Source organism: Lutra lutra, chromosome 9 (assembly GCF_902655055.1).
Source record: "Lutra lutra chromosome 9, mLutLut1.2, whole genome shotgun sequence".
Lineage (NCBI taxonomy): Eukaryota > Metazoa > Chordata > Mammalia > Carnivora > Mustelidae > Lutra > Lutra lutra.
In genome coordinates, this window is record NC_062286.1 from 112,567,849 (window position 1) to 112,639,092 (window position 71,244).

The 71,244-nt window shown below is 46.9% G+C and overlaps 1 protein-coding gene and 2 long non-coding RNA genes across 4 annotated transcripts; 2 read left to right on the forward strand and 1 right to left on the reverse strand.

Annotated features, from left to right (window-relative positions):
- The first annotated feature begins 9,792 nt into the window (after positions 1-9,792).
- LOC125108215 (uncharacterized) lies at positions 9,793-15,150 on the forward strand. 2 transcript variants are annotated; one of them, XM_047743687.1, is made up of 3 exons: positions 9,793-9,983; positions 11,752-12,069; positions 12,764-15,150. In XM_047743687.1, the coding sequence occupies exon 3, from the start codon at positions 12,781-12,783 to the stop codon at positions 13,609-13,611; it is 831 nt and encodes a 276-aa protein (XP_047599643.1). In that variant the 5' UTR covers positions 9,793-9,983; positions 11,752-12,069; positions 12,764-12,780; the 3' UTR covers positions 13,612-15,150. The 2 variants fall into 2 exon arrangements, with proteins under 2 accessions (XP_047599643.1, XP_047599642.1); XM_047743686.1 differs by having other exon boundaries at positions 9,793-9,970.
- A 14,665-nt stretch (positions 15,151-29,815) lies between these two features.
- Positions 29,816-33,134, reverse strand: LOC125109309 (uncharacterized). Its single transcript, XR_007130184.1, has 3 exons — positions 32,950-33,134; positions 30,812-31,129; positions 29,816-30,099 (listed from the first exon to the last, which is right to left on the reverse strand). It is a non-coding gene; the product is annotated as an uncharacterized LOC125109309 (long non-coding RNA).
- Positions 33,135-48,151: 15,017 nt separating this feature from the next.
- On the forward strand, positions 48,152-59,838 carry LOC125108330 (uncharacterized). Its single transcript, XR_007129874.1, has 3 exons — positions 48,152-48,254; positions 48,670-48,671; positions 59,827-59,838. It is a non-coding gene; the product is annotated as an uncharacterized LOC125108330 (long non-coding RNA).
- Positions 59,839-71,244: the final 11,406 nt, after the last annotated feature.

The following is a 71,244-nucleotide window of genomic DNA, read 5'->3' on the forward strand; positions in this document are numbered from 1 at the left end:
TTCTCCTAGACGGTAGTTTACTCTTCTTCAAAAAGTACAAAAGACTTCCACTTAGCTAAATTCATTTCCTCCCCCAGATAGACCACTGAGGAAAGTTACCCGCTGCCACATTTTCCTGATTTGAAGAAAGACATAATGCCCAACTTATGGGGTTAACGTGAAGGCTTTACAAAACTTATGTAAGTCACATATGCCAAAAGCATGCCTATCAAAAATCAGAGACATTAGTTCTAGGAAACCCCTAGGCCAAATATGTTCTGATAGGATCTGGCATTTTCCTTTTTTTCCAGCACTGTGTGAGTTTTACGTAGACCACATGCTGATGGGATATACTTATATATCCCCAAATGATTACCAGCATAGTGCTAATTATCACTTCCGTCATGTCCCATAATTATATTTCTTTCTTATGGTAAGAACATTAAAGATTTAGTTTCTTAGCAACATTCAAGTATATAACATGGTTTGTTAGCCATAATCACAGTGCTGAGCATTAGATGGATTTGGCATTTTCAATAATAATAGTAAAAAGACAGGGACTTGTGATTTCCTATTGACTGAATCCCAAATGCCTGCCTGCCTGTCTTTTCATGCATTCACCATTCGATGACTTAAGTACTACCTGTTGTCGATGATCTTGATCCCCTCCACCCATGGTCATAAATAGGAATTGAGAAAGGCCAACTTGCCAGAGTTTCCAGAAAAGGTCTAAGCATTCATGTCCAGCCCCTTCACCAGGCCCTGCCCATCACCAAAGGAGCCATGCATCTGGATGTGGGCTATGCAAAATCAGCCGTCTATGCTTACCTGAGATCTGCCACTCCCATGAGTCTTCTTGCCAACAAATAGCACTTTGGGTCTTGATGTAATTTTAGTCCTACAGTTATGGAAGTGGAAAATAACTCATCAGGTGCCCATGTAATGTTATGAAGACTTTTTTTTTTTTTAAATAGGCTTCATGCCCAACGTGGGACATGAACTCAAGACCCTTGAAACCAAGACCTGAGCTGAGATCGAGTCAGAAGCTTAACCGACTAAACCACCCAGGTGCCCCATGAAACTTTTTGACAATAAGTTGCTAGTTCCTATTCTTGCTTTTCCAAACTGAGGGTTATCCCCAATCGGTATCAATTCCATCAATACCATCGGTATTCTTGATGAAAGGAGAAAGACCCTTTCTGTTAGAGTGTTGGTCTTAGGCTTCAGGGAATCATCAATCAGTAAAAGCTCAGACATGAGCGCTACCTAGAGGAGCCCTCGTGTACTGTGGAGTGCCAGGAGTCAGTCTGGCTGGGTTTAAAGATTTTTTTTTTTTTTAATTTGACAGACAGATCACAAGTAGGCAGAGAGGCAGGCAGAGAGAGAGAGGAGGAGGAGGCAGGCTCCCTGATGAGCAGAGACCCCGAATGCGGGACTCGATCCCAGGACCCTGGGACCATGACCTGAGCCAAAGGCAGAGGCTTTAACCACTGAGCCACCCAGGCGCCCCCAGTCTGGCTGGGTTTAGAGCCACCTTGGGCTTTGCTAGCTCTGCATCCTTACCAAAGTTCCCAACCGGTCCAGTCCTTATTTTGCCCACCTGTAAAACTAGGCTATCCGTAATCGCCACTTGAAACAGCTGCGGTACAGTTTAAAGCATAATACATGTAAAGTATTGGCAATTTGCCCAGCATCTGACTAAATTCTCAACAAATGAGATGCAGGGAAATTGTCCAGCACAGCCAGTCTCAAGCCATGAACCCAAAGAGGAAACCTGTGCTTAAGAAATCCTTTTATCAAATATTGTTCATTTCTGGCTTTAGGTGCAAGATACATATTCTTTACCAAAAGGTGAAGAAGTCTGACTACATGATCTATGGTCATCCTTATCTACCTAAAGGAATTCTTCATGCATTTGCAGCACATTATCATTAAAATTTGCTTTGTTGTAAACTTTTAAGTGTAGGGTTTTCCGGAGGGCGGGGGTGTTGCTGGACCCTTTCATTGCAAGGTAAGGCACAGGGGAAAGCTCTTTAAATGCTGTGTGCATGTGCTGTCGTCTTGTGGTAGTTAGCGGAACATGTCTCTGCTGCATTTTGGTGACTTGGTGAATTCTATCCATTATGAGGATTACATACATTCCTAAGCACGTGTGTTACATCAACACCCATAACTGCACACACAAAAAATGGTTTTCACGAAGTGGGTCACTTTGCCCATGAAGTTATTCAAAGTTGTTCTACTGTAGGAGAACAGATGGCGAGATATTTTTATTCATTTTCCCCTATTTTTGAAATTTCCCGAGAGTTCCTTTTTGATGCCTAGATTATTCAGAATGTGTGGTTTAGTTCTCAAGTGTTTTGGAGAGTTCCTCATTATCTTTCTGTTATGAATTTCTAGTTTGGTTGTTGGGCAACTAGTCTTTTATTCCCTTCTGTAACTTCCTGTGCCTTCTTGTACCAATCCTCCCTCCCCTCCTGGTAGGAAGGTAGGGGCCACCAAGGGACCCTCATGACCTCCCTGCCCCCCTTGGAGTTAGTTGACTCTGGGAATTGCCTCTCTGCTGGTCCCAGCCCAACACCCAGTCTCAGAGGGGCTCCCCAGTGACGGCTCTTCCCCACTTCTAGCTCCTGGTTCTCTCCTCAGTTCACTCCCATCTGTCCATAGTAAAGTCAATGAAACACCCCAGGTTTTCGTGAGAAAAAAAAATCCCGAGGTTCGAGGAGAGCAGCTACAGGTTGCTAGCCCAAGTGTTCAGATGCCATGAACAGGAACACAGAGGAACAGAACCCCCAAGTGAGTGATCAGGCTTTGCAAAGAGGCTCAAAAAAGGACAGGGGAGGCACTACGGCCTGGGGCTCTGGACCTGGGGATCAGGATGGCAGCAACAGGGAGCACAGGAAACAGTGTCTCAGCAGCTTAATTTGGGGAATATGGGTAGAGGTTTGGCTGAGGGCACCCAGAGGTTTCCAGGTCTTTGCGGCCAGCAGTAGGATCAGCCTGAGAAGGACATACTACGGCAGGTAAGAGAGGCTCTGTTTATGGAAGACCTTGATGTTGGTGCGATTGTCGAGGAAGGGACCAGGCACTTTGCCAGCAGAGGCCTGAGACTCCCGCAGGACACAGGGTCTCTGGGTCAGCACTGGCTGATGGCCAAGAAAGGGGCTTTCTATTATTTCCTTTTTTTTTTTTAATCAAACTTATTTATTCACGTAGACCGAATGAAGAACTTCAAAGAGGTTTTATTTCAGGAAACCTCCTCCCCTGACCTGTCCCCATTGCCTGCCCCCCCTCCAGAAAGCCATTTTCTGCTCTTTGAGCTGAGATGCAAAGATCTTCTGTCCTATTCCCTCCCTCTCCCCATGCCCCCAGCTCTGCCAGCTCTGGTTCTCGGCGCCCTGCTGTCTCCCCTTCTGTTCCAGGAGCTGTTAGATCTCACCAGGGCTGCATGGTAATTGGTGGCAACAAACTGGGTCATAGTTGTCTCTGCTCGAACATTCTGGGGCGTGTTCTCAGTAGGCCTTGTTTGGCTTTTCTTTTCTTTCCAATTCTTTCACAGTTTGTTGGTGTTGTTGTTGTTATTACTGTCGTCCTTCGGTCCAGCTCTTATCTTACGTATTCTTGAATGGAGGAAGCTTTTCCCAAATCAGTTTTTAGCAGGGAGTCTGTCCAGAGGAGGATTGAACACTGTGGCCCAGACTCATAAATTTCACTGAAACGAAGGTTTCCGTGTGTAGGTCTTTTACTCCATCTTTAAAAATGAAATGTAGTAGCCAAACTGGAAAGAACACAAATTGCATACATGAGGCAGGAGGAGAACAAATCACAGAATCTCCCTTGTGTGACTGTCCCTCGGTGTGACTGTCCCTTGGCTCTGGAAACCGGCGCCTGGGCGCTCACCACCAGCCACATCCTTGGAAACCAGTACCCAGAATCGTGGTTCTCAATTGATTGCCTTTCTCTGTAGATGGAAGACAATTCTTTGTACATTTTTTAAAAAATATTTTATTTATTTATTTAAGTGAGAGAGAGAGAGATCACAAGTAGGCAGAGAGAAAGGCAGAGAGAGGTGGGAAAGCAGGCTCCCCACAGAGCAGAGAGCCTGATGTGGGGCTCGATCCCAGGACCCTGAGACCATGACCTGAGATGAAGGCAGAGGCTTAACCCACTGAGCCACATTTGCAAAGAATGCCCTGGAGCATTTTGTGTGTCTCTTTCCCTCATGTTTTCTGGATTCCTTGGCTTCCTTACTGTATGCATAGTGAAGTGTAGAGAGCTTGTTTGCACTTTTTTACCTCTATGAAGGGTTCCATGGCGGTGGTTCGACCACAATTCTTCCGTTTGTGTACAGTTGGATTGTTCTTAGTTATTATTCTTAGTTTCACTCCTTTGTTCCAGAGTTACCTGTCCTCCGGGACAGAGGTGCTAAGTTTTATCTAGTGGTGCGATTGCAAGGTCAAAGTTACACGTTCAACGTCACTGGATGAGTCCGAATTCTCTTCCAAAGTGGTTGTACCAAACCCAGTGTCAATGAGTTCCTTGCATTCTCCTTCCCTGCAAATACATTCATTTTTGCGTTCCCATTGACCCCTCCCTTTTCAGCCAGCTGACAGTGGCAGGCGGTTGTAAGGCCACTCACGAGGAGTCTCCCATTCCTCCTCCATCAAGGTGTTTTCAATCTCAGCAATGGCCCCCCCCATATCACTCTCTGTGTTTATTTGTTGCTGCTCCCCCTCCCCCCACCACTGCCTTCTCCATATGTAAGTTCCAGGGGGCAGGGATTTCATCTGCCTCTTCAAAGCCATTGTTCGAGGTTCAGAAATGTGTAAGGCACACAGTAGGTTCTCAACAAACACCTGCTAAGTGAATGAATAAAAACACAAACTAAATCAGAATTATTGCAGTAAAAACATTCAAACACTCACAACCTTAAAATCACATAAACACTTAGGAAGAGGCCCAGAGTCCAAAAGGAATCTGCAGGATTGCCTGGGAAGTGTTGGATTTCCCTCTGTCTCTCTCTCTCTCTCTCTCTGGTTATATTCTCTGTTTAGGAACTTATTTCTGGCCATTATCCTTCTCTACCCACTTCCCAGTCCCTCTTCTGTTCACAGGCAAATTTCTTGAGATGACAGACGCAAATTCTGAATAGTTTCAGCCCAATCCTACTTGATCTCAGAACCCACCACTCCGTCCCAACCCTTCTCCCCACAGTTACTGTGTCTCCCATCCTCATTTGACCCCCACCCCTGGACAGGGTGCCCTGGGTGGACCTCTCTCTTCTCCTTGACCCCTCTTTCCCTGAGCCTCAATGACAACACCACCACCTTCCCATAGCTCTGGCTTAACATAGTAACTTTCCTGCATTGTCTCCTCCCACCCCCCAGTGTCCTATGTGGGATCCTATAAGCAGAGCCTGTGTACAGGACTTATGAGCACATGACTTCTTGGAGTCTGGTCCCAGGAGGAACTGAGGAAGGGACTAGGGCTGTTGCACTGTTGGGTGCAGTGAAACCGAACCTCCATCTAATCCTGGCATGTGATAGAGTGTGAATTGCACTGTGCTTTCTGTTCTGTCTTTCAATCAGTGACCGGCACTTTTGTCCCCCTCACCGGGGGCAAGCCTTTGCTGCCGGCCTCTAGGGAGGTGACTGGCATTCCTGCCACCAGGCAGCAGGGAGGATTCAAGGGTGACCCTGCAGAGTAGGTGAGTGGGTAAGCCACTAGGCCATGCCCCCATAGTCCCTGGGACCCAGGGCTTCTGTGTCCAGGCACACCAGGACAGTTGTTCACTATGGTGGCAATGGATTTTTGTGGGGTTTTTAAAAGATTTTTATTTATTTACTTGAGAGAGAGAGAGAGAGATGACAAGTAGGCAGAGAGGCAGGCAGAGAGAAAGGGGGGAGCAGGCTCCCCACTGAGCAGAGAGCCCTATGTGGGGTTCGATCCCAGGACCCTGGGATGATAACCTGAGTCAAAGGTAGAGGCTTAACCCACTGAGCCACCCAGGAGCCCTGGCAACAGGTGTTTTGATGAAGGAGGTCCCACGTGAAAATGAGGGGTACTTGCTAGAAGGATGAAGGGTTGGAGCAGAGGGTTTCAACCTCAGCTGCTCATTACATTAGTCTGGAGGAGGTTTGCAACCCGTGATGTTCACTCAGCACCACCAAACACTTGTCTCAGGGGTTGCGGAGGTGAGATTCCAGGGGCAAGAACTGGGGGAAGGCTCCCAGGTGGGCTTCATGGGCAACTAGGATGACAGCATGGTTACAGCAGGGCCCTAACCTTAAGTTCCAGGCAAAAGACCCTAAGAGACGCCCCTCCTAGCAGTACCAGCCACCAGCGGGGGCAGAATTCTCCTGTGGGGTCCCCATTTTATGGCCTTGTGAGGATCTTCGGCGGGGGGGGCTGTGGTTTCAGAGGACCTGCTCCTTACAGTACCTGACGCCTGCCTTTCCTGGCATGCTATTGCTCACCGCAGGGTGCCAGACAGAGCCCCGTGAAGCTCTCAGCAAGGAGAGTGGTGGCAGTCTAAGGCTCCTTCTCAGTGTGTGGTTTTCAGTGATGAACAGGTCACCGGGACTCATGTCTCAGGGACACATCGCGGTGTCGGCTATGTTGTGAGTGTGGACATCCAGAGACACAGAATGGCGTGGATGCCTCTGTGCCCCCACCTGCCTGTGCACACACCAAATATATATACCTTATTCTGTTTGTCTTGTGAACCCTGACAAACATAACTCCCCAGGTTGACCTATAGATTCAGCACAATGCCTACCAGAACCGCAGCTGGTCTCCTTACAGAAGTTGACAAGCTGATCCTAAAATTCATGCAGAAAATCAAGGAACCCAGAATTGCCAAAACAATCTGGTGTAAGAACAGCCAAGTTGGAGGATTCACACTTCCTGGTGGCAAAACTTATTATGAAGCTACAGTAATCAAGACAGTGTAGCATTAGCATTAAGGATAGGCGTGTAGATCAATGGAATAGAATCAAAAATCCAAAAAGAAACCCTTATATTTTTTATTTTTTTTTAAGATTTTTATTTACTTATTTGACAGACAGAGATCACAAGTAGGCAGAGAGGCAGTCAGAGAGAGAGAGGAGGAAGCAGGCTCCCCGCTAAGCAGAGAGCCGGACGCAGGGCTCGATCCCAGGACCCTGGGATCATGACCTGAGCTGTAGGCAGAGGCTTTAACCCACTGAGCCACCCAGGTGCCCCAGAAACCCTTATATTTATGGCGAATTGCTTTTCGAGAAAGATGCCAAAGCAATTCAATGGGGAAAGGATAGTCTTTCCAGCAAATGGTGCTGGAACGACTGGCTAGCCATGGGCAAAATAATAAACCTAGATCCCTGTCTCACACCGTATACAAGCAGTAGTTCAAAATGGATCAAAGACTTAAGTGTAAGGGCTACACTGTTAAACTTCTAGAAGGAAACATAGGAGTAAATCTTTGTGACTTTGGGTTAGGCAATGATTTGATGCCCAAAGCACAAGTGACTAAGGAAAAAATAAATTGGATTTCATGAAAATTTAAAATTTTGTACTTCAGAGGACACCACCAAGAAAGTGAAAATACACCTCACATAATGGAGGCAGATATTTTCAAATTATATATCTGATAAGATACTTTTTTTTCTGATAAAAGACTTTTATCGGGGCACCTGGGTGGCTCAGTGGGTTAAGCTGCTGCCTTCGGCTCAGGTCATGATCCCAGGTCCTGGGTTTGAGCCCCACATCGGGCTTTCTGCTCAGCAGGGAGCCTGCTTCCTCCTCTCTGCCTGCCTCTCTGTTTACTTGTGATTTCTCTCTGTCAAATAAATAAATAAAATCTTTAAAAAAAAAAAAAGACTTTAGGATACACAAGGGACTCTTACAACGCAATAAAAAGACAAAAGCCAGTTAAAATTCATAAATGAATGAGAATTTGAATTATTTCCACTTTTTGCCTCTTATGCATAAAACTGCTCACGAATGGGTGAGTACCATGTGGTTTCTATGTACAATAGACTATGTTTCAGCAATAAAAGAATGAAGTTGTTCTTGTTTTTGAGAGAGTGTGACAGTGCCTGCAAGCCGGGGGCCAGGGCAGAGGGAGAGGGAGAGAGAGACTCTCAAGCAGGCTCCATGCCCAGCACGAGCCCCATTCGAGGCTCCATCTCATGACTCTGAGACCAGGTCCTGAGTCTGACCCTTAATCGATTGAGGCTCTTAGGTGCCCCTGGAATGCAGTGTTGATACATGATTTAATAAGGACAGACTTTGAAAACATACTAAGTGAAAGAAGTTACTTGCAAAAAAACACATATTGTATCATCCCGTTTACATGCAATGTCCAAATAGGCAAATCTCTAGAGAAAAGTAGGTTAGTAGTTGTCTAGGACTGGGGGACGGTGGTGAGTAGAGGGGACTGCTAACAAGTGCAGTTTCTCTTTGGGATGATAAAAATGTCCTAAGGTTAACTTGTGGCAATGGATATAGGACTCTGAATACACTAAAAACCAGTGTATATTTAAAATGAGTGAATGGGGGGCACCTGGGTGGCTCAGTGGGTTAAAGCCTCTGCCTTCAGCTCAGGTCATGATCTCAGGGTCCTGGGATCGAGCCCCGCATCGGGCTCTCTGCTCAGCGGGGGGCCTGCTTCCTCCTCTCTCTCTGCCTGCCTCTCTGCCTACTTGTGATCTCTGTCTCTCAAATAAATAAAATCTTAAAAAAAAAAAATAAAATGAGTGAACGGTATGGTATGTGAAATATATTTTGATAAGTCTGTGAACAAACAGAAAAGGGAGATCAGTAGGAAAGTGACTCAAAGAGCCTGTGGTCAGCCCCCAGGCATTCCCGTCCAGCCTCCCCTCTCTCCTGTCCCACCACCATCTCTCAGGCCCTCCAGGCTCCCAGGGCTGTCCCTCCGGCAGGAGCTGGTGACTGTAAGGACCTATTTAGCTAGAGCGACTCCATCTCGGTTAAAAGCCATTTTATTGTTTGTGCAGTAAAACTTAAACCGACCCTGCCCCCCGCCCCACCACCACCAGAGAAACTTACTTAGAAGCAAGTCTGGGAAGCCAGTAAAATATGGTGAGCCAGTTCCTAATAACAGAGCCCAGAATACAAGGCCAGGTCGGCCAGTTCCTGATAACAGAGCACAGAATACAAGGATGAGTCGGGCCAGGTGGAGACATCCAATCAGTAAAAAGCACACATACTCTCTCCCTAACCACCAAAGAATGTAAACCCCGTCTTTTGGGCACCAAACTTGAGCGCCAGTTCTGACCAGAGTAATAGGTTGGATCAAACAGCTACTATAGGGTAAATTGTAATTCAATTGGCCACCTGCGCGTGGCCTAACATGACTATACAGTGTTACAATCTCATTGGCTGCTATGTGTGGCCAGGCTTTTGCTCTATAAAAATTAGTCTGTGAGGTTGGGAGGGGTCGCTGTCTTCGGAAGCGGCCCTGGCCCGTCAGTCTTATTTCTAATGCTTGGCATAGAATAAAGCTTTGCATAACTTTTTTTTTTTTAAGCTTTGCATAACTTTAACTTTGTTTATTTCTAATGCTTGGCATAGAATAAAACTTTGCATAACTTAACTTTGTTTCAGTCTCATTCCCCTGGCCAATCAGTCTGACTTCTAATGTTTGGCATAGAATAAAGTTTTAAATAACTTTCACCTTGTCTCAGTCTCGTTCCTTTGATAACCGACCCTAACAGTGACCAGTTGGCCAGCTGGGCCATGCCGCTCAGCCAATCAGCATCGTCCAGCAGTTGGTTCCCCGGAGACGGGATCAGTTAAACCGACAGAGCCTCCCTCAGACTCCTCCGTGGGTCAGGACTGTTCGTTGGTCTAGGCTCAGCCGGGAGGGCAGTTACTGGAATGTGCGGGGTCAGGGGCTGCGACCCATCATCCGTAGGGTCAGGCCATGCAGGGACACAGTGTATACAGCCGGCCCTGGGCCTGGAGAAGTGCTTAAACCTTGCTGCTTGTGGTGAGCGGAGGAGGTGAGGATGGGGGAGTCTCCAGGGCTGGGCAGGAGGAGAGCCCTCCGGGCTCAGGCCCACTTCCAGGGGCCAGACTCCCTCCTGTGGCCTCAGGACAGGGCTCGCTGAGAATACTCTGGAAATATAGAATACTCTGAGAATAGACTGGGAACTGGGAGCGGGCAGGAGCTCGGACACAGGGATTAGGGCAGGTCCCAGGATCTGACTTGTAGGGGTGAGAACAGCACCCACCATGCTTGGTGTGGGAGACAATGGTGTGAACCCTGATTTTACCTCTACCAAATTCGTTCCCATGGGTCCAGGGGAGGGTGGGATGGGAGCCGTGGCCTGGATGCGGAGGGACCCCGTGCTGAGCTCAAGTTCAGCCTGCAGTACCCCACTGTGCTGTCTGCCAGAATGTGCCCTTGGAGGGTGGGCTGAGGGGTCTCGGTACCCCAGGCCACATGCCCGTTCTGACACGACGACAGCCACTTGGGCAGCTGACAAGACCCCTCTCCGGGCCTCTGGCTCTCTTTGTGTTGATGTGAGGAGTAGGCCCTCCATCAAGGAGTCACGAACGTGAGGACCGTGCCCTGCTGAGCTGCTGAGCCCCCTCTTCCTGGAGGGCTATCCCAGGGGGGATGGCCCCCATCTCCCCACTGGTCCTTCGGGGGCCCCAGGGCTGGTGTGATACCCAGCAGGACGCTGTCTCTTCCGTGACAGCCCATGTCACAGGCCCGTCCAGGTGTGTGGTGAGACCACGGGGCTCCAACAGCTTCCCCAGAGCTTCCTCCCTGTTCTCCTCTGGCCTCAGCCTGTTCCCTTTGGCCTTGATGCTACCAGAGGAAGATGTGGGCTCAGAAAACACGCTCACTTTGATGGGGTTTTCCAGCTGCCAGAAAACTGGCCCAGCGGGGACTGTGGGTGGGGAAAGGCCTCCCTCCAGCTCTGGGAACTCCCGAGATCAGACAGGCCCAATGTGGAACCTCTGGGCGGAACATGGGGTCTGGAGGTGCACTGAGGCTCCTGCGGGTGGGAGGGCGATGAACAGGAGGACGCAGGGAGAGGTCTCCATTCTGGGTGCTTCCATCGGGCCCTTGCCCCAGCTGCCAGGTTGATTCGAGGTAAAGACATGACTTGGACGAGCTCTCCCCGCTTCTGAAGTGGCTCCAAGAGTCCACATGGAAGGGAAGGCTTGGAGGGCATGGAGGTGCCCCGTGGCCCCGAACATTTTCTGCACTTCTCTGTGCTTCTACGTCGTCCTTGGCAAAGCGGGCGTGGTGAGAGCATCTCTGCGTGGGAAGAAGTCATGAGCCTGCAGTTACTGTCCTGGGCTCCGAGCAGGGACAGGTGCCCAGGAAGCACCCCACACAGGACAGCGGGGGGTGTGAAGGGGTTCAGAGCAGAGGGTCCTGCGGGCAGGGCAGACACCTGCTGGTCACTGGTGACCCGGCCACGGAGAATTGGGGCTGTGTCCCGAGGGCAGGGAGATCCCTTTGAAATGTCTTTGGGCAGAGTGGGAGAAGGAAGGGGGCAATGGCACAACAAGGATGGCCGGGGGCCCTGTGTGCCGCAGGGCATGGTGGGTCCAGCGCCAGGGCCATAAACTTAGGGGGCACACAAAGACAGTTTCTGGGGCTGAGCTGAAGAATCATCTGGGCCCTCAGCTCAGGGGGTGGGTTTGCTAAGCTCGCCCCTCCCCCCCACCACACAAGTATACAAGCACAAGGATAACAGACCCACTGAGACGTGTCCACATTCAGACGCAACCCTGCTCTCCTCCCTGCAGCCCAAGAGCAGACTGAGGCCACTGGAGAGGCTGACAGGCTGACAGGCTCCCTGGGGACCAGGACAGGGGACCCAACCCCTCCCCCGACATCCCTGTGCTCCGCATGGACAAGGACAGACAGACAGCTTCTCGAGGGCCCATGGCCACAAGAGCCAGCCACACCTGCCCCTGCAGCTGGGGCAGAGAGGCTCAGAGGAGGTGAAGGGACTGAAGGACCCGCTCACCAGGCTCCGCCCACTCCCAGCGCCCGGCAGGTCCCCAGCACCTTCCTCCAGGGCCTCCTGCACTGGCAGCTCCTCTGAAGGTCTTCAGTGACAGGTAAGGCCTGAAGCACGGCCCAGGGCTGCTCCACAGGGCAGATGGGCACCCGCTTGGGCTCTAGGGACCGCTTCTCCTGCATCCAGTACCTGGTCTCCCCCCACCTCCCTGGCTTTGCCCTAGGATGCCCAGCCCCCCCACTCAGCCTACCTGGGCTCTGGCCCTGCAGTTTCAACAGGCTTAAGCTCACCGGCTTTCCTGTCCCCTAGGGAACCAGACTCATGGCAATTTCCATTAACCCGTTGATGGTGATTGATACACTTGCCAAAACGGACTCGAAGCACACTGGGAGGGAACTGCACACACCCCGGGCAGCAGGGAGTCCTCAGAGCTGGGCCTGTGCTGCTTGCTGACTCTGCCCAGCGGGTGCTTGACTGTGCTGTGGGCAGCGAGTGGTCAGACTCGCAGAGGGACTGTCAGGTGTAGAAATCCCAGAGGCCGGACCCAGGGGACACTGTCCGAGTCCCTGGCGCTGCCCAGTCTGCCTGGGGAGAGGAGGAAATACAGAGCTGGCCCTGAGATCTGCTCCCCACACCCTACCCCTGCCGGCCCTCGCCCCCACCCTGTCCATCTTGGCCTCCCATTTGGAACAGGAAGTGGGGAGCACAGAGCAACACCCAGAGACCCCACAGAGGGGCAGTAGGGAGGATAGAAACGCTCAGGCCTTTCACTGTGTCCTTTTGCCAATCCACAGGTGTGGATCCGGTTTGGATGCGGATGGAGTGGAAGGAGGCGGCCCCATGGGTGGCTCCCGCCCCCCACAAGATGCCCCGCCCCCCTCCTGTGGGCTCAGCTTCAGTTTTCCAGGATAAGGGAGGCCTCAAGGGCACAGATGCCTCCTCCCTGTCCCACGGGGGCAGGACAGGACTTGGCGGCCCCTGGAGAGATCCTGTGCCTTCTGGCTTCCCCTGGAAACGTGTGCCTGGCAGGCCTCCCTTGTGCTGCGCTCCTGGTCTCAGCCCTCCCTTCTGCCAGGAAAGGGCCGGTTCCTGCTGGGCCAGCTGGGGCCACTTCCTAAACTCCCGGGGCCTCGGCCTTCTCCTCCTCCTCCCGCGGGAGACCCTGGGACAGCCTTTGAACAGGGCGGACAGCTGGGAGGTGGGCGTCCAAGGGACCAGGGCTGACCTGATGATGCCCCTCAGATGCCTGGGTTCAAGGCCTGTGGCGCCACCTGCTGGCCGTGTGCTGTGGGCACGTGTAAGAACCTCTTGGTGCCTTTGCTGTCCTCCCAAGGTGGTGGTAATGAGGGAACCGCCTCCGCTGGCGTCTGCGCAGAGACCCAGGGCGCATGTGGGCTTCTGGGCGAGGGTCACCCCTCATTCCGGTTCGCTGCGGGGAGAGCCTCGGAGCAGCATGAGCTTTCTGAGCCCGGCCATCCTTGTCCACGTCAGGCCTCAGCCCGGAGGCTGGGGGGAGCTAAAGGTCAGAGTGTCCTTCAGCAGCCTCCCAGGGAGCCAGGAGTCCGTCCCTCTGCACTCTCCAAGGCAGGGTCCTGTTGGCCTGGCCAGTGAGTCCATTTTCCAAGAAGGACTCAGCAGGTGAGGTGACTGGTGTTCTCTTTGGTTTTGTTTCTCATGACCGAAAACAGGAGTATGTGATTGTTTCTCATGCACCCTCAATTGTAATCAAGTTTTAATCACCCGGAGAGGAAGCAAAAGTCCAAGTTCAATGCTAAGTCCATCTCTCCCATGAAAAGAGAAGAAGGTCATTGCAGGTGGAACATGATTGGGGGACCATGGACCTCACGGTGTCACTCTGTGGCCCAGGCGGTGAATTTGGTTTGAGGACCTCTCTCTGGAAGGGTTTCATGACCAGATCATCCTGGACATGGCTGCACAGGCTTTGGGCTTCAACGTATATCTCTTGCTAGGCCATGACTTTCTCCTCATTTATTCTCTCTTCCATTCTGTTGTCTTTTGGGGCTCATTTGTTGGTTGTTCACAGAATCTTACAGAGTAACTCTCTTCCAGTGAATCCCATCCCCAGAGAGCTCATGTTGGCCTCCTCAAGTTCTTTCTGGAATCTGCGTCCTTGGAGGAGCTCTGCTGGTGTTTTCAAAAGGTTCCTTGTTGGCTTGCCTTTATTTTTTTTTTTCAGAAGCAGATACTCTTTTAACCCCTTTTTGCTTTTTTGTGGTGACTTTTTTTGAGCTTTTACTAAATCCATCGTTGATCCCTTGATTGGTTTATGGAGTGTACCAGAAGAAAAACATGGTCATTATGGGCTCCCCGCGAGACTTCAGAACTACCTGACCTAAGCCTGTAAGCCTGGGTGGGGTAGCCAGCACCAACCCAACCTTGCCCTCTCCATCTGTAGCGTTAGATATTGAGGGTTTGTCTAAGATTATGGGGTTTTGGCTCCAATGGATCAGACAAGTCAGAACTGGCCTAGGTACTTCCTTTAGAAGACTGGTTTTCTCATGTCCTTCCTATTTCTCCAGGAGTAATGGACTTGTTTATTTCACTCTCTGTTGTTTCAATTCTTGTGTCTTGTTGATTAGGGAGTGTCACTAAGTAGTTGTCATCCAAGGTCCAAGGATTGGCCACTGAGATATGACCCTCCCCTCAAGAGGGTTTGTACCTGATTTGTTGGGCTTTACTTGAGGCAATGACCGGCCACCTTCCTCACCCCCATGGCATCTCATCTCCCTGAAGGAGCCATCCCGCCACACTGGTTATGTCCCAGTGCCCCAGTGGTCCCAGATGGACTCGTCAATAAGAGTTGAGTTTGTAGGGTATTAGGAAGGAATGTGTCAGAAGAAGTGTAGGGGCTGGAGAGTCTCTATGTGCCCAGACTTCTCTACACCTTGTCCCCAGGGGACAAGTGATTACCCGGCCAACAGCCAGCTCCTATTCTAACTGAATCTCAGTGGAACCTTTGCATTCACCCATTCCCTCCCTCTGCGACTCATCCACGGACATCTTCCTGGATCCACCTGCTCTCTGAGTCCCATTGCTGCTGAGGGAACCATCCTGACAACATTCTGTGTCTTCCTCCAGCTTGGCCTGTCTCCCACTCCATCCTACCTGTCCACTGTTCCCTATAGAGTCAGAAAATGTCCCATGCTCTAGAGGTTAAAAAGAAACTGGGCTCAGAAAAAGTGGTCTTCACAAGTTCACATGAAGTTGGCATTGAGGTAAGACCTCAACTCCAGGCCTTGGTAATACTGGCAGCCTCTGCGGGATTCCTGATGTCCAAGAGTCCTGATGAGAGAGGACAGACAGGGGTCCCAAGGTGGGTTGTCCGAGCCTGCCACCTCCAAAGCCCCACCCAGCGCACCTGGCCTGGGGTATCCTTGGTGATGGTAAGTAAATTTTACCTGTTGCCTCTTCCATTGTTGCCATGTCTCCTCTCATCCTATTCCTTGATAAATGTCCAAATGTTATCAACATAATTGGGGAATGGAGCCTGAAGGTGAGGGGCCAGGCCCTGGAAATGGCAGCATTGCAGTCTGAAGACATGGAGGCTCAGAAGCTCTGAGTTCAGGGCCTTCTAACCTTGGGAGAAGAGTAGTAGTGCCCAGGGGAATGGGGAATTGGGGACCAGGTTTATACTGGGCAACAAGATTATAGGCAGAGTTTGAATGATGTTTATGTGGTCCCAGCACAAGAGCTGGGACTGCTTGGATCGTGGTTGTCTGAGAACAGGGCAGACATGTGGACCAATGTGGGCTCTCCCAGGCCCTGGAAGCCCAAACACTGCAGCAGGGACAGTGTGAAGGGGACTCTGACATGGGGAAGGGGCAAGAAAGGGTGATTTGTATACATTTTCAAAATCCAAAGATGAATTCCCATTTTAAGAGGCAGATAGCTCTTCAAGGTGCACAAAGAAGGTCGTCCTCTCCCTACTATCTGATCTCAGAATGAAGTGTTGTCATTTGAATCCTTCTATTTTTAAAAAACCTCCTTCAGCTCTCTCTTCATCTCCTCCTCTACCCCTGATATTTCTTTAGTCTCTTGTATCTCTACATTTGCCTCTTGGTTTTAGAGATGACTGCTTTATTAACCTTATAAACTGCTTTATTTTTTTTTAAAGATTTTATTTATTTATTTGACAGACAGAGATCACAAGTAGGCAGAGAGGCAGGCAGAGAGACAGGAAGGGAAGCAGGCTCCCTGCTGAGCAGAGAGCCCGATGCGGGACTCGATCCCAGGACCCTGAGATCATGACCTGAGCCGAAGGCAGCGGCTTAACCCACTGAGCCACCCAGGCGCCCCTAAACTGCTTTATTAATGTGATTGAAAATATTTGGTCATACTTTTCATTTACCTGTGGCAACATTTTTGGGGGAAATTTTCCTGTCCTTTTTCTCATCTTTGATTCAATTTGTGCTCATCTTTTTTAGATAACACATATGTGAATGAGTTGAATTTACTTGTACTCAATTTTTGTAAAAGTTTCATGTGGGCTGTGTCCCAAACTCCAATACACTTTATTGTGTCTCGAGGCTTTGTGTGTGGTTGTTTTCATTCATCCAAAGGAGAACGAAAAACATAGTATCTATGCGAGGTCTTGTAATATGTATAGTAGGCTATAGTGAATACTAATAAACTATGTGTCCACTCTCAGCTTAAGAAATAAAACACCATTATCTGATGGCCTCTGTGCATCCCCAAACATTGTGTCTCCCTCTCTCACACCCAAGGTAACCTGAATTTTGTTTTATTAGTCACTTGCATTTCTTTATAATTTTACATTTTTGGTATATTTACAGAAGTCATTAACTGCATGCCCTAGAACATTGTATATAAATGATTTTTGTCTGGATATCTGTCTTAGGTCGCTATTGGTCAACAATACCACAAAACAAATCACCCCAAAACTCAGTGGGATGTCCCAATAAACATTTATTTCATTGCTGTGTGCCTCGTGGGGGCAGTGGAACTCAGCTGGGCTTGGGCGCTGGGTCTAGGCTGCTTCCAGATCTAGTCCACATGTTTCCAAACTGTATGACCTTCTGGTTCCCTGAGGCATGCTCTTTGGGCTACAAAAGACAGGAGCACAAGGGAACAAGACCAAGCATGCAAGCTCGTTTGAGCTTTTAGTTTGTGTCACCTCCACTAATCACATTGGCCAAAGCCAGACCTATGGCTTAGCCCAAAGTCAAGTGTCAAAATTATATTGTGGAGTTGTTCCCTGGTAGAACATGCAGCTGTAGTGTGTTTTTATTGATGTGTCATATTTTATTATAAAGACTATTTTTCCATTGTTCTCATAATAAACATTTGAGTGATTTCCAGGTATTACTAATGAAGAGAATACTATTGTGGACAATCTTGCAAATGTGTCCTACAGCCGACATGTGAGAATGGCTATGGATTATGTAACTACTTAGTGTAGTTATCCAAAATTTTGAGATAAGGTGAAAAGAAGATGTTGTAACATTTTATTAAGTCCATTTAAAGGTCACCTGATTCCCCTGGAATGAAACTTTGTTGATGGCTCTTGGAGTTGATTGGGGCTAATGTTTTCTAACTCCCTAATGTTAAAGGTTAACTCGGAGAAAACTGGTTAGGTGTGTCGATTCTAAAATTAGTCAGGAAAGGAGGTAGCATCAAAAGTTAGAGTAGTTTCACGGTGTGAGGCAACAGTCAGTTTATATCTAACTTAGCAATTTATATCTCAGCATTTTCCCCATAGGTTATATAAAAATACTCATGTCCTCTCTGAATTAGTTTTGCATTATGCTGCATTCTTTATTAATGAGTTGAGGAAAATCTTGGCATATGCTTGCCATTTATATGAGGATTGTTTTTAGCAGTTTGAGAAGGACATGTTTATATATCTAGGAGGAGAATTGCTGGTTCACAGGAGAGATCACATTTAATTTCAGTAAGATCAAACCATTTTCCAAGGTGACTGGGTCCAGACCCCAAATCCCACCTCCCCACTACCAGTTCAAGAATAACCCACCTTGCACCATGGCAGCTATAGGTCTGGTTCTAAGTATAAGCTGTCCCTTTTGCATTCATCAAACCACTTCCTGTGAATGTGGCTTGCCTCTGCAACCTCACTGGGCTCCTCTCCCTTCTCTGTTGGGAGACTATCAAGGAAAGCTCCCACTGGACCTGTGTCCCTCATTTCCCATCTTGCAAGGAAGGGGGTTGGTTTCACAACTCAGGATGCCTCTCTCTCTTTGAGGGGCACATTTCATGAGCCTCTGCATTCTGCATCCTTGAGCATCTTCTCAGTCTTTACGGGCTCGGTCCTTCTTCCACTTAGTCTGTGGTTTGTTTGAGATTCAGTTTCGTGGACTATGTGAAAATAGGTAAACGGGTCAGAGCTTAGGGCTACTATCTTCAGGGATAAAGGCACAGTCATAGCTATGGGCTAGCCATTGTTGGGGGGCAGTGGGTGGGATGGAAGAGGTTTTGGGTTCACTCCTGTCCTTTCTGCCTTGAATCCCCAAACCCACTTATCTCATGCTGTGCCCTCTCTCTGTTCCTGTGTCCTGTCCTCTTCCTTAGATTCTTAGTTCACGGCTATCCCGTCTTGTCTCATCCCATTCTTTCTCATTCTATTCTATCCTATCCAACACATGTCAGCAGGGCATCATCTGCACTCCAGAGGTGAGCGAGCTTCAAGTCCTGCCCTCGCTCAGCAACCTCCCAGTCCCCAGAGGTGGTGCAGCCCTCCCTCCCATTCTGGGTCTCCAGTGCACCCCCATATCCAGCCTTCCCTCCAGCTGGGCTCAAACCCCATGCAAGTCTCATCTGCCTGCAGAGTATAAGCCACCCCTACAGTTCTTGCTGGTGGCAAAGAAGACTTGATGCCAGGAATTAAAAAGGATCATGACTCCCAGTCTCCCATCTGCTCACCTAGCCTTCTGTCCACAGTGCCCTCTCACTCACATGGCCATACCGGGTCTCTGACCCATAGGCCTGAGCCGAAAATGGAACTGGCATTTTGGGAAGAAGGAGCTAAAGAGAATCCTTCAGAAGTAAGTCTCATCCTTTCCTGGTTGAAAATGTAGGACATTCCCACTTGGATTTTGATCATTCAGCCAACATCCATCCATCCATCCGTCTGTACATCCGTCCATCCATCCATCCATCCATTCTTCTCTAAGAGCTGGTATCGTGTTCCAGTTTGCACAGTAATATTAAGCTTACCCAAATATTTTTAGAAAGAAAAATACTTTTTAAAACATCCAAGAATCTGAAGTGGAGGCTTCTTCCATCTTGGCCGCTTAATAGTGACCTAAAAGATCAGATTAATGCTATGACAGTAAACTAGGATTCTTGTCTCTGCACAGACGACTCTCAGCTTTCTATCTCCAGCCCCGATTAATCTCCTGGGCCTAGATTTATTCAGTCACCTGCCTACTTGAAATCTCCACTTGGTTGTCTAATGAGCATCACACACTTTCCAGATTATCCGTTGTCATGGGACCCTCAGAACCACCTACACATCATGGGATTATAGGGACACAAAAATGTAACATGCTTACAAAAGGGCTAAGCATGTAATAAACACTGTATCAGTCTGGATTCCAATCAGGAAACAAACCACACAGTGATTGAAATAAGGAGTTCAATATAAAGGATAGGTAAGCTATGATAAAATAAGATGTAAAGAGAACTCTGTAGGGTGGGGCTCTTAGAGGGGACTCAAAGACACGCCCACGCTGTTGATCAGTCTGGCCACCACCAGAGCCAACAAGAGACGCTCTTTTCTCTTGCGATGCTGCTCCCATCTGATCCTTTTTTGTGTGTTCTAAAGAATTTCATACTTCGTCAATAAAGTAAAACCAGTCAACCATTGCAGCTTTCCAAAAGGCTGAGATCTATCAGAGTTTTAACAGAAGGAATATCCCCAAGAAAATTGGCAATCTCATTTAACCTACTATGAGCTGTAAAACTGGGTTAAGTGTCAAATTGTGGCCACGAAATTATTGCAACAAGTTACCAGTGCAGCGATGGTGCACAGATCTAAGTGCTCACGGAACAGAAGAGGTCGCCAGCGCCCCGTGAGAGGGAGCAGGAAAGATGTCTGTGTCCCAGCTCAAAGAGAAAAAGGCTTTCTGAGGAGGCAGTCAATGGGGAAAGAGGGACAGACAGGGTTGCGATTTCCTGAAATAAGGCCTTTTAAGTGTGATTTGACAGTTCATTCACTAGTTCTATGTGAATGTGTACCTTTGAGTTTAAAAAGAAAAAAAAAAAGAGCTGCTTTCCTATTATAAATGACAGTGCCCCTGGGGCTCAGGCCCCACCTGCCTGCCCCAGCTTCTAGGACAATCCCACCAGCGAGAAAGTCTCCTAGTGCTTCCTAGAAGTAGGACTTCCTAGAACACTGGTGGGTGTTCCCTCGGCTGGCCCTAGCTTTGCACACCGAGGAACAGAGGAACCTCTGGGCTCTCTCAGCCACGCTTCCTTCTGCAGTCCCCCGTCTCTACATTTGAGACCCTGCTACTGGGTTGTAATTGACTGCCTGGCTGCTGGGCTCCACGTCCATCACCAAGGCCAGCTCCCCTCCAATGACTCACTGCCTGCTGAGACTCCGGGCTTTTGCCTGATTTTGTTTCAAAGACTCCCCACGGGGCTCCATCTGAACTACAGTTTAGGGCATTCCCACTCAGGGTTGGGCGAGACTCGCGCTGAGACCCCCTAGCCGTTCCTCGTTCTCTTCACACAGGCATGGCCCCTGTTATCTTTGAAAGTCATTTCACCAGCAAAAATAGGTTTGTTCAGGTGTAGCAGAGAATTGTGATTCAGGACATGTAAGCTATGGCAAAACCACAGGCAAGTTCAACAAGCAAAGGAGAGAACAATTTTTTTACAGAAAAGGAGGAAGTTGGGAGGGGGTGCTCTGAATGAAAGTCTTTTGGAGAAAAGCAGTTCAGGGTGATGACCGTTTCTCGCTGGCTGAGTTGCAGGGGCTTCTTACAGAACATTCTGTGTGCATCTTTTCCCGTTGGGCCCTGTAATTGATGGTTCTTTCTTGATGATCATTCTGTTGGGGTTTGTAATTGACCATTCTTCCTGTCGTTGACTTTCAGCGGTATGCTCCTCTGCTGGCCTCCAGGACGGCAGGTTTATGGCCTGCTTCTGCCTGGAAAACTTAATGTCCATCAGGGGTGCCCGCTGCGGGGGAATCCGCAAGAAGGGCTCTGCACAGGTCCAGTCAGATGCCTTCTGTCCCCTTCCTGTACCTCTGCGGTCATTCACTACCGAAACATACACGCACTGAGCTGTCTTCTGTGTGTGGCTTTCTATGTGCCAGATACTGAAGATGAAAAAGGTAAGAGCTCCTTTAGGTGCTCATGGTTCCCTTGGTGAGCAGCCATTCCCTTCTCAACCTCTTCTCCTTGCTCAGTGCAGTGACACTCCAAATCATGGTGCTCAAATCATCCCACTTCCGAAAACACCGTGGTTGCTGCCTCTGCCCCTTCTGACTCGGCCCCCTTTCTCTGCCTCCTCTGAGTCTCGTGTTCCTCCCACCCATCCAACTCTTACAGCCCTGAGACAGTGGATGAAAATTTGCATTTCTGAATCCTTCATTTGCTTGTGGATGGTAGGAATACCTCGTGAGTCAAAGCAGTGAACATATTTGTCAAACTTCGCTATGAAGGATTAAGAGAGTTTAAAACAGCCTCTGCCCCTTCAAAGCACATTCCCCTACCAGGAGGAGGGGAAAAGACCTTTTGACTATGAAGTTTCCATATGCACCCTTCAAAACATATTAGAACTTACATAAAACAATGCAACATCTCTATTTCCACCAGACAAAATACAGCTTTCTTTTTGTGTCTGAAGATATTCTCAATTAGTCTTAGTGGAGTGACCCCCAAACTCCATGCCTGAAGGGGCCATATCCTCCATCATACTTCTGCCTTTTATTTCCAGTAGTTCCATTAACCTTTACAATCGAGCATGGAAGCAGCAGGAGATACCCCAGACAATTCCCCTGGGCTTCTATCACAGCCCTCCTTGCCCCCTTTGGGTAGCAGCAACCATATTGTCCTTGGAATCAGGATCAATTACACTGGACAGCAAAGTAATCCTTTATTGTCTGTTGGTTCAAGGGAATAAGGAGGTTCTTCAAGTAGAATTCTCCTTTTTAATAGAATAATTTCTGTGTCCCTTGATATGAATCCCTTAGGAACTAAGCCCCTAAACGATCAGAGCTCTAAGTGGGTGGGACAAAATGAAAAATTCTGCAAGTGGGTTGCTAGGTGTAATTGTCAAAAGAGCCACACCCAATTCTACTCACACCCGTTCATTGCCCCACGGATCCTGGCTATGGGAAGACAATACCATACAATGGTCTCTGCTTCAAAGCATATGCCAGTAGCAGATAAAACAGAGTCTGTCCTTCTAGGTGTTCTCTCCCTACTGATACTGCAATAAGACCTCAGCCGTTCTGCCTTTCGGTTAGGCAGTCCACTTCCAGGTGATGGGGTGCGGCAGGAGCCCCCTGCTGAGCGTCCTTTGTTGTGAAATGAGCTCCTTGATCGGATGCCGACAGCAGACTGATTGCCATAAGGGTAGAGAAGCCATCCTGTGAGTATGCCGATGGTGTTGCTGGTGGGAGTAGCAAGCAAGGCAGGCAAACCCATTGTCCTTTGGGGTCATTCCGTAGTGCTGCAGAAGGCCCCTTGTGTGGTACAGCTCACTATGCAAACCTAGCTGCAAACCAGATTCACATGTTTTCCTCAGCCAGGAGGTCTTAAGGAACACGTCATGAGGCCAGAGGCATGGACTGAGGGAGAGGGTCAACGCAACAGGGGTTCGCATCAAAGGAGTCCAACCACCAGTTCTTTTAGTCTGCTCGTATCTTTCCGACTTCCTCAAACTTGATCTCTTCTACACCCTTCCCATCTGGGAACAAATGCTTCTGTACATGCCCATCCTTCTGGGTGAGTGTGTTCGTGCTGGGGAGCACAGGCCACAGGATTCCATGACGTGCTAGAGTTAGGGGTTCCGTATCACAGTTGCAAGCCAGAAGCTGAATTATCTGCAGAAAAGGATATAGATGTCCTTAAAGATCTTAGAAATGAAGCTTTCATTCTTCTTGTCAGGCTTGTGAGAAGCTCCGGACATCAATGATATTTACCCCCAAAACACATTGCGAATATCTTATTGGGTCTGCTGGAGCCTGAAGAACCAAGGATAGAACGGAGTGTTCTAGAGCCCGAATATCCTGCACAGCCCTCCCATTCTCTAGTCCTAATGGAAACGGGCAGCCTTATCAGTGTCTCTACAATGGGTCCAAAAAAGCCCATGCATACGTGAAATGGGTTGCTTCAGAATCCCAAAAGGCTCACCAAGAGTTGGGTCTCTCCATTCATGGCAAATGGTGCAAGGTGCAAAACTTGTCTTTTGCTTTGGAAGACCTCTCTGCATGCTACAGACTCCCGAACCCCCAGAAACTTCACTCAGGTGACAAACCCCCGAGTTTGCATGGCCTGTGTGTCTTCATTGTGTCCTACCAAAGGCATCTGAAGTACTTGCTACTTCCTGGTCACCAGATCCCATCAGCGTAATGTCAATATAGTGGGTCATTGTTGTGCTTCATGAAATGTCAATGAAATTGAGAACTTTGTAGCTGGGTCGCGGTAGAGAACTGAATAGGCCCAGCCTTGTGGCAACACTGTTAGCAGTGCGGGGTAAAAACAAACTTGCTAGGGGATCTGGCAAGTTGATGTGAAGAAAAAGGGATTAGCCTGGTCAGTAACTGCCTATCAAGTCCCAGAGGCCACATGCATTTGCTCCAATAAAGTTCTTATCTCAGAGCCCGGGATCAGAGACTCCCTACCTGGCAGAGTTAATGATAACCAGTCTCTCCCCAGAACTCATCCACTTCCTATACAGGCCAAACTGGGGAGTTCAGGTCTTGGATGGTGGCATTAGTCTATACTCTTCCCTGAGTGATGCTGTTTGGTGTCGGGTTTTCAGTCTTGCTGCTGGGCAGAGAGGGGACATTGTGGGGCCTTTCATTTGGCAAGCATATACAAAAAACGTCAAGGCGTGAGTGATTTGGCCCATAAAGATGCAAAAGCCACTTTTAAGATTTGGCTGGCTTATCATGTATGTAGACGATGAAGGGAGGACAAGCCCGAACTGCCACCTCCATGTGGTCCTTGGACACACACCCAAGACACAGAAATAAAAGGAGCCAGATGGCTGTGGCCCAGGCTGAGGAGCAACCCATCACCGAGGAGCTGATTGTGAACTGCCTCTAAGCATTTCTCTATTCCGTGACTCTGGGGGGGGGGGCGGGGCGGAAAGCCTCAGCTCTCGTGGGATGCCAGGAGGCAACAGTGGCCTTCAAGGGATATAGGGAAGCGAGTAGAGAGTGGCCCAGAGCAGCCCCTCACAGATGTCCCGTCCTCCTGTGTTCCAGGGAGATCGCAAGGTGTTCTTCCAAGGCTCAGATGGACCTGTGATTCAAGCCTTTGCCTGCAAGGTCTGTGTGAATACATACAAGGCCGCCAAGTGCCAATGTAGAGCCATTTTTCTACATGTTCACATCCTTGGCCTTTCATATATCTGGCTAAGAATTCTTAGTAGCCTAAGCCATCCCATCTCATGCTGTAAGTAATTGCACTGATAGGGGCTTAGACCCAATCTGTTGTTGGTCTTGGGCAACACTGGACAAGAGCGTCCACGCTATGACTCCCATCAGTGTGATAGGCCTATCTGGAAGATGGTCCACAGCCTGATTCTCCATCTGGGCCAAGCCCTTTAACTAGGACTTTAACCCAGATGCAGTCCAAGGCGTTGGCAAGTACACACCCCCCGCACCAGTGGGCAGGACGTCCAGGGCTCTGCGATGTGTCCATTATTACTTATGCTGTAGCATTTAGAAAATCAGTAGTCAGTGAGACGTGTACAAAAAAAAAGTATAACAATAATATCCATGTCCATAAGGTTAATCTCACTCTGTTGTTTCAGGTGGAGGCTTCTTCTTCCTGGAGTCAGTGGCTATGGGAGGGTTCTGATGAGTCTGTGTTGGCCAGCAGCTGAGGGTCACGGTGGCAGTCTGAGTTATATTGGCCAAGTGCCCTGTAGACCATGCTCAACGAGAGATTGTGCCTCGCCCCTCCACACCTGACATCACAGGGTCTAACGGGTTGTCTCCCCACAACCTGGCGTTGGCCCTCTCCTTCCACAGCCAGGTGATGAGTGTGACCAGTCCCGGTAGCTGTCACTCCGTCACATTTGCAAGCCCTCTCATGTCTTCCTCACACCATACACTCAGACTGGCCCTTATGTGGCTCAACAGATTTTTTTTTCCTTATATATTTTGCACTATTTTAGAAAATCTCCGTCACCACCTAATATGTGGGTCACAGCAGGACCACCTTTGGTGTCCCCACCTCATACTCCTGGTCATTATCACATGCATAACTGCCTAAATGCAGCAAGGACAGCAAGCCAGCAAGAGAAACCCCCACCCTTGCCTCTTCTCTGCTACTCTTGAGATTCCAGAAACCCTGTTTCCAAAATGTATGCATGAGTGGTAGGGAAAGAAGGGTTTGGGAATCTTAACAGCCAAGCTAGGCCTTCTGGGTCTCCTAACCTGGCCAATAGTCTATTTTAATCGGAGGTGCCACTTCTTGAAATTCCTTCATTTAGAACCAAAGTGCCTAGATTTAGCATATGCTCCCCTAGGAGCAGAGCCTCTGCCATTCATTCTCTTGATCAGTTTCCTCTTTCAGAGGGTCTAGCCCATCCTTCAGTGGCACCTGCTCCCTGCTGGCACAGGTCCCATCGGCTGGTGGACCCCAGCAACGGCCATCCTCTGGCTCCCTTCTCTTTGGCATCCCCGTGGGTCACAAATAGGGGTCTTGGGGTCTTGTGTGCTATGCTACTGTAATGTTTGTCCCCGTAGAAGAGGACACATCCTTGATCCATTTTGCCTCCTTGTGGCAGTTGCCTACAGGTCAGCGAAAATGCAACCGGGTGCAATTTGGGGGATGTTTCTGGGGCAAGCGTCACTGCCTGCATCTCCCTGCATTGAGCAGAGGGTCCTTTTCCGTGCAGTTTTGAGTTTTCTTTGGGGTGGAGCCCGTCAGCCTGTAACTTAGCTGACCCATTGGTGAGCCAGGGTCAGATGTCCTCAGGAACCTTGGTGTGCTGAAGCCCCCGAAAAGCCCAGCGTGCTGGCACAGACCCTGCATCTGGGAAGCCATATTTGGTGGGTGAATGGACGATTTGCATGTGAGGTGACACGCCATGAATGCTGGTTCCCTTTCCAGAACGTACCATCTTCTCTAGTAATGGAGGCTGGTTGGGCAACAGCCACTCAGACTGTGTTCTCCTTTCTGACTCACCCCTGGATAGGGACGGCAGGTGTCACGACACTTGCCATTACCTTTGTAGCCTTTTATGTTTTACCAGAGCCTAATAACAAGCAATGATTTTCTCTCCACAATGGAGTACATGAGGTGGCAGTGTCAGGCACAGGCACTGAAAAGTGGCCTTCTCAGGTTGTTAGAAACAGGATTCTCCTACAAATAGGTGGTATTTAAAGTTTTATTTAATTCCTTACCGAAAGCAGCAGCAGAATGATAAAACTAATTTAATGAGGAGATGACAAACTAGGATTTATGCAATCAGAGGAAAAATTGCTGAACATAATACAAAACATTATTGTGCCAAAGGACAACGTAGTGGCAAATTTCAGGGTTTATCATCTTTACCAATACAAAAATCACAACTTACCGGTTTTCTACAAGTGCACCTCTACCTGTACGGAGTTGTAAAAGTTCATCTATCTGTTCAGCGTCTGACCCTTGATCTTGGGTGAGGTCATGATCTCAGCATTGTGAGACTGAGCCCTGGGTCCAGGTCTGAGATTCTCTCCTTCTTCCGCTGTCACTCCCCGCCCTTGCTCGTGTGCTCTCTCCCTGCCTCAAAAAAGCACCTCATCTATAAAACTTCATTATGAAACTAAACATTAATAAGTTACATTCCTGGGGCGCCTGGGTGGCTCAGTGGGTTGAGCCGCTGCCTTCAGCTCAGGTCGTGATCTCAGGGTCCTGGGATCGAGTCCCGCATCGGGCTCTCTGCTCTGCGGGGAGCCTGCTTCCTCCTCTCTCTCTGCCTGCCTCTCTGCCTACTTGTGATCTCTGTCAGGTAAATAAATAGAATCTTTAAAAAAAAAAAATAAGTTACATTCCTGAGTTAGATGATCTTCAGGAAGCTTGATGGAAATGCTCTTACAATTCTATTTAAAGGTTGTATGATCATCTTTTTGCTTTATTTCCAAGTTTTGGGTTATTTTGCTCTACAGTGATTTAATCTTGAGCAATTCTCCAGACCCTTGCCCTGGAGACAGGTACAAGCGTTTTTCCAAACAGAGTCATATTAGCAAAGCTCAAATGTCCACAGAATCATAGAAACATGAAATAGTCCTTACAGCAGAGTACTACCCAGCAGTTATAATGGAGAAGTAGAACTACATAGTTCTGAGACGGAATCATATTGTGCATTCTGGTAGACTGAGTGACAAACACAGTTGTGGCTTCCTGCTGTGATAGGACAGATCAACACTCCTCCCCAGGCCTCATGGTGCGCAAAGAATCATCACCTCTGGATTTCAAGCTAAGCCATAGGACTCACTTCAGCCCCTGGGATGTTGTGGAGTATGACACGAGTGGAGGCTGAAATCGTGCTTGCCTGCTTAGGTTTTGCTTTCTTTGGCCATGTGAAGAGAATGCCTAGGACAGGCAAGCGCCCCAGGAGAAGGAGATCTACATTGTTGGAGCTATGGCATGGTTGGAGTAGCGGATCAAACCAGGTCCTGACTTGTGTCTCCTTCAAAGTCCGGACCCCTTCACAAGGGGTTAAGGATGGGAAAGTTGAGTAACACTGAGAAAGGGTCTGTGCTATGTGTCGTGCGCTCGCCTACGTGACTTCCCACACGCTCTCCCTACAGAAGGGAACAATGTGGTCAGGGTCATGAATTCTTAGTTGGTCCTTGTTGTGCCTTTACCTCCCATAACCCACTCCCTGGTTGGTTGTCTTGCTAATGGCTTTAGCCAAGACTACTTGGCATCACGAGATTTGCTTGTAGTTTATGTAAACTTGTTATAGGAACTTGTGGTCATCTGACTAGATACTGATGTATTACTCCTTCTATTGTGATCTGCCTTATAAATGCTTGTAAGATGTGGAATAAAATCGGCACTGTTGGACATCATCCTCAGTGTCCCTCCTGCCCCCATCTCTTTGTCTCTTAATTTCTTTTCACCATCCTCTTACCCTCACGTTTCCTGGTCGATTTGTCGCACCGACCGCGACACTACATGGTGCAGGCCTACATCCGAAACACAAACCAGCTGAGCCTACCCTAGTCAAACCCAAGGAACCCCTAGACGCGCGTCTGAGAAATAGCACGTCATTGCGTGCTACTGAATTTTGTGATTGTTACACACTATTGGACAGTCGTGGACTCAGAAAGACACATGGTATAAAAATATTTCTTCAAGAACATGTAAAGCTACTTAATAAATTCTTTGAGCATACAGGGGCTTGTAAAAAAAATACTGTAAAGAAAAACAAGTGGGATGCCTGAGTGTCTCAGTCAGTTAAGCATCTGCCTTCGGCTCAGGTCATGATCCCAGGGTCCTGGGATCTTGTCCTACATTGGGCTCCTTGCTCAGTGAGGAGCGTGCTTCTCCCTCTGCCGGCCTCTCCCCCTGCTTGTACGCGCTAATAAAAAAAAATTATATATATATATATATAGATAGATAGATAGATATAGATATATATATATAAAAGAAAAGCAAGTGATCAATAAAATCCAGGGTAGTGCTTACCCTAAGGGTGAAGGAGGAGATAGATTATTGAAAAGTACATGGAAGACTTCAAAAAGTAAAGTAGTATTGCATTCCTGAAGCTGACAGATGGTTGTATCGGTATTCATTGAGACCCTCTATACAGTACATATACACTTTATATAACCTCTCATAATCTTTCATTTTATTTAAATTGGGGGAACAATAACTACATGCAGAAACTTAAATAAGATAATGTCAAGAGTGGTGGGGCATAACCTTGGACCATCCCTAACACGAATTCCTAAAAAGGAGGAAAACGTTATTAAAAAGAAACCCAAGATTTAATCAACATTACAAATAAAGGAACAGAAAAAAACAAATAAATGTGAAAGAAAACTCACAAGAAAAGTGAGTGTGCAAAGCACGTTAAAAAAAATGTGAACAAACGTTCCAATCAAATGAAAGACTTGATGAGTCAATTCTGTCAATGACAAAAGTAGGGTACAAGAGCCTTGGAGAGTGCAGAGGGAAGGACTCCTGACTCCCTGGGAGGCTGCTGAAGGACACTCTGACCTTTAGCTCCCCCCAGCCTCCAGACTGAGGCCTGACGTGGACAAGGATGGCCGGGCTCAGAAAGCTCATGCTGCTCCGAGGCTCTCCCCGCAGCGAACCGGAATGAGGGGTGACCCTCGCCCAGAAGCCCACATGCGCCCTGGGTCTCTGCGCAGACGCCAGCGGAGGCGGTTCCCTCATTACCACCACCTTGGGAGGACAGCAAAGGCACCAAGAGGTTCTTACACGTGCCCACAGCACACGGCCAGCAGGTGGCGCCACAGGCCTTGAACCCAGGCATCTGAGGGGCATCATCAGGTCAGCCCTGGTCCCTTGGACGCCCACCTCCCAGCTGTCCGCCCTGTTCAAAGGCTGTCCCAGGGTCTCCCGCGGGAGGAGGAGGAGAAGGCCGAGGCCCCGGGAGTTTAGGAAGTGGCCCCAGCTGGCCCAGCAGGAACCGGCCCTTTCCTGGCAGAAGGGAGGGCTGAGACCAGGAGCGCAGCACAAGGGAGGCCTGCCAGGCACACGTTTCCAGGGGAAGCCAGAAGGCACAGGATCTCTCCAGGGGCCGCCAAGTCCTGTCCTGCCCCCGTGGGACAGGGAGGAGGCATCTGTGCCCTTGAGGCCTCCCTTATCCTGGAAAACTGAAGCTGAGCCCACAGGAGGGGGGCGGGGCATCTTGTGGGGGGCGGGAGCCACCCATGGGGCCGCCTCCTTCCACTCCATCCGCATCCAAACCGGATCCACACCTGTGGATTGGCAAAAGGACACAGTGAAAGGCCTGAGCGTTTCTATCCTCCCTACTGCCCCTCTGTGGGGTCTCTGGGTGTTGCTCTGTGCTCCCCACTTCCTGTTCCAAATGGGAGGCCAAGATGGACAGGGTGGGGGCGAGGGCCGGCAGGGGTAGGGTGTGGGGAGCAGATCTCAGGGCCAGCTCTGTATTTCCTCCTCTCCCCAGGCAGACTGGGCAGCGCCAGGGACTCGGACAGTGTCCCCTGGGTCCGGCCTCTGGGATTTCTACACCTGACAGTCCCTCTGCGAGTCTGACCACTCGCTGCCCACAGCACAGTCAAGCACCCGCTGGGCAGAGTCAGCAAGCAGCACAGGCCCAGCTCTGAGGACTCCCTGCTGCCCGGGGTGTGTGCAGTTCCCTCCCAGTGTGCTTCGAGTCCGTTTTGGCAAGTGTATCAATCACCATCAACGGGTTAATGGAAATTGCCATGAGTCTGGTTCCCTAGGGGACAGGAAAGCCGGTGAGCTTAAGCCTGTTGAAACTGCAGGGCCAGAGCCCAGGTAGGCTGAGTGGGGGGGCTGGGCATCCTAGGGCAAAGCCAGGGAGGTGGGGGGAGACCAGGTACTGGGGGGAGACCAGGTACTGGATGCAGGAGAAGCGGTCCCTAGAGCCCAAGCGGGTGCCCATCTGCCCTGTGGAGCAGCCCTGGGCCGTGCTTCAGGCCTTACCTGTCACTGAAGACCTTCAGAGGAGCTGCCAGTGCAGGAGGCCCTGGAGGAAGGTGCTGGGGACCTGCCGGGCGCTGGGAGTGGGCGGAGCCTGGTGAGCGGGTCCTTCAGTCCCTTCACCTCCTCTGAGCCTCTCTGCCCCAGCTGCAGGGGCAGGTGTGGCTGGCTCTTGTAGCCATGAGCCCTCGAGGAGCTGTCTGTCTGTCCTTGCCCATGCGGAGCACAGGGATGTCGGGGGAGGGGGTGGGTCCCCTATCCTGGTCCCCAGGGAACCTGTCAGCCTGTCAGCCTCTCCAGTGGCCTCAGTCTGCTCTTGGGCTGCAGGGAGGAGAGCAGGGTTGTGTCTGAATGTGGACACGTCTCAGTGGGTCTGTTATCTGTGTGCTCGTATACTTGTGTGGGGGGGAGGAAGGGGCGTGCTTAGCAAACACACCCCCTGAGCTGAGGGCCCAGATGATTCTTGGGCTCAGCCCAGGAAACTGTCTTTGTGTGCCCCCTAAATTTATGGCCCTGGCGCTGGATCTACCATACCCCGCAGCACACAGGTCCCTCGGCCATCCTGGTTGTGCCGTTGCCCCCTTCCTCCTCCCATTCTGCCCAAAGACATTTCGAAGGGATCTCCCTGCCCACGGGACAGAGCCCCAATTCTCTGTGGCCTGGAGGACTCCCAGGTCACGAATGACCAGCAGGTGTCTGCCCTGCCCGCGGGACCCTCTGCTCTGAACCTCTTCCCACCCCCCACTGTCCTGTGTGGGGTGCTTCCTGGGCGCCTGTCCCTGCTCGGAGCCCAGGACAGTAACTGCAGGCTCATGACTTCTTCCCACACAGGGATGCTCTCACCGCGCCTGCTTTGCCGAGGATGACATGGAAGCACAGAGAAGTGGAGAATATGCTCAGGGCCACGGGGCACCTCCATGCGGGAGCTGCTGTTGGAACCCAGCAGTCTGGCCCCAAGTGGACTCTCCCCAAGCCTTCCCTTCTATGTGGACTCTTGGAGCCACTTCAGGAGCGGGGAGAGCTCGTCCAGGCCATGTCTTTACCTCGAATCAACCTGGCAGCTGGGGTGAGGGCCCAGAACGGAGACCTCTCCCTGCGTCTCCTGTTCATCGCCCTCCCACCCGCAGGAGCCTCAGTGCACCCCCAGACCCCTGTTCAGCCCAGAGGTTCCACATTGGGCCTCTCTGATCACGGGAGTTCCCAGAGCTGGAGGGAGGCCTTTCCCCACCCCAGTCCCCAGTCCCCACTGGGTCAGTTTTCTGGCAGCTGGAAGAACCCATCAAAGTGAGCGTGTTTTCTGAGCCCACATCTTCCTCTGGTAGCTCCAAGGCCAAAGGGAACAGGATCTGGCTGAAGCCGGAGGAGAACGGGGAGGAAGCTGTGGGGAAGCTGTCGGAGCCGTGGCCTCACTGGACACCTGCACGGGCCTGTGATGTGGGCTGTCACGGAAGAGGCAGCGTCCTGCTGGGCACCACGCCAGCCCTGGGACCCCCGACGGACCAGCGGGGAGATGGGGGCCATTCCCCCAGGGACAGCCCTCCAGGAAGAGGGGGTTCAGTGGCTCAGCAGGGACCCCCCAGTGGAGGACCTGCTCCTTGCATCAACACAGAGAGAGCCAGAGGCCCCGAGAGGGACCTTGTCAGCTGCCCAGGTGGCTGTCATCGTGTCAGAACGGGCACGTGGCCCGGGGTACCGAGGCCCCTCAGCCCACCGTCCAAGGGCACATTCTGGCAGACAGCACAGTGGGGTACTGCAGGCTGAACTTGAGCTCAGCACAGGGGTCCCTCCCCATCCAGGCCATGGCTCCCAGGCCACCCTCCCATGGACCCACGGGAATGAATTTGGTAGAAGTAAAATCAAGGTTCACCCCATCCTCTCCCACACCAAGCATGGTGGGTGCTGTTCTCACCCCTACAAGTCAGATCCTGGGACCTGCCCTAATCCCTGTGTCCGAGCTCCCACTTCCACCCCCTTCCAGGTCCCAGTCTATGTACAGTGTGCTCTCAGTGAGGCCTGACCTCAGGTCATGGGTGGGAGTTCGGCCCCTGGAAGTGGGCCTGAGCCCGGAGGGCTCTCCTCCTGCCCAGCCCTGCGGCACGCTGTCCCCTCTCACGGCCAGATGGCGACTTCCCCATCCTCACCTCCTCCTCTGCCCACCACAAGCAGCAGGTGTCAGGGCTTCCCCAGGCCCAGGGCGGCTCTACACACTGTGTCCCTATGTGGCCTAACCCTACTGACTGTGGGTGCCCCCCACCGACCCCGAACATTCCAGTAACTGCCCTCCCGGCTGAGCCTAGGCCAACGAACAGTCCTGACCCACGGAGGAGTCTGAGGGAGGCTCTGTCGGTTTAACTGATCCCATCTCCGTGGAACCAACTGCCGGACGATGCTGATTGGCTGAGCGGCATGGCCCAGCTGGCCAACTGGTCACCAGCTCCTGCTGGATGACAGTGGGACAGGAGAGAGGTGAGGCTGGTTGGGAATGCCTGGGGGCTGACTTTCTGGACCAGGGCCCCATCTGGGCCCATCTCCTCTGTGGGACCCTGCAATGATCAGGGCCACTTCCAGAAGGTCTTGTTGTGAGGTTTATGAGTCCGTGTCCCTGAAAATATGCTCACCTTGCGTTGGGATAGACCATCTTAGACCTAAAAGATGTTAGGGGCTACCTCTCCCAGAGAGGCTCAGGAAGATTAGGAAGGTATCAGAGTAACATTCGTCAAGTTCCATTTCCCTGTTCCCAGAAGCCCAAGGTGGCATGGGATACCTCAAGGGATAGCGAGGCTTGGGCCAGAGGTGACAATAAATTGTCCACCCCCCAAATTCATGTGTTATAGCCCCAGCTCCCAGTTTGATAGTTTTTGGAACTGGAGCCTTTGGGAGTTCATTTTAGGTGAAGTGTGAAGGGGAAGGTCTCTTGACCCAATTAGTTCCCTTAGAAGAAGAAACAACAGAGAGCTCCTCTCTCCCTCTGTGTCCCTCACGTGAGGACAGAGTGAAGAGTCCGCATTCTGCGAGCCAGGAAGAGATCCCTCACCACAAAACAAACCCTCCTGGACCTTGATCGGGGACTTTCCAGCCCTTGAACTGTGAGACATAAATTTCTATTGTTTAAACCATTCAATGTATGGTATTTTCTTAGAGCAGCCTGTGTATTCTACAAATGAGGGATGTGAATTTTCCCCCACGAATGCCCTGTGGCATTCGGCTCTAGTTGAGCTACCAATTAGTTTTAATCGGGTATTGTGGATTTCAGTAATGGATCCAAATATACTTAAAGCGTTTCAAATAATCTGGGAGCATCTACTAGTAAAATTTCTCCTGCAAAGGAGAGGCCTCTGTGTTAGGTATTTAATAAGGACCCTCCTGATCTTCACAATCACCCTAGGAAGTGGCGTACCCATTTAACAGATGAGGAAACTGAGCCTCCGAGAGGCGACGTGATTTGCCCAAGATGATCCAGTTAGGGATGACTAGGACCAAGATAAGTTTCAAGACTGTTGGCTTCAGAGACAATTCTGCTACCTTGTGCCTCCCTTTTGCATAGAAACTAGAGGCCAATTGCCGATAACGGACTGATTCAAGCAAATGAATCCCATAGGAGAGACAGAGGTATTCCTTACCAAACACACTCTGCTTCAGCCTTTTCCCAAGCTCCCCTTCCCCATCGCCACCCCCACCACTTTGGATGAATGGAACCCACCTCTGGACAGGCCCTTTTTTGTCCACCGTCCCCCTCCTTCCCCAACAGGACTCATCGGTCAGGCTGCCTTAGATTTATTTTCTAATCCCCTGAAGCACACAGGCCAACGTGGGTGTCAGGGACCCAGGCTGGAGGGCGTGATGTACCAAGGAAGGCACGGAAGGGAGCAGAGGGTCGGTCCATTGGAAGAGGCCCCACTCTCGGCAAAGCAGACATTTTGCCTAGTGGTGATTTGGTTAGCAACTGGGGCAGTGGATGAGTAAGGAGGAAGGGAAGGAAAGCAAGGTCCTGGAGAAGGGGAAACCGGGAGGGGAGCCAGGCTCTGTCCCCTCCCACATGAGAAGTTCTTTTTTCCTTAAGGACCCAGACACTGGCTCCTCCTGAGGGGCCTCCCGGATCTCTGTGGCTGACGGTCCTTCCCGCTTTCTCTGTAGCCCCCAGGCCCTTCTGGGTCCATACCGGCTGGTCCATACCGGCCACTCTGGTTCTGCAGACCACTCTGGTCCGCCGGCTGCTCGGCTGCCTCTCTCACTCAATAAAACTTAAATTCCTTTGGGGCCAGAGCCATGCGTTCTTCTCTGGGGTTCCAGCAGCTGCAGTCACAGTGCGACTGACACACCAAGAGGCTGTTGGCTGGGAGTCAGCAGGAAGTGAATGTGTCCTGTACAGAGCGTGCCCCCGAGAGCATTCATAACCCAGGGGCCTCGAACGGCCTGCTGAGGCTGCAAGCACTTCTCAGTTCCTATCGGGAATTAGAGTGTTGCTATCCAGTCGGCCGCCAGAAGGCGCTCAGACTAAAAGCTCCAGAGGCCGTCTTCCACCCTTTATTGCAAACTGCCCCCAAGCTCTGGAAATTACTGCTGTCTCCCAGAGACGCGAAGAGGGGGAAGGGTATTTCCTGAGTCCCATGCAGGTGGCGGCCAGCGTCTCAAGGCATGGGCGTTTATAGTTTGCTGGCATTTCCTCTGGGAGAGCAGAGGCAAGAAAATCATCAAATTGACGATCGCCTGTTTGCCCGATAAAGAACAGGGCTGGAAAAAAGGTAAGGCTGTTAGTGCAAAGGGGTCAGGAGCCCCGAGCTGTCTGGTGCCTGCTTTACTGACTTCTAGAAGTGTGACCTTAAGAAAATCATTCTCTTCTCTGGGCCTGTGGAATGGACGGGCTCAAGTTCCAGCCTGTAAGGGGATGTCAGCTCCCACAACCCCCCTGGGCAGTAGGCGTGCATGCAGTTTAGTCCACACAAGGGTTTAGTCCCTGCTTTCTGCCTCTCTTGGGGACTCAGGGTCATGGCCACCATGCAAGCCTGCAGCCCCGTTATTGGTAGGAACCAATAAGGTCCTGGACATTCCCTGTATTCTTCCTGAGCTGACCCATATACAACTGGAGATGTAAAACATTCAGAGAAGCAGAAGCCGCCCAGGGCATCCTTCGGAAGTGAGCCTCAAATGGGCGTATGCAGAAGGAAACTATTCATGCAAATTCTTCCAAAACACAGAGATGATGATGGCCTATGATAAAAGACTCATTCTTGTGTGTAACAGTAGAGAAACACGTAAAAGCAGGAGGCGGTGCTCAGGGTGCGGGAACCTTGGAAGGGAGACAACGATGAGGAGGGAGGGAAGGAATGGTTTCTGTAGGCTTTTATTTTAGACTAAACAGCAGAAGGGCAGACTTCAAGAATCTGTAGCAAAATCTGGTTGGTTCTTTTTTTTTTTTTTAATATAGTTGGTTCTTACATTGTTTTATGTAATTCTGTGTTTGATCCATTCTTTGGACTGAAAAGAAAACATGACTTACAGTAATTTTTAAGGGAACAGAACCCACCAGCCCCTCAGAACACCTCAAAATGAAACTTGACCTAAGGCAGGTTGTTTGTTTGTTTGTTTTTCCCTGTAACAGAACTTTCCATAGCTGAAGACGTGTTCATAAAGGGTCTTGAGTTTCCCAGGCCCAGGTGGGGCAGGATAATTCTAAGGGAGGGTGACACGCTGTGGGGGAGGGACCAGCCCCTGCTCTGGATCCATGTAGTCCTTTAGTGACTCAGATCTATGGGGCTTTGTTTTCCTCATCTGTAAAATGGGATGGTGTTTATCTTCTCTACTGAGTTAGGACTTGCATTAAATGAGCTCTTTGTAAAAATAATGACCTGCTTGGAAATAATAGTAGAAGCAGGTAAATAGTGTTTATTTACTTGTCAAGCTATGAGTCCCAAGGTCTCATTAGTAATATTAGCAGTAACAATGGGAAGAAATGAAGGGAGGTTGTATGGTTGTAAGGAGTATGGGGGGAAGGAAATATGAAGAGGAAAAACCTCGTGATGAAAGCTGAAACCAAGGAAAGCGCTCTTCTTTCTGGATCCTGACTTGAGACCTGTCTCTCAAAATAATGAAAATTATACTCTGTGAAAAATGATCCCAGTGGTCATTGCGATTAGAACTTAGAACAATGTTTATATATCTCACCACAGTGAGTCAATGGTTATTTCCTACGAAAGCCACAGGGCTTCAATTTCCAGAGTTTAAATACAGATACCACCAAAGCAGCACTTATTAAGGATCAATATAGAATAAACTGGAAGAAAAAGAGAAAAACATCAAGCTTGCTGCCCTGTTTCCAACTGAGACTCTGTTCCGCAGACCCTGGGGGAGGGACACGGACTGCGGAGTTTCCTGAGGCCCAGGTTAACCCTTTAGGCTTCAGACTTCCGGCACTTGGGGAGAGGGGACAGAAACAAGTCAGTGTGTCTTCTAGAAACCTGTCACGAAGAAAATCCAAGCCCATCAGCTGGAAGCTTTGCAGGAAGATTGTTAATGGTGTAAAAGAGTGCTGGGAGATACACCTGCAGAGACTTTCTGACAGCTGATGGGGTCAGCAAAAGCAAATTCCGTGGGTGGCCGATGACTTGCCCCACCCAACTCTGCTTTCTGGGCCTGTCTTTTGTTCAGTGTTTCCCATTTCTCTCCTCTTAGGTCAGACCAAAGGATTCAGGCTTCTCCGCCTCTCTCACGACATTCCTAATAGAATCGAAGTATCTACTCCATGCTCTTGCAGGCCTAAGGTGATATCCTTTTCAGAAGGACCATATTCAGGGGTGCCTGGGTGGCTCAGTGGGTTAAGCCGCTGCCTTCGGCTCAGGTCATGATCTCAGAGTCCTGGGATCGAGTCCCGCATCGGGCTCTCTGCTCAGCAGGGAGCCTGCTTCCCTTCCTGTCTCTCTGCCTGCCTCTCTGCCTACTTGTGATCTCTGTCTGTCAAATAAATAAATAAAATCTTTAAAAAAAAAAAAAAAACAGAAGGACCATATTCAGAGAGAATGCTTGAGGACAGAAGCACAGCGAGGTCAAGGGCTTTGCCATCGGATGGACCTAGATGTGAGTCCTAATCTCCACGTGTGGCAGTCTTCTCCACCACAGCCCACAGTGATCTGTCTCCTGGTATCCCTGCTCTTGCCAGTTCCTCCTGCCCCAAGACTGAATCAGGGTGACCAAGGGTGATTGAACCTGGGTGGCCAAGAGAGTATGGTGGATGTGACAGCATACAAATTTTGAAGCTGGGTCACAAAAAGCATTATAGCTTCTGCCTTGACCTCTTGGATCCGTCTCTCTGAGGAAGCCAGCTATCACTGTGTGAGGACACTCAAGTCATTTTGTAGGGGGACCCTTGTATGTGAATCCTCTTGGAAGTGGGGCTTTTAGCCTCGGCTGACATCGAACTGCAAAGTCTCGAGGGACCTTGAGTTTGAGCCCCTCTGCAGAGCTGCGTCTGAACTCCTAACTCACAGAAACCCTGAGAGAGAATCAATGGTGGTGATTGTTATTTTAAACTCTAAATTTGGGGGGCACCTGGCTGGCTCAGTGGGTTAAAGCCTCTGCCTTCAGCTCAGGTCATGATCCCAGGGTCCTGGGATCGAGGCTCACATTGGGCTCTCTGCTCAACGGGGAGCCTGCTCCCCCCATCCCCAACCTGCCTCTCTGCCTATTTGTGATCTCTGTCTGTCAAATAAATAAATAAAATAAAATAAAATAAATTCTAAATCTGGGGGCAAGGTGTTACACAGACACAGGAAGAAGAACTTAACCTTTCTAAGTAGTGGGGCAGTCAAGGCTGATACTTGTTTGGGAGACAACTGTGCAGCTATATTGTTAAAATATAGAACTATTTCTAGGCTGCTTTGTAAAGAGCCTTGGACTCAAATTAATGTGATCTTAGGTAGCCAGTTTCCCAAGGTCTTTTGCAAAGGCAAATCAAATCCTCTTCAGAAGAATGAAACATTATCCTTGGCCTCAAATTATTTCAAAAAATAGTTTACAAATACCATGTCTGGCACACAAATAAAGACAAACTGAGATGGTCAAACGCCGAATTTTTTAGGCACCCAGAAGCCATCCTTTATCCAGGAAGCTTCTGGAGTGGAAAAGTTAAACAATGGGATGGCAACGGATTTAGCGTGTGGTGGCGAGGGAGAAAACAAAGGCTGGAAGGGGTGCAGCAGATGGGACTAATGAAAGAGGAAAGTGGCTCCCGTTGCTTCTGGAAGCCAGCTCTGGAAATAGCAGAGAGCAAACCCTTCTTCTCAGTGTTCTTCAGAGGGTAGCAGGACCTCAGTATCCAGAGGCCCCGACAGCACAGATTTCATTTCTCTACAAATTCCATGTCCAAGCTTCACTGAAGAGTGGTGAAGTTGCTTCTTTTTTCTTTTTTTAAGATTTTATGTATGTATTTGGCAGAGAGAGAGAGAGAGATCACAAGTAGGCAGAGAGGCAGGCAGAGAGGGGGCGGGGGGAAGCAGGCTTCCTGCTAAGCAGAGACCCTGATGTGGGGCTCGATCCCACGACCCTGAGATCATGACCTGAGCGGAAGGCAAAGGCCTAACCCACTGAGCCACCCAGGCGCCTGGTGAAGTTGCTTGTTGAAGGTGGCCCAAACCATGGACCCATGAAAGGGACCGAGGTGTCTGGAAGATCTGTAGCTGAATGTTCCAGACTGCACGAGACCCAGAGACTCCTAGAAAACATGACTAAAGGAAAATGCTTCTCCATCCCAGAAGGTGAAGACTTGGGACAGCTGTATCAGATCTAGAGGGGGCAAAAAAGGTAATTTTTTTGCATGGAATAATGTAATATAAAATTAAAACCCACTCTAGGATATTAGCAGGATCTGTGGCAAGTCCCTCATTGTACAGATGAGGAAAATAAGGCCGGAAGGTTGAGAGAGTGAGTCCTAGCCCGCTGACCCACGCAGTGTGAGGCTCTATCCGGGTGGGCGTGGTCGCATACGATTTCTGTCTTACTCTCAGGATATCGATACCCTGAATTTCATAGACCACCTGGCACTTCTCTCTCAACAAGCTAATCTTGGCCCAGCCAAACTGAAAGATTCAATTTGACATCATTTCAGGTATCCTCTGTTTTTTTCTTGAACTCAGTTTCAACATCCACTGCTTTTTCTGGGCAGACATCCATACAAGGTCTTTCTTCTGACCCTGCCAGCTCATTGTCATGGCATAGCATTTTGGGTTAGGTGGCGTCTAGCTTATCTTATTTCTCTGTGCCTTTGTTCAGAGTTTTATACACTTATATACTCTCACCAATAGAAGCTTCCTGCTTCCTCTTTATAAAGTAATTTTGATTAGTGATTCCCCAGTGGAGCAGATGATGTGATCAGAATTTGCCAAGCGCTCCCAGCTCCGTGAGGGGATGAGCTCCTTGTCCCTGGAAATATTTGAGCAGGGTCTCAGTGATGGTCTGCTAGTCTCTTGAGTCAAGGAAGTTGGTCCCCATATTGAAGGTTCCTTTCCAGGATTAATCATTATAAATAAAATCTTTTGATTTCTCACCATTTCTGGGGTGCTGACTCTGCCTTACCAACCCCCAACATCCAGCCCCTCCTATCTCCATTCACAGTGATTTTCAATCCCTTTTCCACACCTCCATGGCAACCCCTGTCATGGTCTGGAGAGACCCAGGTTTTAATCCCAACTTGACCGCCAACTAGCTGTGAAAACCTGAGCAAATTCACTAATTCCTGTGGACCCCAGTCTCTTCCTCTCTCCCTTCATCATTGGAACTGCTGTGGAAAAAAGCAATAATGAATATAAAGGATGAGCCACTCTCCAACACAAAGTTCTTCAGTACCCAGAATCTTCATAGGCTGGCCACCTTATGTGAATCATTGATTCACATGTCCTCCTTCCTTTTAGCCTCCTGGAGGGGCAGGGTCCGGGTCTTCTCTATCACTCACTATCCCTGGGGCTCCAGCCCAGAGCTTCAGGACTAACAGACACTCCACAGACTCGTTACTCAGACGTTACTGAGGTAGAGAGACGGTGTTGTTGACACAGGGTCAGACCAGATCTACACTCTCAAGGAAGTTCTATTCGAGGAAGTGAGATAAAAAGGGGCAAATGCCAAGTTATTTGAGTTGGGTTGTAATTTTTAGCTTTCCCTGACCTTCTAGTAGGACTGCTCCTGCTTTAGCATATGTCAAAATAATTGACCTAGATGGGCAAAAAATCATTAAGTAGGGAAGCATTTCAATTAAGGGAGATTTTATTTGCCATGGGGTCTTTGAGAGCTTAGAGAGAAAAGAAGCAATAGTGAAATAATAGCAAGCAGACTGCTGCAATTAAATGTGATTTACCACAAGTTAAGTATCACTTTCAGATAGTGTCAAATTAAAGCATTTAGGAAGATTGCTGAAAAAAGGCTTTTTTTTTTTTTCTTATCTAAGTGAAATGCTGGCACAGGAGTCTTCCAAAGGGAAACGGCCAGATGCTGTTTTATATGCGTGGTGTGTTGGTGCCTAACATCTCCTTAGTGTTTTTGAATTCTACATTGTCTGCAGAATTGTCACTTCATTAAAACCGACTCAGAAATTCCCTTTTAAATGATGCAGGTAGCTGTCAGTCCCTGTCCGTCCTGCCTCGTTTGCATTTTAGAAACGGCGGAGTTATTTCCAAAAATACCTTTATTTAACCTTAAATTTCCTGTGTGATTCAGGAAAAATGCCAGCGAGTCAAGGAAACCAGAGGGATGACATTTTATAGTCGACATATTTATCTCTTTGCTTTCACTGTTAGGAGCTTAAAACTCCTGAAGTTCGACCTTCCTGTTGTCTTGATCTATGCCCAAAACCTTCGACATAATTTTGTTTTGGTTTAGACTGTAGTCTCTTGCTACTTGGGTTCAGTAGGATTAGAGTAGGGGTCAGTAGGATGGGAGTAAGTGGGAGTTATAGAAATAGGGACAGACATGGACATAGAAGTGGCAAGGTGAGAGACACAGTTTAATTTGTAAATTTAAAAATCCCCAATGTATATATACAAATAAAGGATTCAGCCTAATAAATTAGTATGGCTTGTTCCAGCCTGGGGTCAAGGCTGAGTGTGGCTCAAGTACTAAAGTTTATTTCTCAGCTAAAAATAATCTATAGATTTAAAAACAGTAGCAGAAAGGTGACAAATCTTCCTAGATGGCAGGAGCCAAGGTGAACTACAGGTGTTAGGGGCATCAACAATATGGGACACACTTGATAAAAAATAAGTAAAAAAATATGTGGGTTATGGAAAGCTTATTGGTGACAATGTGTATTAGATCTTTTATTTATATAAAAAATTAATCTTTTTATCTCTTTGTACTTTTTCCCCAAGCCAGCGAAAAATAAAATATATTTTATAGTTAATCATATGAAGTTCCTTTATTATTGACACAGTATCTAAGTGTTTGTTTAGTAGCTAAAAAATTACAGTTCCCAGGGTGACTGGGTGGCTCAGTCGGTTAAACACCTGACTCCTGATTTTTGGTTCAGGTCAGGATGTCAGGTCCTGAGACTGAGCCCTGCATTGGGCTCCATACTCAGTGCAGAATCTGCTTGTCTCTCTCTCTCTCCCTGTTTGCTCTCTCTCTCTCTAATAAATAAATAAAATCTTAAAAATACATTAAAAAAATTCTAATTCCCAATGTCACTGATGTGGCAAGGGGAAATGATGATGACCTAAGTAACTTTGGAAATGAGTGGCGTCTGTAGCACTAAAGGTAAAAGAAATTGCACACAAGCACTGTACTGTAGCTGATGACATTGTTTTCCGTGGGAGTACAGGTGAGCAATTCTGATACTGCCATATATGTATATTGGAATCAAATAATTAAGCAAATGGATAGCAAATGGTGGGAGCCAGATTCCTCACTTGTGGAGTGAAAATTATAGATAAGCAAGGGGATTAGGAGGATAGAATGATCCATGTCATAATGGATTAGAGTAGGAGACATCAGGTGAATTTTTATTTACTTAGTACAAATGACTATATTGAAATGTTTATAGATGTGCATGTATATGCACGTACCTAAGAGTAATGAAACCCAGTAACAACTAGCACACTCAGCTCCCAGATCTTGGTTTCTACTACCATTCTCCATTAAAGGAAATAGGGCTTCTTGGAGAGATGACTGATTCTAGGACTGGGGAAGGAAATATACGAGATGAGTCTGGAGCATCTTGTAGTGCCTGAAAGGAAGTGCTGAACAAAATAAAACAAAACAAAGTAACAATAAGAAAACATTGATAAGAAGGTGTCAGAGGGACACAGATACCAACTGAAGATCACCTCATGCAAAGCTGAAACAATGTAAGAAAATAAAGTAGTATGGATTTTAACCCAAGATGTGACATAAATATCCATGGGTCCATAACCATACAAGTAAATTACTGAATGAATGAATGAATGAATGAGTGAATGAAGAGGAGAGAAGAGACAATGCAGAATTCCAATAATTTATGTAGATACTTAACTCTCAAAGAGGGGGAAACATAAATTCTCACTCCTTAAGTGTTGGCTACACATAGAGACTTCCTTCCAAAAAACACAGTATGGGAAAAGGGTAGGAGGGGAGCAGTAGTAACTTTATAGTGAAGAAATCTGACAAACACTACCTCAGGGGATCAAGGTCAACATCAACAGTGAAAGGTCATGTTGATAGTATGTTCCCTTTACACTACAATGTGATGAACGTGGCATTTTACCGCCACGTTTTTCCTCCTAAGCCCATAACTCTAGTCTAATCATGAGAAAAACATTAGATGAATTCCAGTAGAGAGACCTCCTACAAATTACCTGACCAGTACTCTTGAAACTGTCACTGTCACCAAAAAAAAGGAAAAGTCTGAGAAACTGTCACAGTCAAGAGGAGCTTAAGGGAACATGAAAACTAAATGCAATGTGATATCTGGATAGGATACTAGAACAGAAAAGGACATTAGGTAAAAGATAAGGAAATCTGAATAAAGCATGGACTTCAGCTAATAATAATGTGTCAGTATGTGTACATTAATTGTAACAAACATACCACAGTAGTGTAAGATGTTAGCCATAGGGGGAAGCAGTATAAAGCATATGGGAGCTCTCTTCTATCTTCTCAATTTTCCTGTAAGTCTAGAACTCTTATTGAAAAGTTTATTTTTTAAAAAACCAAAAAAAGTGATATGGGTTGTAGGCCAAATGCAAGTCCAAGGCTATGGAAGTACACAGGAAGAATATCATTGACATTGATATACCTATAAACTTGTGTAATTCTCACATGAGGAAGGTGCTATTAATATTCTCATTTTAAAGATGAGGAAATTATGGTTAAGTAAGGTTTAATGAATTGCCCAAGTTTGGACAGTTAGTAAGTAATAAACACAGATCTGAACTTGGAAAGTATGAATCCTGTTCCCACAGAGTTAACCTTTTGTGTGCATACCAACATTAACCACTGAAAATATGACTTTTGTCTTAGACAAGATTATTTGTAGACATTTTTCTGACAGAAGCTTGAAATCAGAGACTGTTGACTATTGGATAGCCCATGGGCATTTTAAAAAACTCGCAAAACTTGCAAAAAAATCCAACCATCTCAGGAAAAAATTATCTTCACACTAGAATTTTACGTAGTGTTGAAAGAGATTATTTTACTTAGAACATCAGATTTCTGCCTGAAAACTATTTTTACTTACTAAGAGATATTGTTCGGTGGAAGCAACATTATGTCCAAGGCACTGACTTCTCATAAAAAAATTAGATAAAAGTAATTTTTTCCATGAGGACATGGACTTTTCACTATTGGTTACTCTTAGCATGTTATGAGTGAAATTCAGATTAGTATATAATAACATTTTGAAGGAGCCACTTAGCCTAACACACACACTCCCAAGATGCAGTCTTTGACCCACAAGACTATCTCACAAATGATCATTTCCATGAAATGAATGTGATTTTCACCCCAAGATGGTACCGACAAGTTTTGCCTTAAAGAACCCAAAAACCTAAACACTGGTGGCGCAGTCGGTTAAGCCGCTGCCTTCAGCCCAGGTCATGATCCCAGGGTCCTGGGATCAGGTCCTGCATTGGGCTCCTTGCTCAGCAGGGAGCCTGCTTCTCTCTCTGCCTCTGCCTGCCTCTCTGCCTGCTTGTTCTCTCTCTCTATCTCTTTCTTTCTCTCTGACAAATAAATAAATAAACTCTTCAGAAAAGAACCTAAAAACTTAGTTTTTAAAATTCTCATGTACTCCTTTTAAGGTAAAGTCATCAACAATTTCTGAACTTAATAGCAAGACCAGAGGAAGATGAAAACACCCAATAAATTGAGCCTTACATTCTACAATTATAGAGGACTCAGGAGCCCTACTTCTGTGGCTGTACCAGCGTGATCTGTGTTCCAGCTCTGAGCTCCATATTTTGATTCCTTAGCATTGTTTACAGGAGGGGGTTTTGCATGGCTGGTGCTGGATTTTCTTGGGCCTAACTTGACCATGTCATCAGACCTCAACATTATCTTTCTTCTCTCCCATTTGAGTCTTCTTCTTCCACTATGGAAGAATGGTGGAAGATGTAGGCTATGGAGTTCATTCTGCTTTTATTTTTTTATTTCTTTGGGCAGACAGTAGGTAGCAGTGGTGAGGATGAGAAGACACCTGGAATGGGATATGGTTGACAGTAGGTCACTAAGCCACTGGTGTGGAAGAGAAACCATCATGGAAGATAAGGCCATGTGACATCTTTCCACACCAGGAGTACTGAGGGCTTTCCTCACACCTTTCTGTGTAGTTCTATGGTGGGTGGGCTGGTAGGGATGAGAGGCTTGATGGGAGTAGCATTGCAACCAAGGCCAAAGAAATGACTGTGTCCACACCCTGGGCCCCCAACATTTTAATACATACCATGACAATCCCGCTGAGAGAAGTAATTCTCTTGACACCTATTTTGTTTCAGGCTGGTATATCGCTATACCTACCCTCAACTAGGAGAGTGCCAAAAAAAGAAAATGAGAGGTTCACGGAAGTTCATTCTAAGCCTTGGCTCTTCCCATCTGCAGTAAGACATGTCAACTCTTGGCTCCAACAAGTGGGAATAACAGCACTCTCCTGCCTTTGCTCTCGAGACTGGGGAATCACAGCCACACAGGGTGGGCTGGCCTCTTCCCCACACAGCTGTCAGGGACACTTTTCAAGTTCCCCAACCTCCTCTACCTTTATCTGATATTTTTAAGTACAATTGTGCAAAAAAGTAAGTCCATTTCATCAGCAAGTGTCAGGAGTTTGATGATGCTATAAAGGCATCTTGGGAACCCAGAGAAGGAGGCGTGAGTCTAATTCCTGCTGTGTTTCCCAGGCCTCCAGCAAAGCCTCCTCTCAACAACAGGACACAGCTCAGGCAAATCACCCAATAGATGGTTCAACTTTGTATGTACTAGCTGCCTTCCTGTCTTCCTCCTCCTCCTCCTTCTTTTCCTCCTTCTTCTCCTTCTCCTTCTTCTTCTTTTTCTCCTTCTTCTCCTTCTTCTTCCTCTTCATGTTGGCTCCACATACAACATGGATCCCAACCAAGGGCCTCTACTTAAGACCCTGATATCAAAACCTGAGATGAGATCAGGAGCCAGATGCCCAACTGACTGAGCCACCCAGGCACCCACAGACAGTAGCTTTTGCTTGTGCCTTAAGTCAGTGCCGTGGATATAGAATAATTGCGGGATGACAGAAATCCCTGGTACAGTTCCATCCAAGGCAGACCTTTCTGCTGCCTCTCAAAGCCTCAAACACCCAAACTCACTGACAAAAGGAATTATGGGCTCTGGGCAGGAGGGCAAGCACATTTTTGTGTGGCTCAGAGAATGGGGACCAAACTCTGGACCTTGTATTCTAGCCAAGAGCTTGGTCCTTTGACCTGTGGGCAGCACAGGATGCCAGCCCAAGAACTGGGATGGTGGCCTTGACCAGGGGGCTCTTGTCTTCTTCAGGTCCCTGAAGGAAGAGAGGAAGTGGTATAGAGGAAGCTGGGCTTAGGGAAGTGGGTCCAAATCCTGCCTCTGTCTTGGTTGGTTACTAAACTTCCCTGAGCCTCTGTCCCCATCTGTAAGATGGGCATGATGCCAGCGCCCCTGGGCTGCCTTGAAGAAAGGGTCTCCCCGACACATGGTGCTTGGAGCCTAAGTTCTCAATACTTCTGTACGTTATACTTAACTCCATCTTAGTCCATTCTGGCTGCCATAGACTGGGTGGCTTACAAACAACAGAAATTTATTTCTCAAGATCCTGGAGGATGGAAGTCCAAGATCAGGGTGCCAACATGAGAAGCCTCCTCTGGTCTGCACATGGCGGACTACTCCTTGTATTCTCACACAGCAGAAAGGGCGAGCCGGCTCTTCCGGCCTTCTCTTGGAGGAGCACAGATCCCATTCACGGAGGGCTCCACTCTCATAACCCAATTGTCTCTGCATCCACCCCTAGCCCCAGCCCTTCTCCTCACGCCGCAGGGTGAGCACTTCAGAACAGACTGGCTCTGAGACCCAAGTCCATGACAGTATTTTGAGCTTGTCCCGATGTTAAAGCTCCAGCCACAGTTTCAAAAACGAGCTCTTGCAAGTCAAGAGAAAATCAGTTAAAAATATCGCAGGGCCGGGGCGCCGGGGTGGCTCAGTGGGTTAAAGCCTCTGCCTTCGGCTCGGGTCATGATCCCAGGGTCCTGGGATCGAGCCCCACATCGGGCTCCCTGCTCAGCAGGGAGCCTGCTTCCTCCTCTCTCTCTGCCTGTCTCTCTGCCTGCTTGTGATCTCTGTCTGTCAAATAAATAAAATCTTTAAAAAAATATATCTCAGGGTCTAAGAAGTCAGCTTCTGAAAAGGAGACAGGCAGCAGGTACTGTGGCAGAAGGCCAATCTGGGGACAGCTTGGCAGGTGACAGGTGTGCTTTGGGCTGTCCCGCAGACTCAGCCTCAGCTTCTCCATCCATTAGTTGAGAATGATAACACCAGCCCCAAGGCGAGGCCATTTGTGTACTTAACAAAGAGCATCTCTTGGGGCACCCTGGCTCAGTCGTTAAGTGCCCACCTTTGGCTCAAGTCATGATCCGAGGGTCCTGGGATCAAGCCCCACATTGGCCTCCCTGCTTAGTGGGAAGCCTGCTTCTCCCTCTCCCACTCCGCCTGCTTCTGTTCCTTCTCTGTGTCTCTCTCTTTCAAATAAATAAATAAAATCTTAAAACAAAAGAGCATCTCTTAATGGGAAGAAACTAGAGAGGGAGATAAACCATAAGAGACTCTTAATCTCAGGAAACAAACTGAGGGTTGCTGCGGGGGGGGGGGGGGTCGGAGGGAGGGATAGGGTGGCTGGGGGATGGACATTGGGGAGGGTATGTGCTCTGGCGAGTGCTGTGAATCGTGCAAGACTGAGAATTCATAGACCGTACCCCAGAAATTAATAATGCATTCTATGTTAGTAAAAAAAAAATAACAAGATGTAGGGGGAAAAAATAACATCTCTTAGTTTTCTACACGGATAAGGGGACAATTGAATAACCGAGAGCATGCATATCTGTCCAGAAAAAACAAAGGCCAAAACTCGTGAGGAGAAGGCTCTTCTTTGGGAAGGAAAACAGGGAGAATGGAGGAGAGTCCTGAGGTCTGGGACAGAGTCCAGAGGGGAAGCTGGGATATTTCCAGAAGAAAATGTGTTGCCCAATGGCCCTGTGCGGAGACTGTGCTCTCTGAGGGGCTGCGTGTCACCCTACGTGCTGTGACAGGTGGGGAGTGGAACAAGCATCCTGTTTTCTTCTCTGTAACAGAGGCCATGAGGGACTGGCGGGCAGCTAGGACCAGGGGTGGGGTATGGCCTGGAACTGGGTCCCCACTAGATGTAAGTCCCCTCTCAGGCCCTGGGCCTTTGGCCCTTTGAGCGCCTGGATGCTCTTGAGGTTGTCCCAGGATGGAGATGGGGGGCCCCTTTGTCCAGGGCACATCCGTTTGAAATGGGGGAGCTCCCCTGTCCACCCTGGGGGTAGGGGGGCTGAGGGCTGGTTCTTTTCAGGACGCCGGAAGGCGGATTATTGATTTACCAACAACCTAGCCTTCTCTCCTCAGAACCTACAAACCCAACGGATCCACAAGCAGACCAGAGATCGCCTCTCTTCTGGGTTCAATTCAGATGTCCCTGTGGAAGCTGAGATAGAGAATGCTTAATTTTTATAATATATTCAGTTACAGAACCGCAGAGGGGGACGATTGAGAGAAAAAAAACACACAAAACCCCGAGGTCTACCGACTCTGTGTGTGCCTTGGCAGTTGGCAGAGTCGGGATTTCCTAATAAGGTTTTGTTTCAGCAAAGCGTCTCCAGGAGATTTCTGTCAGCAAAACACCGTGTCCCTAGTAGCCACTGGGCCTGGAGCTGATCTCTCCTCTACAGCCTCTTCTCACCCCATGGCTAAGATTCACAGCGCCTTGCTTCTAACGCCCAATTTTTAAATTTCTTACATTTTATTTTTAAAATATTTCACTTACTTATCTACCTATTTATTTATTTATGTGTGCAAAATATCCTAAGATTCTTTTTTTCTCCCTTGGTAAGTGAAAGAAATGTGAAGTCAGTTCTAGAATAAGGTTATAGCTAATACTTCCTCCAGATTCTTTTAAAAGAAGCCCGTGTCAAAGGTCGAGCCATGAAGACAGAAATAAATGGGGAGTTGCGGGCTTCACGGTGGGCTGGCTGTCTGAGATGCAGCCGGAGGGGGTTTCCTGAGCGAGGCAGCTTGGCCCACCAAGGATGCGGCCTCTTTCTATCAGTAAGTGAGGGATTTCCACTCTCAAAGGAGGGATCGTGCAACAGCATGATCCCTTTGTCTCCTCTGTCATGAAAATAAGAATCAAGAAAGCCAGAAGGGGCATTTTGAGAACGAGCTGGAGATCTTAGAAAGCAGCATAATACTTTCCAATTACGCTGGAAACAGAATCTTTTTAAAAATTATCATTTTTTTTTTTAATAAATAGAAGATCACTCAGTAGAATGCAGCTGAAATGGCTTCCAATACTCTGTGAGCCCCAAAGGATTTGTATTGGGTATATGTTCATGAATGGTTTTTTCCAAATGAGTTTAAGATAAATTTGAATGTCCTGTTTCTTGGGGAACGGAGGGAAAGCCAGGTGGATTATGAGATAACTGAGAACAGGTGGCTGTTGCAGATAAAACTGGACTCCAGAATTCATATTTCATTCCGTTTTGGGGATGGGAGCTAGTTGCCCGAGGAACCGATGATGTGGTTAGAGGACTGGAACTTTCCGCCCCAACCCTGATTTTCAAGGAGAGGGGAGGGGCTGGGGACTGGGTGAATCACCATGGCCAGTGATTTCATTACTCATGCCTACTCATGGAAGTTCCCCACAAACCCTAAGTGACAGGATTTGGGGAGGGTTGGTCTCTTTTATAATATCTTTTGTAAGAAGCCAGCAGTAGTGGTGAAGTTTTCCTTGAGTTCTGTGAATCATTATAGAAAATGATCAAACTTGGGGAGAGGGTTGTGGAAACTACCCACTTGGAGCCAAGTTGGGCATTAAGTGTGGGTAATTCACCATTTCCTGCAGACAGTGCTAAGACATACATGATCGGAGGCCTATCCCCCATAGATCGCCATGGATTGTGAGCTACAGACCATGTCCTAATTCCAAGGAAGGCTTCCTAAGAGCACTGAGCATTTGTAGCCCCTCATGTGACATAGTCATAGAGAGGCTGCTGCCTTGCATAAGGTAGGAACGCTGTGTTCTTTAGAATGAGTCTTCACCAAAGGCAGGACGCTGGTCTCAGCGCTGCTGGGAGACGAGATCTGGTACTGAGCAGGGTTAGTCTCATTCTCCTTTCCAGTGAGTGAAGATAAACCTGCCTGTGTTTGCATTCTCTCTCTCTCTCTGTATGTATGTATGGAAAGACTAGATTTTTTTCTAATTAATTTTGTCTATATGAATGTGCTTCAAAGGCTGGTGGAAACATAGTAGATATGATTTTGTCTGCCTTTAAAATTTGACCTAATTGCTTATTTGTGCTGAGTTTGGATTGCCAGGGAAATAAAGACATGTGTATTTATCTATATATGATTTTAGTTTCCACGTATTACAGCAAAAGGTATTTTTCTTTTTGCAAACGAGTTGAAATTGTACTAGAAAAGCTCTTAAATGATCTGTCCTGTCTCCAACAATTACATTTCCCTAGTTCAATACTAAGAATAGATCTGGATTTTTTTTTTTTTTAAGGTCTGGCTTTAAATGAAAATCTCCTGAAAGGTTGTAATTAAAAAAACAAAACAAAACAACAAAAAAGCCTCCCAAACCCACAACAATTTCTTATCCCTGAGTTCTGCTCCCCCAAAACTTCTTTTTTCTTTTCATTTTTTTTCCTGGTTGCTTCCTGCATTTTTCCAAGTAATATGCTTAGGCCATAATTTTATGATTTATTAACTTTAAACACCATCTGCTTCCTGTTAATGCTAGATGAGGAGTTAGTTCTATAAATGCCCCCAATCTCTTCTTCTCTTTTTTATTTTATTTTACTATTAATTAAATATTTTATTTTAAATTACTATTTTATTAATATTTTTATTTTAATTAATATTTTATTAATATTAATATTTTATTTTATTTTAAATATAATTAATATTATGCTTTATTTTAAATTACTAGTCACCACTTCCATTACCATGACTTTTAAAATATTGCCCACAGCGAAGTCCTTGGTGTACTGTGAAAGCATTTCTTTTTGAAGCAGCTTCAGTTAAGTGGTTACAATTGTCCCTTTGAGGGAGATGTCAGGACCCAGCTGATACCACACCTTCTCCCAAGAGAGAAGCCCTCCCCCTGAAGGGGACCCAGAGGACTCAGGGCCACCACACCAAGGCCTGACCTCATTGCTGCTGCCGTGCTCACCAGTGGGCATGGCGGAGCTCAGAGAGGTCTTGGTATCTCAGCAGACTCCCAGAGACACATATTCTGTGGTGTGTGTGTGTGTGTGTGTGGCTCAGCTCCAGTGTGGGCCTCAGGAGCAGGGGGCATGCCCTTGGATGAGCATGGCCTTCAGAGTCACAAAGATCAGAGTTTACATCATCATGGTAGACAGAATAATGACCTCCTGTGATGGTTAATTTTATGTGTCAACTTGACTGGGGTCAGGGTTGCCCAGAAGGGCTGGTAAAACATTATTTCTGGTTGTTTCTGTGAGGGTTTTTCCAGAAGAGATTAACATTTGAATCTGTAAACCAAGCAGATTGGCCTCACCAGTGTAGGTGCAACATGGGGCTGCATTGTGGCGTCACCCAATCCAGTGAGGGCTGAACAGAACAAAAAGGAGGAGGAAGGGCTCATTTTCTCTTTTTGCTTAAGCTGGACCATCCATCCTCTCCTGCTCTCAGATTGTGCTCCTGGATCTTGAGCCCTCAGACTTGGACCAGACTTTATACCATTGAACTCTTGATTCTTAGGTCTTTGGACTTAGACTGTGCCTTACCCATTTGACTCCTGTGATTTTCAGTCCTTCAGACTTGGACTGAATTATACTACTGGATTTCCTGGTTCTCCAGCCTGCAGACAACAGTTCATGGGACTTCTCAGCCTCAATACTTGCATAAGACAATCCTTATAGATTCTTTTCCTTCAGAGAATCCTGACTAATGTACTGCCCAAAGATGCCCTAATCTCTAGAACCTGCAAATGTTACCTTACCAAAGAGAAATCTTTGTTCCTTCGGAAGCCCTAGGTCTACCAAGGTTGGTGGTTTCTCAGTTCCTTCCAGCTTGAGGAACCCATGACTTATGAAGAATTTAAAGATGAGAGAAATAAATGTACCTGGAGGAATTTAGTGGAAACCCAACTGGGTTGTGAAAAATGGGCCAGATTTGGAAACATGAGTGTCTTCTTCCATACTTGGGTAAACTGAAATGAAGTACTTTGTAGAGATTAATGATCTGTTTTCCATCTTCTGTGTGAAGATGATCATGATATTCACCCCCTACTTGTGGGAATAGTAAACCTCACCACACACTGTCCTGTCTCCTTGACAGCACTGGGGCCAAGTGGCTCAGCCTGGCAATTTCCAAAGCTTTGTTCTTACAATGTTTTCCACTTTGTCGTGTATGGCAGATAGATGCTATTTCCACTATCTCATTAAAATTATTCGGCCATAAATGCAGGAAATTTATAGACCATGACATTGTCTTTTTTACCACTGCCTTCTAAGTGAAATACATTTTTGCTAGATGTACATTAAGATGGAACTAAAAATCCCTAAGAGTTAATACATCTTTCATGATGGAATGTGTCTATTTTGGTAAGGTGAATTTCTAACTTTAAATATGAAATTACTTGCCTTTGGAACAGGTTTTGTGCTAATGTCCTTATGGGAGATGAAAAATCAGAGTGGAACAGTTTTTGAGATTGTTAATTAAAAATAGCATCTCCCATTATAACAATTCTGAAATGTTCCGGAAGAGAATCAGCAGAAATCAACAAAATGGGGTTGGTAATGTAGGTGTATTTTCCTGAAATTTCTAGACAGCATGTTTTCTTTCTCATTGAACTGGACTCCCATGGAGGGCACGAGATGGGACTATTACACAGAGAATAGTATATTTAAATCATGAATGCATGGAAGCTTTCAAAGTGTCTGTCTGGCCCTCCTAGACAAGGACTAGAGAAGAAATAAGATATATGCTTTGGGTCCAGATCTTCACCTTCACCAAAATGGTGCAGTATAAATCCTGCTGAAGGGCTCTTTAGGACAACAATTGAAATCTTTTCCAAACTATTAAGTTAATTTCCCAATTTCCTTTATTATTATTTTTATTATTATTATTATTTTTAACATAGGTGCTCATCCTGCCCCTCTTTTTTTTGGCCATCTGCTTAAATCTTCAATTCAAAAATCACCTTCAAGCAAAGGCAGCTACAGATAAAACACCAAGTAATGATGACTATGATATTTTATTTTTAAATTTGTATTTATTCATTTTTTAAATCCCAGTATAATTAACAATGTTATATTAGTTTCAGGTGTGCAATAATAGTGATTCAACAGTCCTATACTGTGTTCTGTACTCTTAATCCCCTTCACCTGTTCACCCATCACCCCACCCACCTCCCCTCTAGCAACTGCCAGTTTGTTCTCTAGAGTTGAATCTGTTTTTTGATTGTCTCTTTTTCTCTTTGCTCATTTGTTTTGTTTCTTAAATTCCACATATGAGTGAATCATATGGTATTTGTCTTTTTTGACTTATTTCATTTAGCATTCTACCCTGCAGATCCATCCATATTGTTGCAAATGGCAAGATTTCATTCTTTTTTGTGGCTGAGTGATATATATATTCTTTATCCGTTCATCTATCAATGACACTTGGGCTGCTTGCATGTCTTGGCTATTATAAACAATGCTGCTATAAACATAGGGGTGCATGTATCACATTTAAAACAATTTTTAAAAAGATCTATTTATTTGAGAGAGAGAGAGAAAGCAGGAGGAGGGGCAGAGGGAGAGAATCTTTCAAGCAGACCCGGCACTGAACTCAGAGCCTGATGTGGGGCTCAATTCCACAACTCATGAGATCATGACCTGAGCTGAAACCCAGAGTTAGATGTTTAACTGCTGAGCCACCCAGGGGCCCTGCATGTATCACAATTTAAATAGATGAAAAGTGTTGTGTTGGGGAAAGGTATAGTTTGCTAAACAGAGATAGGGACAGATGCTTAGGAGCATCCTGTGGTTGTTTCTTGGAAATGGCTTTTAGCTTTGATTGCAACATTTTGCAAAATTGTTCTATTTTGGTCAATACTAGGACAAGTCCACCTGGGCAGAATGGAATCGTTTATAGACATGAATCTGAGCTATTTATTTTTTTTAAGATTTTATTTATTTTTCAGAGAGAGAGAGTGAGCACAAGTAGGTGGAGCAGCAGACAGAGGGAGAAGCAGACTCCTCGCTGAGCAAGAAGCCCCATGCTGGTCTTGATCCTAGGATTCTGGGATCATGACCTGAGCCAAAGGCAGACCCTTAACCAACTGAGCCACCCAGGAGTCCCAAATCTGAGCTATTTTCTAATAGTCAATAAATAAGTAGTTTGTGGTGCTCTCATTATTGGGCCAGACATTTTCCATGAGTTCTTCTGTCTACATAGTTGAAGATGTCACCATGAAAACTGCCATTAACTCTTGTAGGACACCAAAGTATTCAGGGTTTTAAAGGTTTTTTTTTTTTTTTGTCTTACTATGATGAAGTACATAGTGTTTCAGAAGCTAGCATTTTGTATATTAAATGTAGAGTTTAATGTTTATTTCAAATATTTCCTCCAGCTGATGATCATGTTTTCTTTACCAGGTAGCAATGACTTTGGGTAATTATCTTTCATTTTAAAAAAGATCATTAGACCAGAATCCAACTCACTGAGCTGATTGGACTTCATGTTCTGGTTGACAAATAGTGGGAAAGAGGCTGGGGGCTGGTTAATCAAGCCACCCACCCCAATACCCCAAAGCTGAGAGTCCAGGAAGATCTAGGACACAACCTATTTCCAGCTGCCATCTGGGCATTTTGCTGCAGAAGATGTTCAGGGACAAGAATGAGGACCTACAGTGCTGTCACCTGCATGAAGCAGGAATGGAGTCAGTTCACTGTCCTATCCGGACTTGGTGGCACTGAGAAGGTGCTCAGCAAATATTCAATAACTGGTTTGGGACTGGCCATTTCATTGTTTGCTGGCATATGTGGTGCAGTTCTAATTATGGAACATGGTGACTTCCTAAGGGTTTCCATGAAATTTGCTTTGTGACACTTCCCCTGTTGAGTGTCTCCAAAGCACAAGTCTGAAGCATTTCAGCAACTAACATACTGAAATTTCTTGACTACTGGGACAGTGGTCCACTGTCCTCCCTCTCTGAACGTGTAGGTTAAAAAACTGTATGAGGCTAGCACCTTTATACAATGGGCTTGGTATGGTCGAAAAATGTTTAAGAAGGACAAGAAATCCTCACCATCAATAAATGAAACTATGCCCTTGGCACATTTCCGGTACCAAGTCTCCTCTACGTTACCTGACACACTGGCCGGCCAATGGCAGGACTGAATCTCCTCTTTCCTCATTCCGGAAGATGGGATGGCCCATCCTATGCCTCTTCTCTACAATCCTTCGAGCAAGCTCTGCCACGTCCTAGAATCTGAAAGAGCCTCTCCAACTCCTTGGCTGTGGCAAGTAGATTGGCCATCTTTGTCCTCTTACTTGGGATACTGTGAGTACAGATTGAAAGCCCCCATTTCTGTGTCTTGAATATTATAAAGCCATTCAAAAAGAGCCCACCCAGCGCCAGTGTGTCCTTACCCAACAGACACTGCTGAGCCCCTGGCCTGTGCCAGGCTCCACACCGGCTACAGGGGGGTCCATGAACAATGAAGGCACAATCTCTGCTGGCCAAAATGGCACCAAGTCACATGGTCCTTAAACACAAAGAGGTGATTTAAATGGGAGCAGAGGAGGGATGTTTCTAACTCCTTCTTCACTGTTGGGTGGCAGCCACCAACACTTTCGGCTCCTTCCAGGTGTCAGCTGCCTCCCAGTGCCAGGGAGTCAAGCATAGGGAAGCCAGCTAAGTGCTCCCCCCGAGATGCATGTGGCAATTAAGCCATCAGCCGCCGCAGAAGCTGCACTCCGGTTGCTTTTCTCTCTAACAGAAAATGAATCAAATTACAGGGAAGATTTCAACTCCCCCCCCCCCCCCCACCGCACTATAATCCATGCCAGGGAAATGAGGCAGATTTCTCTGAAGACCTTATTGCCAATTTTAACAGAGTAAACTTGAAAATCCATGTATGGACTTTGCCTAAGAGATCGGGCGTGGGTCACAGAGCAGACCCCAACACACAGAGCAGGGCCTATGGGATGTCCCAGGAGAATCAATTTCACAACCAGAATCCTTAGAGATTTTACTCCATAATGATCCATTCTGAAGACGTGGACATTTTCTCTTTCACCTTCCATATAATCTGATCCCTCAGGGAGCTGCGTGGGTCCTGGGGGCCTCCTTTCTGGGGCAGGTGGCATTGTATGGGTGTGGTCCCCTGCAGTTGAGTAGGGCTGCTGCTGGGAGGCATGTGGAAGGAGCTTGTCCCTCAGGCAGAAGGGCCCAGACACAAAGGGGCAAGATCCCTCTTGGTGTGGAATGTAGCTGAGGGCAGAAGGCAAGGGGAGTCAGGTAAGCCACAAGCAAGGGGTTGGTTATCTCGGCACATTATGTTCCGGCTCAGAAATCCAAGGGCAATCAGAATTTGGCCACTGACCAGGTGGTCTCAGGGATGCATGTGTCATGATGGAGGACAGAGCATTTTATTTAGTTTGTGAGCTTGCTTTATAACTTGAAGGATCTCTACTTGTGTTCTTTCCCCAAGCCCTACAGATGTCTAAGGTGCGCCTGTGGTCCAGGGACATGGAGGGAGCAGGGGTACTCGTAGCTATCCCTTCAGGCGTCTGGATGAGACACCACAAAAGGCATTTCCCAAAGCAGTAGGCATGTCCGGTCTGGCTTGTTAATTCCGGGGTCCCACTGCAGGCACCAGCCAGCTCGTGATGAAGCCGCTGACACTTTATCCAGCCCAAATCATGTTTGCTCATTCACATTTCATCAGTCTTTTCCCCAGCCCCAGAACTGCATCTCAGCTACACTGAGTACTGCATTCATTTATTTCAAATTTCCTGTGCATTCACAATGACACAAAATCACCAGCATGGACTGCATTTTTATTAACAATGGCAGAAGAGGCAAAGGGAAGCAAGGATTTATCAGTCACAAGAAGTCCATAGTCAAAGAACAAAGAATGAAAATGATCAGAGCATGATTTCCAGGGGGAAAGGAAGGAGGGAGCAGAGTCTGGCGAAGGTCCTACTGCAGAAGCCGGAGAATTTCAGTAGAGCCCCTTCAGAAAGCCTTGTTCTATTGGGACTCACGGAAGGCTCCAAATACATTAATATGACCAAATAGAAAACTACTAAGAGTAAAAGTACTGATGACCCAAGATTAAGTGGGTCTGCATAGGGATCTAAGGGAACTACTAAGGTTGAGACACGTTTTGCAGAGTAAAGTTAAGACATAGGCAACGGCTCTGTGACCACCGGATCTGTGAACCCTTGCTTCACAAGACTCGTAGCGTCTACATTGCCTGAGAGCTTGTTAGAAATGCAGAGTCTCAGTCTCAGTCTCCCTCAGTTGGAGCCAAATCAGAACCTGTCCTCTAGCAAGGAGTTCCAATGCACATTAAGAAAGGGACCAGGCTGCTGTCAGTCCTTGGTGATGCTGGGTTTTCAGCTCTGACTGCTTTGGGCAGACTATAGACACGAGTGAGCCATTGGATGGAAACCACTCCTTCCTCTTTCCATCATGATTTTTGCTCCTAGCCCTGGGTGTCTCTAGGTCACCTCTAACCTTACTGCCCGAGATTCTCAGTGCCCTCGGCATTCTCGGATTCTCAGCAGACAGGCAGAGATGGGATTTTGAGGGCACAGGGCAGAGGGGCTGCTCTGGAGACTTTGTGAGTATCGCATCAACCCCTGCCTCTCCACCACAGGAACTGTCCCGCCCCATCACGACATTCCTTCTCATCCTAAGACCCCCACTGTAATGACCAAACCTCACATTGCCATCATCTGACAACTTCTTTTTTAAGATTTTATTTATTTATTTGAGAGTGAGAAAGAATGAATGGGGGACTCAGAGAGAGAGGGAGAAGCAGACTCCTGCTGAGCAGGGAGCCCAATGTGGAGCTTGATCCCAGGACCCTCCATCTGACAATTTTTAACAAAGGAAAAAAGCTGACCAGAATAGCAACAATGCTATTCAAAGATTCAGATGCCTTCATGCCATGAGAAGTGTTAAGAAAGATGCCCCTGATTTTGAGCTCAATTCAAAAGCCTTCAGAACAGAGAAGAATGCCTATTTTTGTTCCAGGGAAATTTCGCTCAAAACCGTAGAAGGTATCTCCGATCTAAATCTCATTTAACTCATGCTTTAGGAAACCTTGGCCAGTCTAGCGCTTGGAGAAAATTCCACCCAATTTAACCTTTCTAAGATTAGTGTTCTAGTGTTTGCTTTTGCTTCTTTTACTTGATAAATCCTTGCCATATGTGTGTGTGTGTGTGTGTGTGTTGTGTATTTTGTTTTGTTTTCATAATCGATTTTTATATTTTTATGAAATCAATGGATTTCTGGAAACAGAACTCCAGCTTATAACTTTGTGCCTCTAGGAAATAAGGGTTTCATTTATAAAGTGTTGATTTGCAGCCATGGATCAAGAATTTAATGAACTCATAAGTCAGGTGAATTGTGCTTCCTCTCATAGCCCAAAGCCAGAATCCCTGTGTGTGGGTGGGGGTGGATGTATGGGGGAGGGCTGCCAAGCATGACCAGGGCACCCAGGAACTCTGGGACACAGCGGGGCCATCTGGGGGAAGCACCAAGGCTGTGGAGTCTGGCGTTACTTTTCACTAGCTGTGTCTTCCCCTCTGTTTCATTATTTCTAAATGGAGCTATTGGTCAATGCAGTTACAGATTAATGAGAAGTGTTCAATAAATGTACAGTGAGTATGAGCTAGTAGTTACCCCTCCCCAGGGGTCAAAAGCCACGCATAACAGAGAAAACTGCCTCTCCCACCTGCCACTAGGCACAATCCTGGATGGATATTCATTCCTGGGAATGAAATCTTCCTGCAAGGTCTTGGCAAAGTGGGACTTCTGGGGAGCCTAAGTTTCATCATTCAGCAGTGACCAGTGGTGGATGGTCTCCAAGTGTAACTTGGCCAAACCAAACATCCATGCTGCCACCTGTCCCATGTGGTTATGCAAGTGCCTTCCATGGATTACAGAATATTTGGATACAGAATATTCTGGATAAGACAAAGGGTTTCGCAAATTTCAATGATTTTTGGCAAAAAGCAAATAAAATCTTTCCCCGTGGCTGGCTTCACACCCATCTCACCATCAAACACCCTCTGAGGCCTCTGAGTTTAAAAATGATCTGCTCAGAGTTGCTGAGACGTTGAACTCACCGAGGAAGTGTTTTCAGTGGTTCTTTGCAATGGACAGCACATGAGTCCTGCCTGTAGTAAAGAAGCCTCAGGGCCTTCGCTTCACTCTCCAGCTGTCTCCACTGAGAGGCAGAGCACCCTGGGAAGCAGTACGAGAACATTTGGGGGAGCTGGAATGTTCTCTATCTCAATGTGAGTGGTGGTCACATGAGTGAATCCATTAGCAAAAATCTTCATTGAGCTCTAAACTTAAGACACATGCACTTCATTCGTTATATTATACATATATTACTATGTTTCAATTAAAAATTTTAAAAAGGAAGATCTAGAGAAGCTGTGGAAATCAACAGGCAGACTACAGATGACTGAAACACTCAGTGCAGACTTTCAGAGATGCAAAAACTAACTTCTGCTTCTGATGAAGAAATGAGAGGAGTCTGAGGGCTGATCACAGGACCTCTGGAAGCTCAGTTTTCTGTTTTATTTTTGATATTCATGGACATGGCTATTGACCTTAACTGAAATCCAGTGGTAAAGTTAACAGCCATGAGAGTTGAGTTCGTTGCTTCTCAGACAATCTTTTCCAACTAGACACTGAGGATGGTTCTCTCTACTTTTGGGTAATCCCCACCAAGTTTCTTCAAGAGGGGCCATGAAATCAGCCTGCAGGAGTTCAGATGAATTCAAAATAGGAAATCATTAGCTGCGTTACCAGCTCCTTAAGCATTTGCAGTTAGAAACCCTTTGCTGCAGACACAGATGGTGGTTTATAAATTATTTATGGACCCAATTAGGGAAATAATTGGAGTGATCTGGCTGGTTGCCATAACACTAATGCATCTAAAGTTTATCATCTTTCAATTAAACTTTTTCCTGCTTTCTATAACATTTTCATATTCTAATCTGTTTTCCAGAGGTCTGTGAAAAATGTTTATGAATATTTCATAAATGTGTACAAAAGTCAGCTTTTGTAAAGAGTCTTTGACTATCAGCAAATTAATCCTGCTTTTGCTTCAGCATGCTCCTACAAGTATTAGTAAAGAGCACTGAGCTCAAGTCACTTATAAAGAAATGGCTTTGAAGTCTTTATGGAGACTCCTACCTCTTCTGGAGTCATTTCAGGGATGTTTCCTAGCCTTTCTCTTCTCAGGGCTGCCTTCTCGCTGTTGGACTCAGTGAGATACCCTAGCCCCATGCAAAGACATCACTTAACTGAAACTAGCTTGACTGGATTTGGGTTTCTTGCACCAAACTCTTTCCATGACACAGAAGGAGCTTAGTTAATCCCTCCAAAATAAATGTATCTACTCTCCCTCCTTTGGTCCTGCTCCATTAAACACTCAAGATTCTTCATCTTCTTCTTTTTTTTTTTTTTTCAAGATTTTATTTATTTATTTGACAGGCAGAGATCACAAGTAGTCAGAGAGGCAAGCAGAGAGAGAGGGGGAAGCAGTCTCCCTGCTGAGCAGAGAGCCTGATGTGGGGCTCAATCCCAGGACCCTGGGATCATGACCTGAGCTGAAGGCAGAGGCTTTAACCCACTGAGCCACCCAGGCGCCCTAAGATCCTTCATCTTCTTAATGCCCAGTCCCACACTGACACACTCCATAGTTTCCATGCTGACTTCAACCACTGGGACACTTGCCCACTCAGAGATATCTCTACCCATGTGGATTTCCATGGTCATGGCTGTGTCTCTCTTAGTCTGAACCTTCTTTCCTATGAATTCTCTATAATTCCTGTTACGTGCTTGTTTGGCTCCTCTGCCCCTCTGTAGGCTCCAGGATCACTAACAATGACCAAGGCTGTGGTAAAGGCCTGGGAAAAGCCTGTTGGCTTCTGAGACCCTCCCTTCAAAGGGGGTCATCCCCATGGTGTGGACCTCAAGCTACCAGCTCAGAATTTTGATCTTCTCCTTGTCCCAGAAGTGATGAAACTTAGGAATGGAGCTCATACCTGTATAGCCAGAGGGGCTGACCTCTTAAGGCAGAATGTTACCATATTTAATCAGTTTCTGCAGCCTGGCCACACAGGAAGCCCAAATGCCTCTAGGGGAGCTCGGACATTAAGCAAGGAGCTTGGGCTAGCACATGGGAAGGCAGTTTGGCACCAGGAGGGGGTGGCTCCTGGAAGAGCCTAGTGGAAGAAGAGCCTAGTGATGGGAGGTAGAGATCTCCTATGGATATGGCTAGCCCTTGTCCTGGAAACTCTGCTTTTTCTCATGTCTCTACCTCTATACGAGTCCATCACACTATGCTAGTTAACACACTTGATTTTTAGACGTGTGAAGAACATTGTGGTAGATGATATGATTCACTGCCCACACTCACCTTCAGAACTGAGGCACTCAGTCCCCCAGCTGCTGTGGTGTCACTTGCTGACACTTATAGCTCAGTCCCTCCCTGGGAAACTGCTTCATCCAAGATCATCCTCCATCCCTAGGGACAGCTGGCATCTAAGGACGGGACCATACAGAGGTATAAAAGTTCCCCTCCCCCTCCCAACTCACACTGACAGGCCATGTTATTTCCAGGGCTCTCCATGAGGCCAATACCCAACTTCCAACTTTTCCACCTACCTTCTTCAGGCCCTCATAGACTCCAGTACACAAATTCCTGTCTTAGAGGCTGTTTTCTGGAAAATATGACCTAAGACAACTGCCACTCTGATACCAACCCTAATGGACTCTAAGCTGACTTCTCTGTGTCCTCTCTTGGCTGTAACTGTGCATTTAGAAACTGTTGTTAGAAACTAATGTTCCCTTTTTTCCATACTCTTCAGGGGGCACCCCCCAATGTTGGCTTCTGTATATATCTAGGGGGGCCCATCCGTATTTCAAGCTCTGTAATTCTCTACCCGTGTGACCTTAGGTAAGTTACTTCTCTGTGCTTCAGAGTCCTCATCTGTAGGATAGAGCTCAAAAGAAATTCCTGATAGAGGCACAGTTTTGTTTTGTGCTATGCTTAAAAGTGGAGAGACCGGGGCACCTGGGTGGCTCAGTGGGTTAAGCCTCTGCCTTCGGCCAGGGTCATGATCTCAGGGTCCTGGGATCGAGCCCCACATCGGGCTCTCTGCACAGCAAGAAGCCCGTTTCCCCCTCTCTCTCTGCCTGCCTCTCTGCCTACTTGTGCTCTCTCTGTCAAATAAATATTAAAAAAAAAAAAGTGGAGAGACCATCTGTCACCATGCAACACTATTATAATACCGTTGACAACATTCCCTGGCTGTACTTCACTAATCATCAGGGAAATGCAAATCAAAACCACAAGAAGATAGCCCTCACACCTGTCAGAATGGCTAGACTCAAGAAGAATTAACAAGTGTTGGCAAGGATATATAGAAAAAGGAATCCGTGTGTACTGTTGGTCAGGCATACAGTTTTGATTGAGACAGCAAGTAGGAACTCATATTACCAGACATGGTAGGCAGCAAATATGTCTGTCAAGAAAGTGAATGAATGAATGAATGAATAATATTAACAGTGTTAACTTGACAAGGTAGCCAATTCTCCTTGTGGGACTGAGACCAAAAAACTTAAGGTTCAGCTTGCTCTTAGGTATTTACTGATTCACTCACTCATTTATTCATTCAACAAATACTTGAGCACCATCCATGATGAATCACACAAAGAACACACAATTCCTATTCTCAAATATAATTGTGAGATAGTAGACCTTATATTCTGAAAACATTTTAAAGTTTGCCATATGTTTTTTAAAATCTATTATCTCATTGATCTTTGCAATTACTTGATGAGGTCAGGACTGTTATTTACATGTCCAGGTGCAGTTAAACGATTTGCTCAAGACCTTGCAGGGAGAAGATGTATCTGGACTCCATTGTTTTGAATAAAGGCCTTGGGGGCTTTCCATGACCACATTCCAGGCTCCAGACAGACAGATGTGAAAAATTAAAGAGTGTGTAATTAAGTGCTCAGTGATTGAGCCAAGAAACATTGCAGGCAGACAATAAGTGGTAAGAGAGTTATGTGAGGGATGGATTCCAACATTTCTTCTGCTTTCCTGCTATAGACTATGGTGAAAACCACCTACTAGTGATGTCCATCTCTCTACAGTGTCCCTACTCCCTTTTCCCAACCACCAAGATAAACTCTGCAATCTGGATTCATTTGTTAAGTTGCTATATCCTCATTTTCTTAGCCTTTTCCAGAGGGGGATTTGAGGAATTGGGGGCTGATCAAGGAAAAAGACATGACTACAGAGGCAGTAACACACAGAAGTCTTTATTGAGCAGTGTTTGGACATGGTTGAATGAGAGTGGAAGTCCCTTATGGCATGAGACTGTCTGGAGGCTTATAGAACAGGAAATATTATCCAGAAGGAGAGGAGGGCAAGGGAACTCTCAAGGGAGGAGGGGCATAGGGAAGGGGGCTTACCTGTCTAGGTGATGTCACTCAGCAACACAGTGGGGAGTCTCTGGGTTAGAGAACTCCAAGTGGCAGGAGCAGCTTGGAGCCTTATAACCACAAGGTTCTGTCTTATCAATGGCAGTAGATTCTGGATGTAGTTTCATAGCATATGCCAAGCAGATGGGCCTGAAATGGCTAAAAATCTGCTTCTTTGGGCTATTTTTAAAATAATATGTAAAATGTTGAGTTTGGTGCCTATAGGCTTTTGAGCTAACAAGTCTCAGCCTGCTGTGAAGATATGATCAACCCAGGGGCCAGTACACAGAGGCCATCTTTGGCTTATTTATATAAAAGGGCAGTTCTCATGTCTGCACCTTCCTCTGTCTCAGGCCAGCCTGTAGAGTGGCTGCCCTTTGATTTGGTATGCACTTCTGCTCCAGTCAGCTGGGCCTAAAGTGGGAGGGCTAACGTGCACTCAGAGGCTAGTTACAAGCTTGGCAAACCCCAGACAGAGGCTTTGAACCAGCACCCCACAAAAATCCCAGAAAGACTTTCATTCCTTATTATCCTTGCCTGTTACTATAACTCAAGAACAAAATCAATTTCTATCATTTGAGGTGACCCCCCTAAACACCAGCCCACCATTGCCCTCGTTCTCCTGGCTCCATTGCACATACTTGTCAGATATTTTTCCTTGTCATTTAGAGAGGATTTTTTTTTACGTCTCATCTTTGAAACTGCATATTGTCAACTGTTGAGTCACTTCCATGTTCCCAGGACATTTCAGGTTTCCCAGTACAATGGTGCTCTATAAGTAGCTGCAAAATAGATTATTTCTAGAAAAGATAAAGAAGACTCCACAGAGGAAGTGATGCCTGAATAGTGCTTTGGAGGATTCATAAGAATGGCCCAAGAGATGAGAGGGTGGTCCATAGAGAGAGAAAAAAAAACTGAATAAAAGCCCAGAGACATGAAAGTATGAGGTGGATGAGGAACACTAAGGAGCTTGGGGAGAGGGTGGTCACCAGAGCCTCTTCGAGTAATATTATCTGGGGGAATTCAGCCCAGACCTTCACTTTTAGCAGCACCTCAGATTCACTAATCCCAGGCAGGCTGAATTGTATTAACAAAACTAATTTAATAAGAAAGTATAAAACTAGAATGCCAATTTCTTAATTAACGATGAAAAGTATAAATGCCAGGCAGAACAGAATGTTTACATCAACATGACCCATACATTCTCTCCATGTAGAGAGAGAATTTACAATTTACATGTGAAACCAATTTATAAACAGAATAATGCTTGGTGAGGATGAGATTGAGGCAAGGGAGTTGGGATATGAATGCTTAATGATATCAGGCCTTGATCAAGGATCCAGCAGAAAACAGATGGCATGCTTGAATTGGATAATTTGGGGCACAGCACAATACCACCATTATTTCCTGTGGGCTAGAAAGGGTGACAGAAGAGAGGCAGCTGGAATTCAGAGAGAGAGCTTTAGGAGAAGCCAAAATGCTGAAGCTATGGCCTTAAGTCAGGACAGTCAGCACGGAACGGGGCTGGAGAAATCAATAATCCAACCTCACTCTCCTTTCTATTTCTAATCTCCTGACTATGTTTCCATTAACTAAACCCAGTATAAACCCAGAGGGCAAAGGAACCCAGAGATGCAGTCCCTTCAGACCAGCCCCCCAAGGCCAGAGTAGGGTAGAGGGGCCAACTGAGACTAACCTGCATATCCTATTCACCAAACAAAGATGCATCTGTAACAAGGAGTAGACAAGCTGCCTGAGCAATGCTTGAACCAACATTGTCAGTTCTTTGTTGCAAACTCACCTTCCTATCATCTGCAGATGGTATCCCTACAGCTTATGAATGACATATTTTCTTCATAGGTCTTTAAACATGGACATCACCTTCACTTTGCCTGGGATTGGTCTGGATCACATAGACAGGCTGTTTACTCTTGCTGTTTCTGGTCGTGGAACTATTTTTATCTCTAAGGAGATTTTCATGTGTCATTCTCATCTATTATGAGTTGATATTTATAGCTTAACTGCTAGAGTTTCTGGAGTGTCTTACTGCAGCTTCTCCCACTTTTATGACCTTGGATTATTTTCTATAGGCACTGGGGATGGAAATTGTTAACTGCAGCCACTGAAGAGCTAGATGCTTGAGAGAAATCAGTTAGGAAATTATTTCATTGACAATGGGGATGGAAAGGTGGTGGTTTTTAAAGTTAAGCAGAGATGCCAGGACTTAGGGCATATAAGAGAGAGAAGAGGTGACGGAAATTAATTTTGTCTTGCACTATAAAGTTTGAGGGGCCTGAAGGACAGCCCCAAAAGGATCTTCCCCAAACTGTTCTTGTTCATTGTTTAGACTGTTGCATTTCCAAAATCTCTGGTTAGGTAAAGTTCAAAGTTAACTTTTCAGCACCACAACTGAGGACAGCTCCTAGTCACCCTGTGACCCTCAATGTGCTAAACAACTCTTTGGAGGATCATATCCATAACCTTGGGCAATAAGAAGCATGACTGTTCAACCACACCTACTTGACTTCTTTATGATGGCCCAAGGTAACTGGCTCCCCAACTTGGGATTCACTTGAAGATTATACATAAATTTCACCACTTCTCTTTATCTGCAAAACTATCTATGCAAAATTTTCTTGGATGTTCTATGATTATCCGGATATGCAAACTAAGTTTCACTGAAAATTGGAAGTTTTACATTTCCTACGTAGATGAATAGGTGATTCTTTAAAAAGAAAAAAAAAAGATTTTATTTATTTACTTGAGAGAGAGTACACAAGCAGGGTGAGGGTCAGAGGAAGAAGAAGACTCCCCACTGAGCAGGGAGCCCGATGCGGAACTCAATCCCAGGACTCTGGGATCATGACCTGAGATGAAGGCAGACAATGACTGAGCCACCCATGTGTCCCAGGTATATGATTCTTACTGGCTCCAAAGAAAGGTAGGATGTATTAGTGGAGCCTACAATCTAATTGGATGGACAAAATATTTACACATTAGAATGATAATTATATGAAGTAACATTGGCATTCTAAGGAAGGAGAAACTACCACTGGGGATCGCTTGAAATAAGAAGCTTGTAGGACATGAAGAATTCAGTTATGCTGGGAAGAGAAGGAAGGCCAGTCCAGGTGAGGTGAGGGGCCTGAGCAAAGGCATGAAAATAAGGATATCCCATGTGTCCCATATGTTATCAGAAGATAGCGACTGTCAGTGAGAAAGTATCTATAATTAGACCATTGAGTAGATGTGGTAACTACAAAAATCAAAACTTGAGGATGTCGATGGCCTTTGGCTCCTCCTACATCCAACTCTAAGAAAAGTAACAATAAGCCTAAGACATAAGAGCTGAAAATAGGGGTTTTAAGATCACTTTAAAGTTATGAGGACCTGCTACAAACAAGACTCCATGGACACAAAGATGAATGTCTTTGAGTACTTTCATTTTTATTTAATCCATTTGATTACTAAAATACCTTTGTAAGGTCAACAAAAAGGATATGTGCAGTGTCTGGAGGAGAATGCTGAGCACAGAATTTAGATGGCTTGAGTAATGTCATGAGGTTATTCAGGACTAAGTCAACACCATATCTGGGTCTCTTTTTCCCCATTGGGATATGACTGAGCCCAAACTTCACAAGCACTCCCTCGCCTGCCTAGAGAGTGCTGGATGACCAAGAGAGTGACAAATGGTGTCTACTGAATACTAGTAATATTGAGTACCTTCTGTGCTAGGAAGTGCTGAGATTCATCTGAGAGCAAGGGAACCATAGTCCTGGCTTCATTGAGGTTGGTTTAGACTTTAGCTATCTCTGTCCTAACTGTTGATCCATACAGTGGTAGACTTGCAAAGGCAAAAGTCCTACATGGTAGGAATGCTGCCATATAAGGTACTCACATAAGCTGATGCCTGCCTTTTTTCCTCTTGGCTCTTTGTAATAAGCCAATTTGCAGAGAACTCCCCTCATTCTCAAACCCTACGCTCTAATTGGCTTGATCCACCATGTAGACATCTACATCAATATGTCCCCAAAGTGAATTGATGTCATGTTAAAAGAAGGGTAGGCATATGGGATTCCCTTCCTTTAGGTCCACAGTCAACTGGCGATTATGCAGGGGTTGTAATTGATCCTTCGGGATTCTCCAGGCTTCTGTAACTCAGTCCTTTTACCATTGCTTGCTTTTTTAGCCACTTAATTAGCACAATTACTCAAGAGTAGTAAGGATAGTGAAGGGAAGGAAGCCATGTGATCCATTTCAGCACAAGTTTTGGCAGCTCCACCACCAAATTTTTCCAATCACAACGCACAGCCAGACCTGTTAACTGCGTGATGTCTACGAACTGATTCTTAGTCAAGGAAGGTATTAAGGCAGACAGCATATCTTATATTAAACCAATATCTTGTTTCACTAGTAAATAAAAATTTTTATATAATAATGAAAAAGCAGTGAGGACACACAAAATTGTCTGAGCAAACTACAGAATTTAAGAATTAGCGATCTGAGATCTATTCCATCACTTCGAATTTAGAAGGAACTTTTCTATTGACTCTGCTTTTATAACCTTTATTGAGATAAACACTCCCATTTCTTAGTATATTTTTCTACATATACATGCATCCTTGAAATGCTGGAAGGGCCTAAGTGTCTCATCAGACTGAACCTGTAACCTTCTTAGGTCTAATGCTTTCCTTAAAAATATTTTCTCCTGGGATGCCTAGGTGGCTCAGGTGGTTAAGTGTCTGCCTTTGGCTCAGGTTATGATCCCACGGTCCTGGGATTGAGTCCCACATCAGGCTCCCTGCCCAGCAGGGAGTCTGCTTGTCCCTCTTTTGCTGCTAGTAAAAGTACGCTCTCTCTCTCCCCCAAATAAATAAAACAAAATCTTTAAAAAAATTTTTTTCTCCTGCCATGCATATGAGCCTAACAAATTGTTAGGCAGAAACCAGGGATCTCTCGTTTCACCTTCTATTTCCAATAATTACCTACATAAACATTCTGAAAAATTTATTTTAATTCCCCCTATGATTTTCCACAAATCTTATCTCTCCCCAGATGTGGAGACGGTAAAGTAAGTCAATGCTCTGAGCTTACAGTGCTTCTAATTCCTTGTCTTCAGGCTGCTGTCCCATCACCAACTAATGTGATCCCATATCCATGACGGATTCTTTTCCTAAGTATTTTTAAGAGTCGCAGTGTTCTTTTCCGGGAAGGTTGCATTATCTGAGTTCCTCTAGCAACTAGTTATTAGAATTCAGTTAAAAGTGGAAGTTCAGGGGCACCTGGGTGGCTCAGTGGTTGAGCCTCTGCCTTGGGCTCAGGTCATGATCTTGGGGTCCTGGGATCGAGTCCCGCATCGGGCTTTCCCCTCTGCGGGGAGCCTGCTTCCTCCTCTCTCTCTCTCTCTGCTTGCTTCTCTGCCCGCTTGTGATCTCTCTCTGTCAAATAAATAAAATCTTTAAAAAAAAAAAGTGGAAGTTCAGTAGGAACGGCTCAGCTGCTATCCCCTTTGTTCTTATCTATTGTTTACCATTTGATCATGGCCCAGACCAGGAGGCTGCAGCTCAAGGAATTGGGGCACTGGTAGAATAGAATCAACAACCACAGGCTTTCTGCCCGAACAGCTCCATATTTTCTGTAGATTCAGAGCAGTACATCACTGTGGAAAGACGATCAGCCCATAGATTACAGATATTTTTGTTTATCTGTTTTCTAGCAAAAAGTTTTCTGAGCTGACTCCCTGGCTAGAAAATTGGAAAGAAGAAAATGGTTAGAGCATCCATTTTTAACCTTGGCTGTGCATTTGATTCACTTGGGGGAAATTTTTAAACCCCCAGGGCCCAGGCTGCATCCCACATCCATGGGTGAGAACTTCTGCAGGAGTTTCCAGGTTTCCGTGTTTTTTTAAATCCTCCCAAAAGATTCTCAGCGTGCAGGCAAATTTGAAAACTACTATCATCCAAATACTACTGATGCCTGGGCCCCATCACCAACATTCAGACACGAAAGATCTGGGGCACAGCCTGGGGCTTGGGAGCCCTATAAGCACCCCCCACACACACACCCAGTGATTCCAGTGATGGAGCCAGGCAGAGAACCACTGGTTTAGAGGTGAAGAGAGCAAGGCAGTGGCTGTGTAAAATGAAACGTGTTCTGTGTGTGTTTGCTCTTCTTATCTGTCTTATTCTCCACCCTCTCAAGGGAAACTATGTATTAGGAATGAGTGTCTTGGCATAGAGCTTTTCCTTATCAAGCTATTGAGGGAGGGCTTTGTGATGTACCGGGGATGTGGGTAGATATATCTACTATGTAGATTTGCTGAGGGTTTCCAACAAAAGATGCCCTGTAACACTATGAGCTATCTCTGGGGGTTTTAGGCTCTCAGGAAAGAGGAAAAGGATTCTACCTGGAGTGGAGGGGCCTCACACCTCACCACCTCTTCTTCCCACGTAGGGACTTTGAGCTCCCATAACAGGCAGAGATCCCATCAGAGGCCACCACCAGCTCTTGAATGGGTAAGACTCAGAGGGGACGTGGGTGGAACTTTATGGTTCTTCATGCTAAAAAGGAGGAAAGAGTTCGAATCTCGGGGAAGGATGAAGAGGGAGAGAAACACAGAAGACAAAGGAATGGGCAAAAGAAAGACATCTGGGAAGACAGAGGCCATGTGGATAATCAATTTGGTGGCATATCAATATTTGGATTTTCCCAAGCTCTATGATTCACAGGAGAGCCACAACTAGAGAAGATCTACAAAGGTGATATTTGGGGCAAGACCTCAGGCCTCCTTCATCTCTGTAGATGTACTGATCTTCCGTAAATGTTTAAGCCAGTACTTAGACATGTGGACAACAGAAAACAGCAAGGATGTCATGTGGGGAAAAGAAAACCAGACAAATGTAACTACCTTTGTTACATCTGCCATGTCTTTCCCGATCTACAGAGCTTAGCAGCTCAAACACAGAACAATGTTCAATTTGATGATACCCCC

What these genes read in the sequence shown, in the direction of transcription:
- LOC125108215 (XM_047743687.1), top strand. Translation starts at nt 12,781, where the DNA reads ATGCGGATGGAGTGGAAGGAGGCGGCCCCATGGGTGGCTCCCGCCCCC.